Source organism: Mya arenaria, chromosome 11, assembly GCF_026914265.1.
Source record: "Mya arenaria isolate MELC-2E11 chromosome 11, ASM2691426v1".
Lineage (NCBI taxonomy): Eukaryota > Metazoa > Mollusca > Bivalvia > Myida > Myidae > Mya > Mya arenaria.
In genome coordinates, this window is record NC_069132.1 from 68,059,504 (window position 1) to 68,117,366 (window position 57,863).

General features: G+C 33.9%; 2 protein-coding genes and 1 long non-coding RNA gene across 3 annotated transcripts; 1 reads left to right on the forward strand and 2 right to left on the reverse strand.

Annotated features, from left to right (window-relative positions):
* Nucleotides 1-2,149: 2,149 nt before the first annotated feature.
* Nucleotides 2,150-33,195, reverse strand: LOC128209012 (uncharacterized). The gene is made up of 18 exons (XM_052912809.1): nucleotides 33,111-33,195; nucleotides 32,594-32,729; nucleotides 31,440-31,487; nucleotides 31,059-31,099; nucleotides 30,453-30,550; nucleotides 29,517-29,601; nucleotides 28,959-29,072; nucleotides 28,508-28,694; nucleotides 13,834-13,926; nucleotides 12,447-12,527; nucleotides 11,712-11,832; nucleotides 11,275-11,425; nucleotides 10,389-10,500; nucleotides 9,742-9,888; nucleotides 5,501-5,630; nucleotides 4,095-4,589; nucleotides 3,532-3,698; nucleotides 2,150-3,065 (listed from the first exon to the last, which is right to left on the reverse strand). The coding sequence occupies exons 2-18, from the start codon at nucleotides 32,627-32,629 to the stop codon at nucleotides 2,280-2,282; spliced, it is 2,892 nt and encodes a 963-aa protein (XP_052768769.1). The 5' UTR covers nucleotides 32,630-32,729; nucleotides 33,111-33,195; the 3' UTR covers nucleotides 2,150-2,279.
* Nucleotides 6,511-8,765, forward strand: LOC128209014 (uncharacterized). Its single transcript, XR_008256929.1, has 3 exons — nucleotides 6,511-6,583; nucleotides 7,076-7,154; nucleotides 7,593-8,765. It is a non-coding gene; the product is annotated as an uncharacterized LOC128209014 (long non-coding RNA).
* On the reverse strand, nucleotides 16,110-18,741 carry LOC128209013 (uncharacterized). The gene is made up of 2 exons (XM_052912810.1): nucleotides 18,562-18,741; nucleotides 16,110-17,103 (listed from the first exon to the last, which is right to left on the reverse strand). The coding sequence occupies exons 1-2, from the start codon at nucleotides 18,672-18,674 to the stop codon at nucleotides 16,515-16,517; spliced, it is 702 nt and encodes a 233-aa protein (XP_052768770.1). The 5' UTR covers nucleotides 18,675-18,741; the 3' UTR covers nucleotides 16,110-16,514.
* Nucleotides 33,196-57,863: the final 24,668 nt, after the last annotated feature.

A 57,863-nucleotide genomic window follows, 5' to 3' on the forward strand; every position in this document is an offset into this window, starting at 1 on the left:
GAGAGCCTTATCCCTGCTGGCCCTGTGCTGGGCTACAATCTGTCTGAAACTGAGGCTCTGTTCTGTAGTATCCACACTCGAAGAGGGGCCCTTCCCTGGCCTCACAGAATCATCATCTGTAACACATCCAGTAAATATGTTACAATGAAGATGAGCAATTATTAATTATACCTTATATATTAAAAACTATTAAGTATTTATATATTTAAGATGCTATTCATCAATTTCATTCAATAACATTTCGATATCATTCCATTGATGTCTCTAAAGCTACATGTACTACATAAAACATAAAGGTTATTTCTCTAAATGCTTTATTGTTATAAAACCTTAAACCACCACTGACACCAAAAAACACTAACCATACAAATAACCACCAAACAAACATATACCAACCAATGACCACTTCCTGATCGTCCGGGTCCATATCTTGCATCTGTCGAGCCAGTCGAGCGTCAGCCTCAATTGTGTGTCTCCAGCGTGCAATCTTCTCCAGTTCCCTCCGCTGTAACTCACGCACACCAACCTGTCCCAACCGTGATTCATTATCCAGGTGTTTCACACCCTCTACTACTTTTGTCTTATTTACAGTACCTAAAGTTACCTCTTTATGTACAACTGAATGATGTGTCAAGTTCATATTCAAGTCTAGTGTTTTCGCTGTTTGTATATTTGCTTGTAAAGCATTGTTCTTTTCAATGAATGGTGTATTCTCATTATCATTCTCATTTACTTTCTGATGTCCTTGTCCTGCAACTTCGTTGTCAAACATATCTTGCAACTCTCTTGCAATATATTCATCATCAACCTCAGTTATTTGTTTGTGTTTACTCTTGTATTCCCTGTCAAATTCCTGTTGCATCAGTCTTGCTAATTCAGCATCTCTCCTTGCTATCACATCACCAGTTTCCTTCTTTTGTTCAGCCGATGGTTTTTCTGACTCAGACGGATAACATTGCTGTTGCTTAAGCTCTCTATATCTAATACTTCTTGGTCTATTTACCACTGGTAGAGCAATATCCTGAGAATCACTGTTTAACCTGGCTTTCAGCTCCAAATCTTCAATTTCATCATCTTCATTACTTGCACCATTGTCACTCTCGATATCCTCCTTCAATTCTTGTGAAGTAGGTTGGTAGTCAATGTCATTGTCGTCATCATGGTCGAAGTAATCTCCCTCATCTAATTCGAGATCTATGTCTTTTTCTTGCTTTATTTGGACTAAACTAACACTTCCGCTATTTCTTTTGGATAACCTATCATTAGACTTACTTTGTTTATGAAGGTAATTGTTTTTATCTTCAAGTTCTTTATCAATGATTAGATTAACATCCATTTCAACATCATTACTTTTTTTATTACTAATGTCATTACTTTTATATTCATTTTTCTTCTCAGTTTCCTCACCTCCTTTTTCATTTTTTCTATTGTCCTGGTCAGAAAAACTATTTTCGGCTGCAAAAATATCTTCCTCACTTTCATAATCAGATTCCTTATCACTGTCAAAGAATAAACTCTTCTTCAAACTGAAATCTTCATCTGATGTTTTATTTAAACTATTGTCTTTGTTCACATGTGACCATCTGCTCTCATCCCAACCATTATGTTTTGTGGGTGAACCACTTTGTTCACTTTCTGTACTTAATTTCTTCCTCTCTGCTGTACTTTCTGGATGACTTTCGGCAGATGATCCAGCACTTCTTTGCATCATGCTTGTTCTACCACTAATATTGGACAATGATGAAAATGAAATAGGTTTTCTTTTGCCACTTTCAGGTGAAGGTGGAATGAATTCCTCATCAGCATCAAACATTTCATCAACATCAGTTAAAACTTCATCATAAGTACAGTTTTGATTCGTCTCCTGAGAAAGAATACATACGCCTTCATCGTTTTCGAGTATAACATCAGACTGACTGTATCCAAATTCCTGGCTTTGAGAATCTATCTGAATAACATGAATTGCGTCATCTTGCTTCTCTTTAACATTTCCTTTAAGTTCACACACAGTTTTCTTCTTTGGTGTACATTCCAAGATGCTCTTGTTAATAGCAAGTTTCACCATGTCTTCCTCACTTAAATGTATATCCTGTCCATCTATTTTCATCTTCTTCATAGGACTGTGCTCTATTCTACTTCTCTTGATTGCTTCATGCAATTGTTTGGCCTCACTTTCTTCTGAACCTAGGTTTTTATCACTGTCTGGTATCTTCTCAATAGTATGCACTCGTTTGCCAAGGTGGGTTTTATCTGCTTCATGTGTAATACCATCATATTTTCTACTGTTGTATATTGCAAGTTCGATCTGTTTTTTTAAAAATATCACGTTTTGCTCTATTCTTTTCATTTTGAACTTCACTGTCTTTTAAAGCAAATTCCAAGTCATGTTCGTCTTCAGGTTTATCAAAACTGTTTTTGTTGGTATCCTGTTTACTTAACTCCATTGCCAGCTTCATCTGCTCTTCTTCATCTTCTTCCACATGTATTTTGTTTAATTTATCATCTTTGTCATCAATTTCATCATTAGACCCAACTGGCCCTTTTCTGATACCTTTGTTCAAGCCAAATGCAAAATTTTGTTCTTTATCAAACACATCTCCATCAACTTCTCTAGAGAAGTCCCTTTCTGACAAGTCATGTCCTACAATAGTGTTACCATGACACTCAATTTTACTTTTTTCAATGGCTAACTGTAATTGTTCTTCTTCAGTGAGCTTGGTTAGTTTGCCTATAAAATCTTCACCCCTATCACCTGTGAAATTAAGATCATTCAATTCCTGCTTAGCTATTCTGGAGTTTTCAATGCCACAAGATTCTGTTGAGTTGTGCATACTTATTTTTGGTCTATCTGTAACAAAGTCTGTGCGCTCTTCACCACAAACACCTGAGGTCGTGCCAATATTCAAACCCGGACTAGCTAAGATGGGTCTGTGGACACCCAGTTGTTGCTTTGCAACTGTGGAATCCTTAAGTCCTGTATTTTGTCTGCTTATCTCCAGAGCAAGTTTCAACATCTCATCTTCTGTTGTCATGGGAAAATCTTCTTTTGCACTCTGGGCAATAACCTAGAAAGTGAAGATAAATCAAGCAATTAAGGAATCTTGACAAAGTAGTCTGCCTTTCGTGTTGTCTTGTCTTCATTGACCTTTTTGGTGAAAATTGAATAGCCAGGCTTCTTGTTTATACCTGGTGACTCCATTTCACTTTGGCATCATTTGAAACCATTTAATATAAAAAGGAAGAATTTGTAAAAGTATGATTTTTAAATGGTTATTCAACTTCCAATTTCAGTTGAAATGAAGTACAAAAATAATTTTATCGGGTATTTTTGATCAATCAAAGAACAAAGTAATGATGCATGAGGTCAACAGGCATCAAATTAACACATTTGCCAATGGCACCGGGAAATGACAAGCTTATTTGTACATTTAAGGGAAGATGATATATGATGTCAATAAAACATCGCCCTTCCTAATACATCAATTATGTACACTTTTCATAGACATATATAGAATATTGTTGTTTTTTTACCTGTGACATAATGAGATCTTCATTCTGTGAGTCAATGAAGTCTTTCTCCGAAAGCCCATTTCCCGGGCTTTGGACGTTTTCCTGATTGTCTACCATCATGTTTATTTCTGCTCCACATGTTCCTGCTTTACATGTATCATTTCTGGTCTGCCTTGTTGCCATCCCTCCTAAATATCCAATAATAAGTTGGTTAGAGCAACTTAAAATAGAGAATTGATATCAAAATAGAATTGCAATAACGGTAATAAACACTTAAAAAAGGATTGTAAATTACGATAAGAGACAATAAAAAAGAAATGTCAATTACGGAAATAGCCAATAAAAATAGATATGTTAATGACCATAGAAGAGGATTAAAGAAAATTGTAAATTGACTAATAGCCAATAAAAATAATTTGTAAATGACGTTAATAGAAACTAAAAGTAGAATTGTAAATTAATAAACTTACCTGATAATAAATTATTATTGATATTATGGCAAACATAAATAGATACTAATATAAATGAGTTAACAGTGCTAATATAATGGTGGTAAACATATTGACCATATTTCATTTTTTTACCTTTCCCAGTTTTAGGCGTAACACCAAGACCATTATTGACGAATCGAGCCTTTGACAATCCTGATCCTAGACAGTAGCCTTGCCCAGCAAACGGCTGTACGTCTAGTATCTGTACATCATCACTCTTTGTAACTCCGGAGCTTAAAGAACGTCTCTCCACTCCATAGTTTATCACACTATCTGCCTGTGGATCTGGTATACAAACTGGTTCAAAACAACTTGGGTACAAAGAATCATTTTTAATACTTGATGTCACAGGTTTTCTTCGTGTGCCATCGTCAACGTGTTTCGCCCCTCCTGGTGTTTGTCTGAAGTTTGTCCTGTCGTTACCATTACAAATATGGGTTGTTATTCTTGGTTGGTAAACATCAGGTTGGTCTGATGGCTGTTTCCTATTCATGATAATAGGTTCATCTGCAGTGTGGTACTGACCGACAGGAGCTTTTACTGTCACATGTGGAGTCATCTTTTGTCGTGGCTTTCCAATGTGATTAGCTTAAAGTAAAGTTATTCTATGAAACAAAGTAAGATTAGAAAGCTTATGGTTCAAATGGTGTAATTTAGGTATAGTCACATATCATTACTAAAGTTCCCTTTAAAGCTGCACTTTCACATATTGAACATTTTGACAATTTTTTTTTATTTTTTGTTTAGGAACGAGCCAGTTTATGCGAAAATACTTTTAAATCAGTCATATAAGACTGCTGACAAAAAATTAGATTGCAGACTTTTATATCTAAGTTCAAAAATTGATGTTTTATGCATTTTTCTTAAACCGTTAGTAACAGTTTTAGCCATTAAACATTAATTTTGAAACAGAAATATGAAAATCTGCGATCTGATCATTTGTCAGCAGACTTTTATCACTGGTTTGCAGATATTTACGAAAAAATTTGCTCATTCCAATCATTGATGATCAAAAAATAAAAAAAGTTGTCAAAACAGTAAATCTGTGAGAGTGCAGCTTTAATGCTTGTTTTACAAATTCAAAGGTTATTTATATCAAATAACGTCAACATTTTTGTAGTTTATTCCACATCAATTTATATGTTTCAGCACCTTGCCCGCAAAACAATTGAGTCAACGGTTAACAAAAGTACTATCTATCATTTTTGTAAAAAAAAGGAGAGAAAGAAGAAAAAACAATTCCCCTTTATATAACTAATATAGAAATGATAATCTTGCACAATTTTCCGTACAATTTTCCGGTCTAAGTGAAGTTAAAAGCAGAACCTCACAACATTTCGATGTTATACAACTGTTTCAGTTTGAAAATTGCCGACGAACGAAACATTATAACAATATACTAATTTCATGTAATTAAAAACATTGAAAAAATGTGAACTTGTAGATAAAATTACATAGTTTGCCCCATAGAATATGAAAACACCAAGAAGTATAGATACCCCTGAATTTCCCCAGCTCTGCTTGCTGCGCTAATGGCTGTACCATAGAGTAAATGTTCAGAAAAGCCTGCTGAATTCCTTCCGTGTCACCTGCATTCTCAGTCCTCACGATGAAAATGCCACAAGTGACCTGCAGATTATGAGATACACCATGAGTTTAAAGCATGCTCAAGAAAGCCTACTGAATCCCCTTCGTGTCACCTGCATTTTCATTCCTTACATTGTAAACCCCAGACATGACCTGTAAATGAATCATTAGTTTAAACCATGTTGAAGAAAGCCTTCTGAATTCTGTCCACATCACCTGCATTTTCATTCCTTACATTGTAAACTCCAGACATGATCTGCAGATACAGCATTAGGCTAAAATTTTAACTTATGGTAGCAATAACAACGTGACGTCGTATTTAACACTTCCCTATTCTGCACAATGCTAATACCACTCCTCACTCCAATGGATATTACTCCTGCAAACATTTATACTTACTGCCGAAAATGGTACCAAAATAATCAGGAATAAATTATCTATCAACTGTAGTACGAGCAAAAAGTTTCACAAGCATTTCAATATGTCGTTTTTCTGCCGGTCTTGGGACGTTTTGACCGACATTTTATACTTCCGATTTCGGATATTTGAAGAATTGTTTTGAGTGTCAATGACTTTACAAGGATACATTGACGTCTCCTGCATCGGTGAGTATAACTTTAATTATGAATATAATATGAATTATTATGTAGTTTTTCTCCTTTTATTTTGACAAAAACTAAAACAGGGGATAAAACATGCTGATTTACAGGTCCAAATCGGAAGCGAACAACAATGCATCATCGAATTGCTGAAAATTCATTCATTTATCTGAACAGTGATACTATCCATTTCATTCAGTAATCTGTCGCATTTTCCGCAAGGGCTATTTATAAACACATCGTTTCTGAGAGTGGCCATAAACAAGACCAATTTGATGACTCATAAGGCATGCAACCTTAAAAGCCGAGAGTATCCGAATTAACTAGGAAGTAATTTTTGTTTACTTTTAAATACCACCCTCTGTAAATAGTAATTTATTTTGAGTAAACATTGAGGTAGGTTTATGCATATCATTGTTTTATTATATTTAGAATGCTATTTATTAGGGGTTGCCAATTATTTTGCATGAAAATTGGTCAAATGTTTTATAATTTAAATAAATAAGACTTTTGCAATTGTTTTTATTTTGGATATTGTGATCGGTTTTAATGAAATCAACAGACGGGGTTCTTAAGGGATCTGGTCACTTTCAGTTTTAAAACAAGTAAATAAACTAATGGAGAATTGGCAGTTATTTTTTATTAAAGCCATTCTAAATTATTAATTAAAAATCTGTCAAGCTGAAGTTTGTTATTGTTTATGCGCATGTCTCTGCCAATGGCATTGCTCAACAAATTCATATTTAATAATTAATTTATTCTTACTTTTTGACTAAATATTGTGAGTATTTTTACACATTAGTAAGTCTGCCAATTCATGGATGGTCAGTTTTGTCATTTATTGGTCTTTTTTCCCTTTTTTTTTATTTAATCTTTTCTTCCTGTCAGTGAGATATAAAGCCATAGAATACATCCATGCCACTCATATTCAGCCACTCAGAATGATGGGAAGGATTGCAGAACTGAGGTAACTTAGAACTATGATGCATTTACCAGAGAATATCTTATGCACATGCCATTTGCTTAATTTTCTTTGGAATTATACTTTATTGTAAGTTATTGAGAACTCTTTATAAACTGTGACATTTTGTATGATGACACATTTTATTATTTGTAAAGTAAATGCTTTTGACATTTTTCTGAGCTGTGAACTTGAATTGATTTTTAAATTTATTCTGATAAATACCAAACTGTGTATAGACATCAAACCTCATTACATATATACATAGTTGTCCCTCTCTGAATAATACATAATTATCTTTAATATGATTCTTTTTACTTTCAGTTTCACTCTCACCTGACTGATGTAGATTCAGTAACCTAATTGTATGTACTTTTTTGTCAAATTGTATTCTTTTGTGTACATGTGTATTGAAATCAACACATTCCTTTGTTATATTTTCAGGCTCATGATGGTTTGAGAAAAAATCAGCTTGGTGTAATTTGACAGTATTTGACAGTGGTTCTATCATGCAACAGTCATACCATGAGGTGTCTCACAGATTCTCTCTCAATTCCTGCAATATCCAAGATTACAGTGTAGTGCAAAGAGGATTAATTTTCTTGCAATAAAAAGTATCTGCGCTTCCAAATACCCGGGTACAGCATGAACAGTTTCTTCGTTTTTTGAGTGATTATAGAGTGAAAATGTTTCCATATAAAATGTTGTCTTTTTATGTGTAAAACTTCACATGTTATGAATGGTTACAAATACATGTATGGACATTTTGATTCCAAATTTATGCACATTTTGATTCCAATAATTAACCACAAAAGTATTTTAAATTTGGTTTAAAATACAAATATTGTCCTTTTGTTTGTTTCTAAACAATTAGTGTTTATAGTTTTCATGTCAATTTAAAAAAAAAAGTCAGTTCTTTTAAAGGTGCAATCTAACTCCCACATAAGATCCACCACAATAAATACTATAGTTTTATTATTCCAAAAAGGATGAATAAATGTCGAAAACAATGGTTCTAATGAAGGATACCTATTTTAATTTGAAGGAAATGTGCATAAAACACAGTATTTCTACCATTTGAGATCATAGTAGCCCACAGTAAATCTTTTAGCATTCACCAATCATTTAATATTTTTGAGTTTTCAGCTATTAAATACACGGTTACAATCTTGTTATCAGTACTGAATATTTTCCATAAATGAATTATTAAGTAAGTAGTTAAAGGGTTAACAGTCAAAGTATATGTTTGTTATACATGTGTATGCATTGATATAGAATAAGTGTGTCATTTTAAACAGTTGCCATGGTAACTAGAGTCTAGTTTTCTAAGGAAACTGTAACTGTTGACTAAAAACCTTAGTATTTTCAATGTGATACATGTCCCCTTCGGTCAATGAAATATTTCTGTTATATTTTATTCATTTGTTCATACTTTGTATACAATTATATTTATGATTTAACCTTGAAAAATGCTGACAATCTCATACTTATATTAAAATATTCAGAACTGCTAGATGGTTTTAAGTTCACCTTTTTTACAATTGTCAGGCAAATCAATGCAAGATATACATAATTCTCCCTATTAACAAAAAGTAATGTTTCTTAGCATTTTTTGTATTTTTATTGAATGGTTACTATGGCAACTAATTTTTTGTTTGCCTTTAATCTTCCTATAAATTTATAGAAAATAAACAAAATGTGTTGTTTTACATTTTTTATTTCATTTAAATTCCGAAGTTTTGAATTTTATCTATTTTGGCAGAAAAATTGATAAAAATGCAAATTAAAAGGGCCATAATTCTGTCAAAAATTGATGGATTTTTAAAAATGTGCATATTTGAGTTTGTAATGACGTAACCTTTAAAATGATATATCACTTTACTATACCGCACGTTGTTAATGCTACTTGTGAAGTAAATGATAAGAAAATTGTTAAGAAAAGTAGATGTAACAAAATGTACAATGAAAATAAACAGGTAACATGTTAATATATGTGCCTCAATGGGCCAGCCTCACTCACTCATCTAGCAATCCAGAACTGCTGATGTAATGTCTTTTTTACTGTAATTTTTAATAGTAAGAATTTATTTCATATCTATCTTTCATGCTTGTATTTCAAAATACATCCGATCCATACAAGTGTGATCTTAAACATCAGGAATATACCTTTTTCCGTTTTGCCTGTGCCTTAAGGCGCTTTGTTTACATGTATATTTTGAAACCAGACGACAATGGCGAGGTTTGGGATCATTTCTGGAAATCAACCCATATTGAAAACAAAATTAAAGTAATTTTTATCGGTATAAAATGAATACTGTCTTCCCTGAGTACAACAGTGCATCTTGTCAACCCTCGGCACACATTGTGAACCTCGGCTAATGCCTAAAGTGACAGTGTTGCCTCGAATGACAAGATGAAGTGTTCCCCTCAAGGTAGACATGTTACGATGCTGCCAACTCAAAGCCTACGACAATCCACAAATTATTTTCTTCATTAAACAATTCAATTATGATGCTGTCAATGAATACATAAAACATAAATGAGTTACTTTCTCCATTGACACAAAATTTGCACAAAATCAAGAAACACAAACCTGCATATACAGCTGCCAGTATGACGTAACATCATAGTGGACCATGGTATGGATGGCATGCCCGACATTTTCAAGCACAATGTCGTCTGCCGAACCCGGATGCTCATTCACCGTCTCGCAGCACTTGTTGAGAGTGGACTGACGTCGCTTTAGTAAAGATGTTATATCATAACGAACCCGTTAATAAAAAAGCGATATCTTCACATTTAGTAGAGTGAAAATAAAGCAGTAAATATACGGCATGTCAATGAGTATTCCAACCTCGTTAAAATAGCGATATCTACAAATTTAGTAATGAGTGAAAATAAAGCAATAAATTATCAGGAATGTCAGCGAGTATCCCAACCTCTGGATAGATACTCAAACAGTATGGGTATTCTTCTTCATTTTTTTTTAGTTTAGTCTTCTGTTTATGTCATGCATACATTGCTTGCTAAAATTCTTTATCCCAGATCATTTACATGTACAGGAGCACCAGTATGCCGCTGCCTGGTGTGCATAACGTTTACTTGTGCCTAAAATTAACCTCACATGGCAATTAACAAAAAAAACTAATATATATATATTTAATAAGTTGAAATAACACTTTTTTACAAATAAATTTATTTATTTACTTTCTTAAATCAATACTTTATTTCCAGGCTTACCTTGTTGTATTGTTCGAGGCCCTGAATGACCAGCAGGTGAGTAAGGCCCCTTTTTTCCAGACCAAGATCAACCTGAAGGGCCTCCTTAAATGGCCGATCCTCCTGTCCATCCCTTTAGCATTAAGGAGTGGTTTTAGTAGTCTATGTACAGTTTAGCAGACACGTTCAGAATAATAATATTATTATAAGTACTTGTAATGTCACAGTTTATTTTGAATAGTAGTGAAACTTGTAGCTGTGAAAACTATTTATGCCTTAAAAAAGTATCGATTAAGTCTATTAAGCCACTTGATCAGCTTGTAACAGACCATGTACCGGCATCCCACCACTCATTCCGCAATCACAGTGCAATATGTTCTCAATCTTACACATTGACCTTCACAACGTCAACTGAAAGCTGTAGGTGCAACAAGCATGATTTTACATTTTCGACAATGTTGTTCAAAGGCAATTGAAATCCATTCCGAAAAATATTTTGTCTGACTTAGGTAAATTGATGAGGTTATAGATACAATTAGCTATTTTTATAGAACTAACTGAAAAACCTATCTGTACTAGGATATATGAGCATTTCTTTCATCTCGCAAGTTTCTTGCTAGTGTAATGTTGCTTTCAAATTCACATTAATGTTGCAATCTTATGAATGTATTTATAAAAGTGGTATTTTAATTGGCACTTTTTTTAACCGCGTAACAACATACTTCCCATATAGTAAACCCGGTGCATTAATTCTATTAACATGTCATGTCAAGAAGTAGATCATAACCTGGTCTCGATTTGCGGTACTTATGTCTGTAGGCCTGCTGCCAACAGCCTATAAATCAGTGTTCATACAGTTGCTAATAAGCTTTGCAATAACCTTTAAAATATCAGCAAAGACACCAACCTGATAATATTGTCTACAAAATTCTGAGCATGCCAGACATGGGCTTGTTTTGTGCTGTTTCTAAATGCTGTGTTTTCATTGGCTGCCTGACGGTTTCGGGCAACACGCGACGCATACTCCTTGTAAGATATGCATTGGTTCATGAACTCCCCTGAAATCCCAAGGTAAATCAGGAAATTGTCAATCCACATTGTATATGAATTTTAAAGTCAAGGTGGGTTACCAAAATCGATAAGCAGCTCTTTTGTCAAAATAAACATGAAAAAAAAATGAACATAATTCAAAACTAATATACTATATTTTACGTTTCTAATTGGCTCTGATGTTAAATTGTTTACACTAAAAGTATCCATCCCAAATATAAAATGCTGCGTATGTGTAAACAAGCCTCCAACTTGGTCCCCCATCCCACTTCCTACCAATAATTTGACCCGTACTTTGTGAGAAACTATCAGCAACAATCTTTGAGAACCACATAAGCCATTGCGCCGTCTTCATCCAGGATGAGGTGTAGTTTACATGGAACCCTTTCTCTACTGTTAACTGCTTCAGCAAACTCTGAAATGTCATACAAACATACACACTTATTATTATCATCAATGTCATCATGTGAGTATCATCAATCATTACTTTTAAAATTGTCAGCTCTGCTGTGACAGCTACAATGAGCACCACCACCATCATTACACCACCACCATCATCACCATTACCATCATCATCACACCACAATAACCACCTACATTATCACACCACAACCATCATCATATCACCACCATCATCACATCAGTGACCACCACCATCACCACCACAATCATCACCACCATTATAATCACACCACCATCATCATCACGCCACCACTTCCACTAGCATCACCAGCAGCATCCTGATAATCACACCACCACCATTATCTCCACCACCACCACCACCACCACCACCATCATCTTCATCATCATCATCATCATCATCATCATCATCATCATCATCATCATCATCATCAGTCTTCAGTACTAGGTTAAAATAAATGCACTAGTATGACTGCTATGTAGTATATTGGCTCTCTTCCAGGCTATGTATTTTTTATGACAAAAAAATGTTCCACATCTCTGTCCAATCAAGACTTCTTTCGGATATGTATAAAGTTGTCAAAATGTTCATTCTAAAGACTGACCTACCTTGAGCCTGCCCTGTTGGTTGCAGTTCCTCAGACTGGCGATACTTCCTTCCACCAGGTAGAAACACCTCAGTCCACTTCCCTGTAGGAAATACATGTTTAATACTCAAATAAATGTTTTGCCTTTGGATCATCTATGTATAAGGGAGTCATAATTATGTATAAGTAAAATCTAGTCACTGAGTTCCGTGAAGTAAGTTTTTGGGTCCATTAGATCTCAGAGATATTTCTCAAATCAATTGCTTGTCATTGTAATTTTGGCAACAATCAAATCTTAAACCTCTAAGCCAATTCATGTTACATAATGTAAAATCTAAATACAGTTGAACACCGCTTTTCCGAACACCGTTTATCCGAAATTATCGCTATTTCAAAATTATACTTCGGTCCCGATTTTACTCCTTTGTTTAACTAAATTTCTAATCTTTAATCCAAAATCGCTATTCTGAAATAATCGGTATTACAAAGTAAAAATTACGGTCCCGATTTGGTATTTTACACCTAATTATCAATTCTTATTTCGAACTCGATCATGTCATAGTTTTTCACACCATACTTCAAGTGCACTCGGGCATCGGCTTGAGATGACAATGGAGCACATTTATTAGCACTTGTTAAAGAATGACATTGAGCACGTGTATGTTACAAACATCGATGTTAGAAAATGAGCGATTCACTTGGGTGAATACAGATGTAGTGTGTATATAATTGCTGGATAACACAACCTTAATATCATTCGAAAATGTCTACAGATTCCGATTCGATTGCCGCATTGCTCACTCGACCCGCTACCAAACAATCCGTGCTGTGTTCCGAATGCATACATGTGCTTTCATGTTGTTTTAAATGTTTAATGTTGTTTTAATAAAGAAGTATAATAATGAAATATTTGTCATATATTAAACAATAAATCAACAAATATTTTTGTATACGAAAGATCTCTCAAACTGAATGTATCATGTTGGTAACGTGTAACGGACATTGCAATCTTCACGACATCTAAAGCCTTTTCTTATTTTTGGTTCAGACATCCATCCTTTTAATAAAATATAAAATTCAATGATATGTGTCAAAATTAAGATTTTTTAAAAATACCATTTGGCAGCTCGAACACCCCATTGTTTGCAGTCAAGTCGTCCCAACCTCCCACGGTCACCGATCCGCCTTTACATAACTTCCCCCGTCAGATTCGTGCACGTCCTGTCAACGGCTTAGTTTATGAATTTAGCCATATACTTCAGCCAAAGAATACATTACAAATGTCATTTTCTGAAAATTGTTAATCCGAAATATCGCTATTTCGAAATATTATTTTGGGTCCCTACGATTTCGGATTAACAGTGTTCAACTGTATCTTTAATCTGAAATTCAAATACGCTATAACCCACCAGCATACTGTTGACTTGGCGTTGGAACCTCGTGCTGTTGGCGCTGTTGTTGAGATCTTCCCAACTCTTTCGTTCAATGACAAATGGCAAGACCTGTAGTGGAATCACGTTAAGATTTTTTATTAATGTTCTCTTCTTTCTTAAGTTCTGCCAAGTATAACTACATTTATTACCATTTTTACATCGATCAACTGTTTCAATTACTAACCCCATACCAACACGATCTATTGAATTCATAAAATAATTGGAAGCTTAAAAAACTAAGCCTTGAACTGGTAACATTAGAAGTTTAAGAGGCAAACCAAATAAGAAAAACATTTGTTGAACCAAGATTGTAGGCTTTGTAAAACCAAAGTTTTAATGGCTAACTGGCATCATCTTGCTTATTTTTTTGAATAACTTTCAAACAATAGACATTCCAAGTTTAAGACTCATGGTTTAGAAATTAGTATAATTTACAATTGTTTGAAAGGATAAGAAAATCCTTGTGCGCTTCTTTGAAATAAAGCAACTACGGAAGACCTAAGTGAGCATCCAAATATCCACTTTATGTTATCAATGTTGGGTAATTTTACATGCATATTAAAAACAAACGCGTTTTCTTACCGTTTTATGTGTACTTTTTTATAAAACAATTGCCCAGACAATATCCGATGGTTTATATATGCATGTATGTGCAACCAGTCTTAAAAACAATCAATTAAATATTGAGTTTGAATGTACTTTCGTTAAGATGCACTTACTTTCGTTAAGATGAACTTACTTTCATTTTTTTTTTCAAACAGTAGGTGCTGAAAATGATGCCGAAGATATAAATTTGTGTTTAATATTGTCAGCGTCATGTGTTATAACACCTGTGTCGTTGAGCATGCTCTTCTTCTTAAACTGTCATTAATATCTCTACATGCTGTGTATTTTCTAAAAACATTGTCAAATTAAGTTCTTAATTGGTTTGGAATATATGATATTTTGAATTAAAGGCTAGAATTCTTGAAATCGGATTTGTCGCCTGTCAGTATGTAATTGTGTCTGCCATACATCGTAGGCACCCAAAAAAATCACCAAAAACACACCCATTTTACCCTGTTTTTAAAGATACCAAATTTACACAAATCAAAATAACCTTTACTTTTAAGATGCAATAAAAGTGTCAATGTAAAAAAGATTACATACTTTTACTTTCAACACAGTTTCACTTCCAGCTTGCATCACAGGTAAAACTAAAACTGTCAGATTAAACAGCACCTTTAACCAAAATTACCAGAATTATAATAAAAACCACCTGCTAAGGTCAATATTCCCCATTCAGATCAATTAATATTCAACAAATGAAATTTCTTTTACTGTGTGAACTGCTTGTGTATAGAAAATTCCACAATAAGATAACAGTGTACATACCATGTGATCATGAGGCCATTTGTTAACAACATTTCGATCAGTATTTGGACATTTTTCGGCCGGATGTCTCTTTTTTTACTTAAACACCAATTATCATTCTAGTAAAGATCACCATGACCATAGCCTTTTGACCCCAAAAAATCGATACGGTTATCTACTGACCATGACCAAAGAACATACCTAGTTTAAAGACTCGTTTGAAGATTCGCTCATAATTTATAAATCAGAAACGAAATCACCCGTGCTGTTTCTAGTGAAGGTAACCATAACCAATGTACATATTTCGATCAGAAAAGAAAGTGTGGCGCAGACAACACCGCCGCTAAAAGTAATCCAAAAAGGATTGACAAAGTGGGGCGATTATGGTCAAAGGGTATTAATTTCTAAATATTCACATACAAATAGAATGATGAAAAATAAACGTGCGCTTTCTTTCTGGCATTTAAATGTGGAAAATGTACTAGTTGCCAATGAAAATTAGGTAAACAGTTAAAACTGTTGTGATATTATTTCTCTTTCCATGTTGCATACACTGTGCTTAAATTGATGTCACCAAAATGACATATTTTCATTAAATTCCTTACATAATTTTCCTATAAACATCCATTCAATTGTCGTTTGTTTTTTAAAATTAAGCACAAACGAAACAGAAAATGTGTTGAATTTAAGAGTTAGATCAAAATTTATTGCATTCTGTTATTGTTCAGTGATATTAAATTTGACAAATACCCACTACGTTCTACTACGAGCATAAAACTCATTGGCTAATTGAAATTAATTATTAAAATCATTTGTATAACTATATCTTATCGTTATTCAAAATTATTGCTATCCTTTTAAATAATTAAATTCCATGATAAATATTAAAAACACACTGGTTGATAATTATTCAAATTTATTGATATTCTTTGTTTAACAATTTCTATGGAGAATAAAGTCACTGGATATTTTTTATTTAAACTTATTGATATCCTTTGTATAACAATTTCTATGGTAGATAAACAAGCATTTTCTTGATATTTTTTTGTTTTATAAACAATTCGTTAATTAGTGAATTTCAAACAATTGAAGTACATGTTGTCAAATACATGTATGCATTCAATAAGAGTACATGTATGACTGTGTTTAGACAGCATCAGGAATCAGTTAGTGTAAAAACTGAAGTAGTATTCTGGCAGCATTGTCCCGCCATAAATGTCCAATGATCTACTGTAGAACGTCCAAGCCAGGTTCAGCCGGAATAGCAGTGACCAAGCATGTTAAAGGCTGTGTCAATGTGGATATCAACTACTTAAAAACTGATTAAGTACTCTGGCTGCATGCCAGATGGAAACATTATCTCTGTCATAGATCTCCAATGATCTGCTGTAGCACATCCAAGCCAGGTCCAGTCTATTATGAAGTTCAAAGCAGTGGCCCAGCATATTGAAGGCTGTGTCGATGTGGCCTTGTTTTGTCCCCATTGTGTCCTCATGTAGGTTATGTAACGCTGTTTGTGCTCTCAGGTGCTGGTGTAGTTCCCTGTAGGTGAGGTGTTGTAGGTAGTACAGGAATGGGATACAATCAATGACTACATTGTTTTTCCACTTTTCATAATTTTGTCTGTGTACACCATTTACAGTTCTGAGCATTTCATATGCAAGATGGCGTGGAATGCAGTTTATTTCTTCTTTTGTGAAGGTTATACACATCATTGTGTATTTCTTTTGCACGTCTGTAATTGGGCAGATAAACATCTTGTTCCTAAACTCAGAGCTTGATATGAGACATTTCCTTCCACCGCTTCCATTATGTACACAACACTGCCACACTTCTGGTCCAAGCAGTCCTTCACAGTAAGTCAGTACTTCTGCAGCTTCATCAAACTGCCCTCTGCAATACAACATGGAGGTAAATTTTAACCTACTGGACATAAGGTCAGAGTCGAGAGAAAGCTGGTACCAGTTTAAGATACCCCATGTGATTGGTTGTCCAAAGTAGATGCATCTTGAAGCCAGGATAGAGGCAAGCATGCTGTACAGGAATGGGGTCAGCAAAGAAACTACTTCCTGTTCAAGGTCATTTTGGTAATCAGACATACTCTGTAGAATAAACAAGTGATTTACAATGTCATCAATTGATTTATGAGTTATAATGTAATTCAAATGATATATAAAACCATGAAGTTCTTCATATATTAAGAGCTGGAGAATATTTCCAGATGTTTGGGCGTGTGAACATATATGTTGACGCAGTATATAATCATGACCTGGGTATTGTAGCAGTCTCAAGTTAATATTGTCCATTCTAATATCAAACAAACACTTCATTTCACTGTCGATGAGACTTGAAATAATGCTGCATAACTTTGGAAGTTCCCAATTGTATAATTTTCCGACGAAAAGATTTACACCAGATATTGTAAAATGAGGACAGTATTTCTGCTTTGACCATCTTTGCAGTGTTGCCAGAAGTAGACTCACACATTGCACAATGTTGTCTTCCCTCCATATGTCAAGAGGATAGTTTTCTATTGTAAACATCATCGCTGTTTTGATATGGAAAGTGCTGAATCTATCTCCAAGATCAGGTTTAAAAAATGTTTTTCTCATTATTTTGGTAAGGGTATATACTTTCACTTGAACAGGGCTAAGATCAAACATTAGAAATCGTTCCATCAATGAAGTTGAAAACCTCCACTGCCATTTTGAATAAGGGTAACTAGGTAACTTTGATGGAACCATAAATGCTGTTGATCTGCATCCTGATTGTCTAGCTGGGCTCTCAGCGTAGCCCTGTGGTACTAGAAAGACTCCAGACTCCCTGGCTTTGACCAGTGTGTCATGTCTTGGCCAGTGTCCAGGGCGTGGTCTGTTGAACATGAACTTACATTCCTCTGGCAGCTGGTCACAGTGGTATGCCCGGACAGTGTCAATCATTTCATGATGTGACATTGAAGGTCCATGTCGAAATACTTCACCTGATTCACTCCTTTCTTTTAAATAGTCCTGTACTTCAACCCTTGTATTAGCCACTATTATTCTATCTTCTCCATCTTGCACATCATCCGGACCGTCTGATTGTACTACTGGTAGTGGGCAGTCACCTCTCAGTCTCTGTAAGTAGCAGTGTTGAGGAGGAGTGAGCTCATTCTTTAACACCAGAAGATTTGGCTTTCCATAATGCCACTCACTCCAGTCAAGAGCAACATGTTCATTGTTATCACAACACAAGTGGTCAGTATCAGATTCCATTCCAGGTGTTGTTGTGGCTTCACTCTGACTTCCAAAAATGTAACTGGTAAAATTCAGATCACTCAATAAGCAAAATACATTCCTCATAGTCTCCCACCTCAGGTATGATCTCCTCCTCCTGGCAATAATCCAGCTGTTGACCCCAATATCCCCCATCACCCGCGACAGTCGCAGGGAAAACAGTCTCTCACTCTCCCTGTCACTATTCATGGCTTGCTTTTTCGTAAATAATTGTCATTGAATACATGTTATAACATGTCTCAATTGCGTAGGGGTTTTTCGTGTAAAGTCTACTTTCGAAATCAGATTACTTTAGTTTAAATTAGGTTGTAGTTTAACTACCTGTACTCTCAAGCTGTATGCCTTGGTTTAAACAGTATTGACTTCAGATAATAATACATTAGCACTTAACTGATACATTATCTCTGTTTAACAGGTAATGTTAAATGATTAAATTCATTGTGCACTGAAGTTTATTCCCACATTTTACCGGATCATAATTTGAATAGTGGAAGGTCATTTGTCATTTTGACTAAACAAAATGATTCTGTAATCTACTGAAGATGGGCAATATTCTTCATTTAGAGAAATAAATATTCCTTTCAGATGACCATGTGAACTGTTTGTGCATAGATTTAAAATATCTTGTGCAAACCCTTTTGTACTTTGGTAAAAAGATTGCTAGCATTAATCCAGGCTTATTACCCAGATTTTTTAGATGCAGATGTGCATTGGTAAATATTTTTTTGGTTAAGGTATTGAAAGGAAAATCATCAAATAACATTTTGAAACAGTATGTTCAACAAGAGTTGTAGTAGGACAGCAAGCTCGACTACGCCACATTGTCTTAGAAATTAATACAATAATGATGTAATATGTGTCTGTCAAAAGCCATAAAAAAAGTCAAATTAAAAGCAACAATGTGACAAAACCTGGTTATCAATGATTGACAGAACTTCAGGCTTTGTTGTGAGATTCAGTTTCTACTGCTGTTTTCTATGTTGGGTAACAGTGACCTTGACCTTGACCCTAGGGGCCCCAAACACATTCACATCAAAGTCCTTCATAAACAATATCTACATATCAATTTTGCACACATTATGTCAACCCTAACTAAAGGTATATAAGTACCAAACTGTTATCTATATTAAATAATAGTGACCTTGACCCTAAGGGCCCCAAACGCAATCCCATGAAAGGTCTCCATAAACTCTTCCTATATACAAAGTTTGGTCACGAAGGTCAAACCTAAATAAGATTATTCGATACTATAGGTGAGTTTGATGCCTCCCTCCCATCAGCCTGCCAAAACAATGATGCAAGTCATTCTAATAACTAGTTTTCCCTTTGTGAAAACCTGGTTAAAAATATAAAAATATGCCAATCAAAAGAAATAAAAAGTCAATCAAGAGCCATAATTTGTATTTAGGGTTAAAATGGAGTTATGTAACCTAATTATAAGATGGTGGTCAAAAATTGGGCAAAGTATTAAGTCAATTGAATGATGGGTATAGAAGATTTAAAAAAAAATCACAACTTGCCCTAAAACTTTAACCTGCCCTAAAACTTAAACTTAAGTTCCTAATTCAATCAGGGAACATTATTTGTATTAAGTATAATATGGAGTCATGTAATTTCATTGCATGAATGTCCTGAACAACTGTTAAGTATTCTGACAGTGAATTAAATGAAGGGTATTGGAGTTGTTAGTGAAAATGTCAAGCTGCCCTATAACTTTAAACAGACGCCAAAGCTGGGGCGGGTAGTAAAGCCTCCTTATTCTTCGAATAGTCAAGCTAAAAACTAATTCAACATTCTTATTTTTAAACCAATTTTACTAAATTTATGGAAAAAATAGCAAAACATTACCTGTCCATCAAACTGTTTGGTACCGTTGAGTACAACGGATTAAATAAAAAGCTTTTCAGTAATTTATAGAAGACCGTTTCAAAGCATAATCTTACATTTCTTCTTAAAACTTAATGTCAATTCACAGATTTTATCATTAGAAGCTATAAAATTTGTCCCAACACAAATGGTTGGATAGTTACACATTTGTCATGCTCAATGAAAGAAGCAGACATGAGTGTTTTATGTTAATTTAATAACTTTGTTAAACCTTGCTAAAGTTGTTCAGGTAAGATGTTGATGATGTTCTACGATGCCCACAGATGACCTTTAAATTTTGTCCAAACAGTAACATTTATTGTTCCAACAGTAACCGTAACATTTATTGTCCCAACAGTAACCGTAACATTTATTGTCCCAACAGTAACCGTAACATTTATTGTTCCAACAGTAACCGTAACATTTATTGTCCCAACAGTAACCGTAACATTTATTGTCCCAACAGTAACCGTAACATTTATTGTCCCAACAGTAACCGTAACATTTATTGTTCCAACAGTAACCGTAACATTTATTGTTCCAACAGTAACCGTAACATTTATTGTTCCAACAGTAACCGTAACATTTATTGTTCCAACAGTAACCATAACATTTATTGTTCCAACAGTAACCGTAACATTTATTGTTCCAACAGTAACCGTAACATTTATTGTTCCAACAGTAACCGTAACATTTATTGTCCAAACAGTAACCGTAACATTTATTGTTCCAACAGTAACCGTAACATTTATTGTTCCAACAGTAACCGTAACATTTATTGTTCCAACAGTAACCGTAACATTTATTGTTCCAACAGTAACCGTAACATTTATTGTTCCAACAGTAACCGTTACATTTATTGTTCCAACAGTAACCGTAACATTTATTGTCCCAACAGTAACATTTATTGTCCCAACAGTAACCGTAACATTTATTGTTCCAACAGTAACCGTTACATTTATTGTCCCAACAGTAACCGTAACATTTATTGTCCCAACAGTAACCGTTACATTTATTGTTCCAACAGTAACCGTAACATTTATTGTCCCAACAGTAACCGTTACATTTATTGTTCCAACAGTAACCGTAACATTTATTGTCCCAACAGTAACCGTAACATTTATTGTTCCAACAGTAACCGTAACATTTATTGTTCCAACAGTAACCGTAACATTTATTGTTCCAACAGTAACCGTAACATTTATTGTCCAAACAGTAACATTTATTGTCCCAACAGTAACCGTAACATTTATTGTTCCAACAGTAACCGTAACATTTATTGTCCCAACAGTAACCGTTACATTTATTGTTCCAACAGTAACCGTAACATTTATTGTCCCAACAGTAACCGTAACATTTATTGTTCCAACAGTAACCGTAACATTTATTGTTCCAACAGTAACCGTAACATTTATTGTTCCAACAGTAACGGTAACATTTATTGTCCAAACAGTAACCGTAACATTTATTGTCCCAACAGTAACCGTAACATTTATTGTCCCAACAGTAACCATAACATTTATTGTCCCAACAGTAACCATAACATTTATTGTTCCAACAGTAACCGTAACATTTATTGTTCCAACAGTAACCGTAACATTTATTGTCCCAACAGTAACCGTAACATTTATTGTCCAAACAGTAACATTTATTGTCCCAACAGTAACCGTAACATTTATTGTTCCAACAGTAACCGTAACATTTATTGTTCCAACAGTAACCGTAACATTTATTGTTCCAACAGTAACCGTAACATTTATTGTCCCAACAGTAACCATAACATTTATTGTCCAAACAGTAACATTTATTGTCCCAACAGTAACCGTAACATTTATTGTTCCAACAGTAACCGTAACATTTATTGTTCCAACAGTAACCGTAACATTTATTGTCCCAACAGTAACCATAACATTTATTGTTCCAACAGTAACCGTAACATTTATTGTTCCAACAGTAACCGTAACATTTATTGTTCCAACAGTAACCATAACATTTATTGTTCCAACAGTAACCATAACATTTATTGTTCCAACAGTAACCGTAACATTTATTGTTCCAACAGTAACCGTAACATTTATTGTTCCAACAGTAACCGTAACATTTATTGTTCCAACAGTAACCGTAACATTTATTGTCCCAACAGTAACCGTAACATTTATTGTTCCAACAGTAACCGTAACATTTATTGTTCCAACAGTAACCGTAACATTTATTGTCCCAACAGTAACCGTAACATTTATTGTCCCAACAGTAACCGTAACATTTATTGTTCCAACAGTAACCGTAACATTTATTGTCCCAACAGTAACCATAACATTTATTGTCCCAACAGTAACCGTAACATTTATTGTTCCAACAGTAACCGTAACATTTATTGTTCCAACAGTAACCATAACATTTATTGTCCCAACAGTAACCGTAACATTTATTGTTCCAACAGTAACCATAACATTTATTGTTCCAACAGTAACCATAACATTTATTGTCCCAACAGTAACCGTAACATTTATTGTCCCAACAGTAACCATAACATTTATTGTCCCAACAGTAACCGTAACATTTATTGTCCAAACAGTAACCGTAACATTTATTGTCCAAACAGTAACCGTAACATTTATTGTCCCAACAGTAACCGTAACATTTATTGTTCCAACAGTAACCGTAACATTTATTGTTCCAACAGTAACCGTAACATTTATTGTCCCAACAGTAACCGTAACATTTATTGTCCCAACAGTAACCGTAACATTTATTGTTCCAACAGTAACCATAACATTTATTGTTCCAACAGTAACCATAACATTTATTGTTCCAACAGTAACCATAACATTTATTGTCCCAACAGTAACCGTAACATTTATTGTCCCAACAGTAACCATAACATTTATTGTTCCAACAGTAACCGTAACATTTATTGTCCAAACAGTAACCGTAACATTTATTGTCCAAACAGTAACCGTAACATTTATTGTCCAAACAGTAACCGTAACATTTATTGTCCCAACAGTAACCGTAACATTTATTGTTCCAACAGTAACCGTAACATTTATTGTTCCAACAGTAACCGTAACATTTATTGTTCCAACAGTAACCGTAACATTTATTGTCCCAACAGTAACCGTAACATTTATTGTTCCAACAGTAACCGTAACATTTATTGTTCCAACAGTAACCGTAACATTTATTGTCCCAACAGTAACCGTAACATTTATTGTTCCAACAGTAACCATAACATTTATTGTTCCAACAGTAACCATAACATTTATTGTCCCAACAGTAACCGTAACATTTATTGTCCCAACAGTAACCATAACATTTATTGTTCCAACAGTAACCGTAACATTTATTGTCCAAACAGTAACATTTATTGTTCCAACAGTAACCGTAACATTTATTGTCCCAACAGTAACCATAACATTTATTGTCCCAACAGTAACCGTAACATTTATTGTTCCAACAGTAACCGTAACATTTATTGTTCCAACAGTAACCGTAACATTTATTGTTCCAACAGTAACCGTAACATTTATTGTTCCAACAGTAACCGTAACATTTATTGTCCCAACAGTAACCGTAACATTTATTGTCCCAACAGTAACCGTAACATTTATTGTCCCAACAGTAACCGTAACATTTATTGTTCCAACAGTAACCGTAACATTTATTGTCCCAACAGTAACCATAACATTTATTGTCCCAACAGTAACTGTAACATTTATTGTCCAAACAGTAACATTTATTGTCCCAACAGTAACCATAACATTTATTGTCCCAACAGTAACATTTATTGTTCCAACAGTAACCATAACATTTATTGTTCCAACAGTAACCGTAACATTTATTGTCCCAACAGTAACCGTAACATTTATTGTCCCAACAGTAACATTTATTGTTCCAACAGTAACCATAACATTTATTGTCCCAACAGTAACCGTAACATTTATTGTTCCAACAGTAACCATAACATTTATTGTCCCAACAGTAACCGTAACATTTATTGTCCCAACAGTAACCGTAACATTTATTGTCCCAACAGTAACCGTAACATTTATTGTCCCAACAGTAACCGTAACATTTATTGTTCCAACAGTAACCGTAACATTTATTGTCCCAACAGTAACCGTAACATTTATTGTTCCAACAGTAACCGTAACATTTATTGTTCCAACAGTAACCGTAACATTTATTGTTCCAACAGTAACCGTAACATTTATTGTTCCAACAGTAACCGTAACATTTATTGTTCCAACAGTAACCGTAACATTTATTGTTCCAACAGTAACCGTAACATTTATTGTCCCAACAGTAACCGTAACATTTATTGTCCCAACAGTAACCGTAACATTTATTGTCCCAACAGTAACCGTAACATTTATTGTTCCAACAGTAACCGTAACATTTATTGTTCCAACAGTAACCGTAACATTTATTGTTCCAACAGTAACCGTAACATTTATTGTTCCAACAGTAACCGTAACATTTATTGTTCCAACAGTAACCGAAACATTTATTGTTCCAACAGTAACCGTAACATTTATTGTTCCAACAGTAACCGTAACATTTATTGTTCCAACAGTAACCGTAACATTTATTGTTCCAACAGTAACCGTAACATTTATTGTTCCAACAGTAACCGTAACATTTATTGTCCCAACAGTAACCGTAACATTTATTGTCCCAACAGTAACCGTAACATTTATTGTCCCAACAGTAACCGTAACATTTATTGTTCCAACAGTAACCGTAACATTTATTGTTCCAACAGTAACCGTAACATTTATTGTTCCAACAGTAACCGTAACATTTATTGTCCCAACAGTAACCATAACATTAATTGTTCCAACAGTAACCGTAACATTTATTGTTCCAACAGTAACCGTAACATTTATTGTTCCAACAGTAACCGTAACATTTATTGTTCCAACAGTAACCGTAACATTTATTGTTCCAACAGTAACCGTAACATTTATTGTTCCAACAGTAACCGTAACATTTATTGTTCCAACAGTAACCGTAACATTTATTGTCCCAACAGTAACCGTAACATTTATTGTTCCAACAGTAACCGTAACATTTATTGTTCCAACAGTAACCGTAACATTTATTGTCCCAACAGTAACCGTAACATTTATTGTTCCAACAGTAACCGTAACATTTATTGTTCCAACAGTAACCGTAACATTTATTGTTCCAACAGTAACCATAACATTTATTGTTCCAACAGTAACCATAACATTTATTGTTCCAACAGTAACCGTAACATTTATTGTTCCAACAGTAACCGTAACATTTATTGTCCCAACAGTAGTATTTATTGTCTCAATATTAACATGTATTGTCCCGACTGTAAAAGACATGTTTTTTGTCTCAACAGAAAAGTTTATTGTCTAAAATGTAACCCTTATTGTCCCAACAGTTACATTTATTGTCCCAACAGAAATGTTGACTATACCAACAGTTATGTTAATTGTCCTCCCAACAGTAACACAAATGTCGTATTGTCCAAACAGTAATGTTTATCGACCAAACAGTAACCATCACATAAATTGTCCCAACAGTAATGTATATTGTTCGAACAGTGACATTTATTGTCCCAAAAGAAACGTTGATTATCCCAACAGTTATGCTTATAGTCTCAACAATAAAACCTATTTTCCAATGTTTATTGTCCCAACCATAACGTGTATTGTCCCAGCCATAACGTGTATTGTCCCAACCATAACGTGTATTGTCCCAGCCATAACGTGTATTGTCGCAACCATAACGTGTATTGTCCCAGCCATAACGTGTATTGTCCCAACCATAACGTGTATTGTCCCAACCGAAATGTGTATTGTCCCAACCGTAATGTGTATTGTCCCAGCCATAACGTGTATTGTCGCAACCATAACGTGTATTGTCCCAGCCATAACGTGTATTGTCCCAGCCATAACGTGTATTGTCCCAGCCATAACGTGTATTGTCCCAACAGTAACGTGTATTGTCCCAACAGTAATGTGTATTGTCCCAACCGTAATGTGTATTGTCCCAGCCATAACGTGTATCGTCCCAACCATAACGTGTTTTGTCCCAGCCATAACGTGTATTGTCCCAACCATAACGTGTATTGTCCCAGCCATAACGTGTATTGTCCCAGCCATAACGTGTATTGTCCCAACCATAACGTGTATTGTCCCAGCCATAACGTGTATTGTCCCAGCCATAACGTGTATTGTCCCAGCCATAACGTGTATTGTCCCAACCATAACGTGTATTGTCCCAACCATAACGTGTATTGTCCCAACCGTAATGTGTATTGTCCCAACTGTAATGTGTATTGTCCAAACGGTAATGTGTATTGTCCCAACCGTAACGGGTATTGTCCTTAGAGTAATGTGTATTGTCCCAACCGTAATGTGTATTGTCCCAACTGTAATGTGTCTTGTCCAAACCCTAATGTTTATCGTCCCAACCGTAACGGGTATTGTCCTTAGAGTAATGTGTATTGTCCCAACCGTAACATGTATTGTCCTTAGTGTAATGTGTATTTTTCCCAACCGTAATGTGTATTGTCCTTGAGGTAATGTGTATTGTCCCAAGAGTGACGTTTATTGTCCTGATATAATTTTGATAAAACTACATGTACATGGACTTAAATTTGTAAGGTTTTTTGTTTACAATACTTAAATAAATCATTTAAGAGTCATTTTTATTTCAATGGTCTAACAAAGTTATAGTTTATGCAATTGCAGTATTTTTAAACTTTTTATGCATTTTCTCTTACATTTATTTTTTAAATAACACAAAGAGCATTTTCACTATATATATCTTCCATGATTTTTGTGTTCCTATAAGGAACGCCTTATGTTATTTATGTACATTACTTGACATATATATGTAGTAGTATTTCCAATTTGATGTATTTTTCATCTTTTTTTTACCATTTACCATCACATTTATTGAAAACAATATAAAAAAATTAGCATTTTTCACTATAGTTTCAAGGTTTTCAGTATATTTCCGAAAAGAAATGACTAATGTAGAATATACTACAGCTATGACATAAATGATTACTACCCCAGCACATTGCCTTGACACATGTATGATATTAATTTTTGTTTCAGGCCGATAGTAACAGGTAAATCTAAATTGACAGTTTAAGTCAGTATTTCAAGTCATTGTCAACAAAAAGTCCAATTTGAAAAAAAAATTACTAGACTGGTTAGGCGCAAAACAATGTCAGACACAAGTACACTCTTCAATCCTAAAGCTATACAGGTAAACTCAAGAGCATGAACTGTTAGAAAAATATATAGTGAATGGATTATGCATTAGACTTCCGGTGTTCATTGTTCTGAATAATACTGCTTAAATTGTAAAAGTAGTTCACCCAAACAAATAGGTATTTCACTGAAACAAACTCAATACATATCTATAGTAAAGAAAATAGCGCACATAACTCTTTAACAATTTGGCCTCAAATAAGGGAAAATATGTTGGGGACTTGAAAATTTGGGTATTTTGTGTAAAACAATCAGAATAATTCATCTTAAACTTGTTAAAGATAGTGGTACAAAAAATTCCCATATAGCCATAAGCATAAAATATAAATTCAAGGGTACTTTACTCAAATCATTTTGCCGCAATGAAAAAATATGTTACGCACAAGTAAATTTTTGGTTATCAAGTTTTTTCAGACCAATTCCTCCTAAACTGTCGTAAATGTTTGCTCCTACCCCCCCCCCCCCCCCCCCCCCAATAGCTATCAAGTGAAATTAAGTGTTTAAGTTCAGTTAAAAGGCCATGGCTCTTGGACCAATTTGGCCACAACTAATGCATATTGCAAATCCTGGAGAAAGTTGCTCTACAAACTCTTATACACATTTATGCCATATAACTCATTTTGACGAAAGTGGCAAAAAATATGGACAAGCACATTTATTGGTCACTGTCTGTAAGTATCAAGTCCTTAGCTGCTGAAGTAGTTCATTCAATAAACACACATAATTTATAAAGTGAAAATGAAGTATTTAAATTCCGTTAAAGGACCTCGTAAACAAAATGGTCACAACTAATGAAAATTGAGTACATACAGATACTATAGACACTTTTGCAGTTAGGTGTTAATTTTGATTTTCCTTAACAATATTAACACGTATGAATAGCCAAAACCATACCAGTTCATTTGATGTATCTGCCTCGGATCCCTGCGAAGATGTGAGTATCCACACATAGTCGCCGGCGGGTAATAGTCGAGACTGTACAGGCAGGTTTTTACCGGCTGCAAACTGGGTCAGGCGGGCCCTATCTCTCTCATTGTCATCAACAATCAGGACAAGTCGTCTACCGGGCAATGGGCACTGCCTGACAAAACAACAATTATGTGCTGCATAAATATGTCTGTTTGAAAATTTCTGATTGTGAAAATACTGAAGACAAAACAATGGCCATCCATGATTACAATATCAAAGCATGATTAAGCGTACTTTCTCAAAATAGCTTTCAGTTAATTTTTAAGATCATTCTGTCTCACTGAAAAGCCGTCCGCTCCTCTTTCCTATTCATCTCCCCCATTCCTCTAAACACCTTAAACAGCTATGCTTCTCCATACCATACTTGATCACCTACCTGACCATGCTTGAGACTTTCGGCATCCGGCATATGTCCATATATTGGTGGAATGCACCCGAGAACACTTCTAACCTCTCTCCCAGTCGCTGGCCCGATGATGACAGCGCAAACCTAATAAAGACAATGTTCTAGAGAGCTATGGTAATGCATTATCAGAAAATATGTTTCAATTCCAGGTAATAAGGTCATTGTCAGTAAAAATATATAGGTCATTGAGTGGAATCTGATCCTAGATTCACAGTTTGCAAACTAGAACATGTTTCATAGCGAACTGTCACTCCTCAAGAATGGCTTTTTAAGATGTATTTATCATTTGTCCTGATTCTTTTCTCTAGATTGTACATGTGTTTCTATTTGTCTTAATATTATGTTAGTATTTGCTGATATATGTTTAAATTTAAATTAATCCTGGAGAACGAATGATTGATATACACAAAGCCATTTCCCAAATTAATGTTTCAAGACTCCTTTCAAATGAGCTAATTCTTTATAAAATCAACTAATTAAGATATCAGCTCTTACAATAAATCACTTTCCAGGTAAAGTGTGACTTACGTGGGTTCTCTGGCTGCCTCCTTTTTCACGATGCCTTTTGCCATAAGCGTGTTTTCCATACAGTCAAACCCACCGACATACTTGCCTGGAATTGACACATATAGTTGATTATTATATATAACATGTGCATATCTTAGGTCATCCTCAGCACCCCAGCGTATCATAACCTATATATCATATAGGTTATGATACGCTGGGGCGCCGAGGATGTTCTTAGGTTAACAAATTACAGAACTTGACTGTACATGATATGCTAATGTACCAGTACACAGTTTAAATTGTCAGCTTAAAAATTTCTTTATTCGAAGCACTCTATGCAGGTAACTGATCATGATGCAAAGATTTTGGAAAAATTATCTCTTGTACATCAAACTTAAAGATGCACTCTTACTCCCAAATAAGATTAACCACAATTAATACAATTGTTTTGATATACCAAAAAGATTTAAATTTATGTCGAAAACAATGGTTCTTATGAAGGATACCGAGTTTAATTCGAAAGAAAGGTGCAGAAAACACGGTATTTCTACCTTATGAGACTATAGTAGACCACAGTAAATCTTTTAGCATTCACCAATCATTTAATATTTTTGCGTTTTCAGCTACTAAATACACGGTTACAATCTTGTTATCAGTAATCAATATTTTCCATAAATGCATTATTTAGTAAGTAGTTATAGGTTTATCACTCAAAATGTTTGTTTGCTATACAGATGTATGTATTGATTTTGAATAAGAGTGTCACTTTAAAACAAAATGTAAAGCTATTAATGTAATTTTACTCTAGATATGAGTACAATGTACATTGTTGGTAAATGTAAATAACAACAAAATGGAAGTTACTTAAAAAAATGTGGTATCAAAAAGTGATAACTTCAGGGAACTTTAAGGAACTCACAAATCTTGAGAGATACTGCAAAGTGTGGATGCACTTACCTGGTTGTTTATCATATAGGTCTGTATCAGTGAAAGGTTGAGCCCGGGACTTGATCTCTGCTTCAGTCAGACTTAGACGTCCATCATTCCGCATTGCTCTGTGACAAAATAACAAAAACATAATTAGCGTATTGCTTTGCTAGGCAACCTAAACACATTCCTTATTAGTTTATACTATTTTAGCTTTTACTACTATTTGCAAACAAACGTTTTAAGGTTTTGAAGCACTGAATTATGTGACCGCCCAATATAATATAAGTGATATTTAAACCAACAGCAAAAATAACCTGTTGATTGACTTCGCACATTAAAATCGACTGCCGCTATCAGCAATTTGGAATGTACTTTTACATATTATGTGGTACGCTGTGACAAACAAAACTATTTAAAGAGTTAAAACTGACTGTTCAAAGTCGCTGTTGAGGCAGTACAAAATCAGTGTCTCTTCGGTACAAAATGGCATATTGCCCATGCTTGTTTGACTGATAGTTGAGCATGTCTCACTAAGCTTAAATGCAAACAGTACTTAAATTGTAAATGCTAAATCATGAAGCCCTAAGTTAAACTAAATTAAGTATTAAGAAGAAACAAGAGGTATGAAGTCACCTGTACATGGCCAGAATGATAGAAAATGGAGCCAGAAACGCCTGAAAACAAAGAGGACATTTTTGTTCTGTTTGCATATAGTATACATCTTTTAAACTTGTCAGTTTGTCTGGGACAAGTTTACTAACTTACATCCATTTGGCCAAATTATTCCTACAAGACGGTTTCAATATACATTTTACATATAAAATATTAACCTTATACTGCTGCAAAAAAAAAATATACCATTTTAGAAGTAAATGGTATTTTCTAACACAATTTTTTAAGGTAAAAGGCACTTTGCATACATGGCAAGTTCTACTATTAATATTAGTATATGAAATAGTCCTATAGTGAAAATGTCAAGAACGATATATCATGAATGCAGGAAGAGTTACCTACCCTGGGAACATAGGGTTTACCCCCCAACTGTCGGTGCCTGGTCCACTCCTGTTAAAATATTGATTCCTTCAATACAAGGCCTATTTGTAATTCTGAAGAGCTTTTGTAGAAAAATTATGATTGGTCTCACAAAGAAGTAAAAATTGCAGAAGAATCAATGTATGTATGTGAATAATATGTTGTATAGAGTGTTAAGAATCAGTCATTGCTTGCAACCAACAACAGAGTATTTAAAGCTGCACTTTCACAGATTGAACATTTTCACAACTTTTTATATTTTGTCTTGGAACGAGCCAATTTTTGTGAAAATGCATGGAAACCAGTTATATAAGACTGCTGACAAAAAATTAGATCACAGATTCAATATTTAAGTTCAAAAATTGATGTTTTATGTATTTTTTCTTAAATCGTAACTAACAGTTAAAGGGACTGTACATCAGATTAGCACCAAAAAAGGTTTTTCTGTAACAAATTTCAGGACAATAATTTAATAAAATGTTAACTCTTTGATATCATAATTGTAAAAAAAATTACCAAAATGTCAACAAAAAAATTGATTCGGAGACCGGGTTCTAACCGTGTCGCCAAAATTGCAGGCCAGTGTTGTATCCACTGTGCTACGAAGGCTTACCCTAAATGAGCGGAATATTTAAGCTATATACCTAATTTGGTAATATCATGTGATAACATCGATTAGCCAATCACGCATAAGGATTGAATTCTACTAGGTAGACATACCTAGTAATCTTTTTTAATGGAAAAATACGAAATAACTGCTAAAAATAAATTAATTGTAAACTATGTGGTACTTCAGTTAGTAAGTTTCAATGCATTGTACACATCGATACCAAGTTTATGTCAGTTTTCGTTAATTTTCTCTTTTTTTCGCTATTTCATCATACGGAGTACAGTCCCTTTAAAGCCATAAAACATTAATTTTCGAACAGAAATATAAGAATTTGTGATCTGATCTTTTGTCAGCTATCTTTGATCATTGGTTTGCAGATATTTACGCAAAATTTGCACTTTCCAAGACAAAAAATAAAAAAGTTGTAAAAACGTTCAATCTGTGAGAGTGCAGCTTTAAAATCTCTGCAATCAAACAGAACATAGTCATTGCATGCAGTATATACTTTATAACAAGTCTGTTTCACCCCGTAGCTGATGTCTCCTGCGTGAAGCCCCAGCATGCAGTAAAGCAGAGCAGCCACTACATAAAGCCAGGCCTCCCTGACATTCCGGGCAGTAGATGTCCGCGGCAGCCTGTTCACAGTCTTCACACATACGTCCCTGTCAAAGATTACACAGACATAGTCTGAGTCATAATATTTACAGCAGTGAAATAAACCCATTACAGGTCAATCCTTAGATGTCCTTATAAAAGCGTCTAGTCATTGTTTTGATGTCTGTACAGTATGTATGAAGCAAAAATAACTACTAGTAACTAGTAAAATAAGTATTCAACTTTGCATTGGATGAAATGAAATAGTTTGACAGTGTGATACAAGTATTGGTATCCTTGTTCATGCAAGCCACATATTCTGAAAATATTAAATGATTATTTTTTTTAAATGAATTTTCTTCAAAATTCATACAAAACAGGTCAACGTGTTCCATCTCTATGTTTCTATGAAATGTATGGCAACATGCCACTATAATGAACCATCTTGCCTGTTTTCTTTTGCCTGTAGACCTAGTTATGTTTGGGACTGGATTCACTTCACCAAAACCCTGATGCTTATTCACTGGAGCTGGCGGAACAACCCGCATTGCTTCTGAAATACACATAAGCAATTTTAGAAGAAAAGCTAGAAATAACTTGTAATGATAACAAAAACATAGGTAGAGGTTTAGCTAAAGAGTCATGGAAGGGTGCTGCACCCTGTCCTTTTTTGGTAGCACCCCTCTGACCTCATTGAGACCAGCATGTGCACCCTTTTGCCTTCATGGAATTGAATGCTAAAGACTGTCAAATACATCTTTTGTTTTGATTAAAACTTGTAATAAGTTTATAAATTCATACAAACATTTCAAATTTGGCATTTAAATCCTAATAATATTTTAATTAAACACAATTCCAAACATTTTCTGTCAAATTCATAATGTTCTTATTCTTAAAGGTAAAAGTTCGATACAATGGGCCCTTTTTACCCTTAGCAACCTGTCCCTTTCCTGAAGCACCCTGTCCCTTTCCTGAAGCACCCTGTCCCTTTCCTGAAGCACCCTGTCCCTTTCCTGAAGCACCCTGTTCTTTATAAAACCTGACTAATTCCCAACTACGGTTTTAGCTAGAGGGTTATGGGAGACCAGCATTTCATTTGTTTTGACTTGAAATGCAGTTATGAATTCAAAGAAACTTTACATATTTAGTCATTGAAACCTAATATTACATCAAAACAGCACGATTTCTAACACTTTCTATGAAATTCATAATGCTATAATAATTCACTGCCTGATACAATGTGCCCTTTTGTCTCTCTGAAGTATTCTGTCCATGTTCTGCAAGCAACCTGTCCTTTTTAAAACCTGGCTTAAACCCTACAGGTCTTCATATTCACATGAAGCTCAAATATTCCTTCTTTCTGTGGTAATCAATTGCAATAAAAACAAATGAATTACATTGTTAGGATACTGAAGATACTTTTTCACAAGTGTAGGACATGCAAACATTGATTCACATTAGTACCTAATTCAGCTGGGAGTGCATAACCCAATCTGATAGCGTGGTGGTCAATAAAGGCCGCAAGTGGGTCTTCATAGTGACGCAGGAAGTCCTGTCGAAACTGTACCTCGAGGGCTCGCATGTCTCGCTGCGTGTACTGAGGATGCATTGTCGCCCCTTTCTTGTTCAGTTGCTCAAGGAATGGGAGAAAATCATCAAGGGTAGGAAAATGAGGAGGCTGTTTTTCAAACTCACTGCAAACCAGAATACAAATAAAGTAAGAAAAATAGGGATGTAAAGGAATATTGGATTAAATGTTTGTTATTTGAATGTCAAAATTGTTATTTGATTATTCGATGTGTTGTTGTTTTTTTTGGTGAATTAATAAAAAGTAAACCTTGTGCCTGCAGCTGTGTTGTTGTGTATTAAGTTCTTTTGTCTTGTTTTTACAACAATTGGCACCTAATGCTACAGGCATGAACATGATGACAATACACTGCACGTGCGTCAAATGTCAGTAAGGGAACAATAGTCGGGTACTATAAACAGCCCCGTTGGTTATTGTATGAAAACTGGCTATTAGACAAGTGAGATCACAACCTATAAACTGTTTTTTTTATAGGTCCCTAGTGACATCAAACAAGTTTAAATGATTTCGATCCATTTAAATTACAATGCCTATTTTTGCGATTCATTTGCATTGACAAGAAAAGGTATTTAAACTGGATGAATGTGACAATTAAGTTTGCATTGACATTTTAAATACGTGTAAAAAGTATCTATTTTAGCAATCCCAACAAAGATGGATTTATTGCTGTGTCTGTTGAATTTACATGACAGAGATTTCATTAACTAGAACTATCATTGAATGTGATTATTACTCAAAACACTGCCTTTATAGGAAATGGCATTAACAAATTTAGAAATCCCATCTAAAAATAATGCAGTCGATAGAGTTATGGCTCTTACACCCTGCACTTCCTCTCATTGTGCTTTACCAATATTGAAATTTAAATAAATTTCATCCAGTAGTTTTCAAATTATGCCCAGGACAAGAATAAAATAACTAAGGGCAATAACTCTGCAACTGGCTAAAATAGAGTGATAGTTCTTGTTCACTGCCCTTTTTCTCATTGTGCTTTACCCTTGTATGAAGTTTTGTTAAATTCCATCCAGTAGTTTACAAGTTATGCTCCGGACAAGAAAAAGTAGCAGGGGCAACAACTCTGTATTTTGCTGAAATATAGTTATTGTTCTTGTACACTACATTTCCTCTTATATTGCTTTACCATTGTATGAAGTTTTATTAATTTCCATAAAGTTAGTTTCAAATTATGATTCGGCCAAGAAAAACTAACAAAGGCCAATAACTCTGCAGTTAGCTCAAGTAGAGGTAAAGTTCCAGTACACTGCTCTTTATAATGATATTCTACCTTGAATATTTCAACTTATACTCCAGACAAGGAAAATTGCAGAGGACCAACTGACCAACTGACTACAGGGTGACTCCACTATACCCCCTTCAAACTTTGTTTGTCGTGGGAATCATATCACTACAATGATATGATTTTCACAATGTTAAATAGAAATAATTTGGGACATTCATAGATTTCATGATAGCCACAATTTTTTATAAAGGTTGTCAGATTAAGCTAGTTTGTTTATTTCAATGAACAAAACAGTTACTGACAGATACTTAGATAACTGAAGAAAAAAATTATCCCAGAAAAATGAAGTATAGTTTGTCGTATTTTCAGATATCTTAGATTTTAACTTTGATTTGAACTTTAAGAGTTGTTTTTTATCATTACAAGTAGTTTGTCCACATTTCAAATGAAAAAAAAAGAAAAAAGAAAATTAATAATGTGTGAGAATTCCTTTGAAATAAATAATCGTTATGCGACTCCAAGTTGTCAATGAAGATAATCCCAACTTAAAGACATAAAAACATTACTTCTTGGAGTTCAGTAGAATGCCAATCAGAGTGTATTTCTTTGGGAGTGACTGGTTGGTCCAGCGCTGTATGTCCTCATTGTCCGGATTGCCCTCCATCGTTTGTTTAATCTCTGCAGCCTTGATGTAGAGACATGCCACCCAGAGTGGGTTGGATGTTGTCTCAAGAACACTCCCATCTTGCAGATTGTAATGTGCTATTGATCTGTGGGAAGATGTATTAAATCTTTTAAAAACAAAAGAAATATTAAGCCATTCACATATTTATATTTCTGTTATATAAGTTAAAGAAATAATAATATTATAATAATATATAATGATTTCCTTCTGTGGTTATAGCATCACAGACCTACACATGCATATGTTTTATTTATACATGTCCATCCGTGATAGTATCTATCTTGTATTATATGTTCTGAGTCGACGTGTATTAATGATTTAATGAAACGCTAATTTCAAATTTAACAGGAGATGTTTGTCAAACATTATGGCCCTCCTGAGCGCCATTTTGTCAGGAATATTTGAACAATTGAATGAAGTATGCATGGATCGAAATGATAGCTGATTTTTCATTGACATTGGATGCCTTTGAGGCAGTTTTAAGATTATGACTATTCAAAATGTGAGGATAGTAGGTATAGTTTTCAATCATGTTCGGATGATGACTGATATTTGCAGATAAACATGTATCCTCTTAGCGGCAGGGAATAAGTAAATATGATGTAAATTTTAATGACATATATGAGTTGTGACCTTGACCTTTGACTCTATGACCTCAAAAATGCATATGAGTCATCTACTGGTCACCCCCAACCTAAATGTCAAGTTTGAGGGCCATGGGCGCAGGCATTGTCGAGTTATCACACAGACAAGCTTTTTGCTTTCAATGTCACTGTGACCTTGACCTTTGATGTGATGACTCCTAAAATCAATGGGGGTCATCTACTGGTCAGGCCAACCTCCAAGTCAAGTTTGAGGGCCATAGGTGCAAGCATTGACCAGTTATCACTAGGACAACCTTTTCCCATTCAAGGTCACTGTGACCTTGACCTTTGGCCTGATGACCCCTAAAATCAATTGGGGTCATCTACTGGTCAGGCCCAACCTTCATGTAAAGCTTGATGACCATAGGTCTAGGAATTGTCAAGTTTGCATTCAAGGTCGGTGTGATCTTGACCTTTGATCGGATGACCCCTTACATCAATACGGGTCATCTACTGGTCAGGGGTTGTATTCAATCAGCATCTCAGTAACAATTTTAAACTTAGTGAAAAATTGCCTTTTTCTAATTTGAATTATAAGAAAAATAACAATCTTTGTACATCAAAAATATGAAAATAAGCAAAAAAATGGTCTAAACAATATATGCATATGAATAGATCTGAGGAAAGTAGTTTTTTTAAATATTAAATTGTTGTCAAAAATTACGAAAATCTCACTAAGTTGAAAATATTCACTAAGATGCTTATTGAATACGGCCCCAGGCCCAACCTCCAAGTCAGGCCATGGGTGCAGGCATTGTAGAGTTATCACTCGGACAACCTTTTAGCATTCAAGGTCACTGTGACCTTGACCTTTGACCGGATTACCACTAAAATCAATAGGGGTCATCTAGTGGTCAGGACAAGCCTCAATGTCAAGTTTGATAACCATAAGTCCAAGCATTGTTGAGTTATCACTCCGACAAGCTTTTCCCGTTAAAGGTCACTGTGACCTTGACCTCTGACCCGATGACCCCTAAAAACAATAGGGGTCATCTACTGGTCATGCCCAACCTTCATGTCAAGTTTGATGACCAAAGGTCCAGGTATTATTGAGTTATCACTAGGACAAGCTTTGGTCTACTGACGGAATGATGGACCGACCAACCTACCGATCGACAGACTGACATGTGCAAAGCAATATACGCCCTCTTCTTCAAAGGGGGGCATAAAAATACAATTTAGCTATTTAATTTTCATATTTTATATATTTTTGACACTGCAATCCATGCTAGTAAAATAGAACCTGTCATCAGCAAGTGGAGTGTTGTGAAGGAAAAGCTCATCAATCTTCAAAGTATTGCGGCATTGTCTTCTCACATTCTGAAGGCAGAAACGTGTCTCTCTAATAAATTGTTATGCCTGTGCAAAAGAACCAGCTGCCAAGTAAACTCATTTGGTAAGAGTGTCATTCTCAGGGATGATAACCGAGCCAAGTTGATTCTAGTGGTAAGGCAGCCATGCATTCGAGCAAAAAATCTTGGAGCGCTTGAATAACGGTGTCAGAAGCATAGGGCAAAAGTGCCTGGATTGGCCTTAAATGTTAATGGGGGAGGAGTGTTGTGAATGTGGGTAAGCCACCTAATTAGCTCAGCTGGTTAGAGTGTTGTGCTAGTGTTCTGACGGTCATGGGTCGTGCATTCGAACCACACACTTTTCCTCCAAGGATTACTTTATCTAATTTATAAGAACAGAAAATATTTTGAGAACAAAATATTAATATGTTCACATCAATTTAACATCATGGTTCGTTATCGTTATCAACATCGTTAGTCAATATGGTACGACATTTATGGGTACGAACGCAAATGTAAACAAGGCAATATTAAACCTCTTTTATGTCTCCAATCGTTGTTCCTGCAAAATCATTTACATCAACGTGCAGAAAATTGTGCTCTTTAGTCTCTAGGTTATATCTGTTTTTATTTCTTACGTAAACAGAAATACTACGATTAAAATTCATTTTTGGAAAATCCGCTCATTCTTTATCAAGTAAGTACGATAGTTTCAGTCGCGTTAAATTTGCAAACGGGTTAAAGTGTAGGAAACTATCAGATGCGGGTATATTTAAATACTTAATGTCCATACTATGCGATACGCATATCAAATTAACTTTGTTACAAAACGATGTAAATAATCAGAAAATGGTGTGGGGTTTTTTTCATAAGATTTTTTTTTTGGGGGGGGGGGGGCAGCCAGCGATCGCTCCTAAAAAAAAATCAAAATTAAGTGAACTTTTCATATCAATACGGTAGCGAAAATATTAAATTACACCTGCATGTACCATTTAAGACTACAATTAGCAAATACTTTCATTGGGAAACGCCCAAATCCCCAATTTGTAACCGAACTTTAACTGTTTCCTTGTCGACCCTATAAATAATGTACCTTTGTATCAAGCAGTTTGTTCATATTTCACACAGTATTGAAATTTACATGGTCTGACAATATCTACAAAAAATAATATGTGGGAGCCCCATTCAAATGCTCAAGTTAAATATAGTTCTGCAACTCCGAGGTAAACATAATGTTACATCAAACTCTGAATAAGAACTGCAATCATGTGATCTGTCTAACGAAAACAATAATTAAAGGAACTTGTACACACTAAATGGTCCAATGATCGGCAAATACAGCAGTGCGTTCAGTAAGGCGAGCGTTTACAAAACGCTCGCAAACGTTTTGTTTTGTATCCCTGTTGCAACGCTACGCATACACGTTAAGCGGGAAACCAAACAGCGAACGTTCGCCGCAAACATCTTTACTGAACGCACTGCAGTATTTCCTCAAACCAACTCTAGAATTGGCCATTGCGAGCTAGAAGGAGGCCGACAATACATCAGTTTACATGCTTAACATGATAAACGCAACAACCATGTTCTCATGTCTCTCCCCTTTAGAATAGCACATAATGGTTTCCCAGTTTAAATCATATATGTTTATGAGTACAGATAAATATACAGACGTTATTTTTAATCTTACTCGGATTTACGTGGTAGGCAACCCCAGTATATTTCAAAGTGGAAAAAGGCGCAAAAACTGCAAAAGATTCATGTGCTGTAAGCAATGTGATACACCAGTAAGTAAGATTCAATGCGTTGTACACAACAATGTCAATTTTATGTCATTTTTTGACAATTTTCTTTTTTTCTTGCAAATGTATCATCTGTCTAGTCTTTTTAAGGCGATGCTATCAAAGCGAAAAGGATCTTTTCGGAGCTATAAAATAAATAAAGAAAAAAACGAACCAATTTTTGTTCCAATTTAGTACATTTTAGCGTTGCTATAAAGGCTAATTATAATGGGAAACATGGGTGACCATGTTCAAACTTAAAAGGGTAAGTTAAATCTTACAACAATATTTTAATAAAAATAACCAATGTAAAGTGTAGACTTTAATTAGTATTATGTAGTGAAAAAAACAACGATATATTATACCGTTAAAGAGACATCAAAGAGTTTTTATCACTCTAAGGTTAATGTAAATTCTGTAGCGATTAGCCGCTTATCGATAAAGACGATAGTTGGACTTGCTTGGAGTTTAGACGAATGGCAATCGGAGTATATTTCTTATAGAATGACCGTATGGTTGATCCTGTGTTGTAGAAAAAGTTTTATATTTTCAGTAACAGCGACCCTACTGATCGTAAATCAAGGTACGATTTCACATAAACATCGTGTACAACAAGTTTCGCCAACGTAAGTTATTCCTTTCTTAGGTAATTCAGCGGAAATCGAAGATACTTACCCACCACATGCAAAGTTGCACCACTATACTTAACTATAAAAACGCTAAAACCGTGTTTCTATTTTAGAACAGTTCTCTTGCACCCACAAACACCAAAAACAACGAAAGGTGTACGTCTCCAATTTATCTGCTACGTGCCAATATAAGCACGCAACTACGAAAACGTTTACTATTTTTAGTAATATCTGTGCCAAGATTGACCTTGACTATAAATTCCTTAAATGCAATCTCGAGGTACGTTTCCAAGAAACCGTTCAGCATGTGTTATGTCACTTCTAACTAAAGTCATAGAGCGGAATTCGGTTTTTCACATTTTTAGTAACGGTCACCTTGACCTCAACCCCCACATATGTCAAATGCAATTGAATGGTACGTCACGTTGAGACCTTCCTATGTATCAAGTTTTGTCATAAAATGTCAATCCTTACTAAATTTATTGAGCGGCAACAATACTTTTAATGCAAGGTCGCCCGCCAAGACACCCACCTTCCTCATGCTATAACCCGTGTTTTGTTAAAAATTGGTTACATATAGTTTCGCTAGAAGTGTTTCGCTAGAAGTGATGGTAATAAAACGCCGATCTTACGTATACTGTCTACATCAATTGTTTAGTACTTGAATTTCGACTCGCCATTCTTTTCAAGATATATGTGTAGAACTTGTTCCACTAACCATACGCGGCGCTCTGCGTGTCATCCATCTTAAGCTGGCATTGATAAAATCTACACGAATATGGTCACATGAAGAAAAAACAACTCAATTTTCAACAGAGGGGGTTTCAAACTTTGGTTTTATGGTCATACAAAGGACTTCGTGGAAGACAAGTATTTTTATCGACACTATTGTACATCTGGAAAGACTTGTCATCGGCAAAGGAAGTCGATTTTTAACATTCTTATTTAAAACTATTTAAACGCATGCCGGTCAAATTTTGACTGTTTTATTGACAAGAACTTTGATCTTGTCCTGCATATTGATCATAGTCAGAAAGACAAATTCTGTTTTGCCACAATAAAGTGTACCTGTCGTCGTCGACGAGTATTCCTTTTAAGTACTAAATTTGATTTGCGATCGACTTATATTGATGACTTGTAGATGGATCTGATTGCAGTGAAAATATATTGTACGACCATTGGTATAAATGTACTTATTATACTCTTATGTAGTGTTTTTTTTTATTCTTCACTTGTTGTACAATGTGTAGAATGCATGCTACATTTAAATGTATACTTATGTTTGGATAAAATAAGGCTTGTCCGAATGATGAGAGCGTAAGCTTGTTTGGATAAAACAATCAGTTCAAGGTGCATTTTTAAATGTGAAATATTTAAAAAAAAAAAAAAAAAAAAAAAAAAAAGGGGGTTAAACAAAAATATTTAATAGTTCACACCAAAATTCTCGGGAACCTGTTTCATTTGCACTGCTTGATTTGCTTTTATGAGTGTGCTTAATGACAATATTGAACGGTTTTTGAAAAATTCATTTTTTTTTCTTTCAATTTCTATCAAGTTCATTTTCAAAAGAAACAGTTATAATTAAAAAAAACTTTCTTCACATCGAATGAGAAGACAGGTTAAAACATATTCATTGTAGAATGTTCATATTGTTTTCGTCTGGGCAAAGCTGAAATCAAATGGAATAAAAAAGTACAGAGAGGGAAAAGGGTTCATATTCCGTGCAAAGGTTGATTTACTAAGTGATTAACCACAGTAAATCTAGGCTGTATTCGGTACGGGAATGTACGGATATTAGCGTTTAAGAATCAAGCGTTCATGAGAAAAGACCAAGCGTCTCGAAAGTTTAATGGAGTGCGAAATTTAAAGTAAGTTTGCATTGATTATGGAAAGAAATACGTCAAACAAAAACAACTCGAAGAAAGACCTGTTTATTTCGGAGGCAGTATTAGAGGTATAAATGTTGCCAAAAAATAACTGTGTTTTGATTTCTATCCATTTTACTTGAACTGTATAATTTTAGAAACGACTTTGTAGGCGTGGCATAAGAAAAAAACAAGACACCAGACTTAACATAAATGTCTTATTATAAATACAATATTAAATAATAAGAAAGATATTTTTTAAATTATTACTATATGACTGTACTGTTTAGGCATCTCTTAAAACAGTGAGTTTTCCCAAAAACCAATGCCAGTAAAAGCAAGAAAATATATTAGAAAACAGTCGCCTTAGCCACTAGGCCTCCAAATGTGATGGATAGTTTTACCTTTTAACGATATATTGATAACAGCACATGATTATGTCAATCACACAACAATGAATCACTTATAGTCATTATTAAAACTAATGAAAATTATGATCTTCAAAAACAATATTTGAGCAAATATCAGTATTTGCTGAAGGGTTCCAGCTTTTAGTATCTTAGTTTTAACACCACACTTTATTTTGTCTGCAAAAAAGAGTGCATTTTACAAAACATGAGCAAGTCCCTTTAAGCCTTTTTCACACATACAGGTGTACTTATTCACCAATCCTGTAAAACACTTGTTTAGCAATTTCATTGTGATTGTTTTATGAACAAATGATATTTTTTGTTCAACTAAAGTTAAAAAATCTCTGGCAGTGATTATCGATTTCAATGCACCAGTCAATTGTAACCACGGCCCCCCGGGTCCGGGGAATAGCGGGGACTTTGACTTTCGGTCCAGCCAACCCTGGCTAAAATCCCCGCCCTGCGGGGATGAACAGTTGGTAAAATCCCCGACAAATGCCCCCGCACCCAAGGGACCCTAGGTAAGGCCCATTCCCCGCAATGTTTAAAGCTAAGACAAAACCACCGCATTCACCCGGCACTGCGGGGCCACCTGAAAGGTGAAAACACGGCCCATTTCCCCGGCTATCCCCGGTATACCCCCGGACCGGGGGGGGGGGGCGTGGTTATAATTGACTGGTGCATAATGACTCAACAAAATGGAAAACATTCCACCATTAACAGTGTAACTTGTTCAATTTAATAGAAAAATTTTTGTTGTCATGATCAATTAAAAACATTTTTTTAGTTTTTCTGAAGAGGTCATATTATTGGTACTGTACACTCATTATAAATATCATACTTTTTTTTAGACCAGTAAAATTTCTATTTATTTATTTTTATGTTTTGTGACCTCGAGGATGTCTTTCATTAGCTATTCAGTATTACTTGAATTATTCGAGAAAAACATCGATTTCCTCGTAGAGATTCCCCCAACCAGTATTCTATTTGTTACCAAAATGATCAGTTTTAAGTAAAAAATTGACATAATTTTTTCCAGATTTTGGAGCTGATTTTGAGATCAAGCCCCAGTGAGGAAACCAGTCTAGGAATTAGCATTAAAGCAACCAAGTCTCTTTATGGTAAACAGAACAAAGTCTGGTTCTATGTTAAAGGTGAGTCAATAATCTTTGAAGGTGTGAACCAAATTTATGACGGCATATCCTTTTTGAGCGATTTATTTAAAAATAAAAATAAACTATATTATACCAACAAAGTTCAATAACATTTTAAAAAATAATAAACTTATCAACACTGTCAGTTAACGTGACACTCATATTCAAAATAAATACATAAACATCTTACATGTATAACAAACATACATTTTGAGTGATACACCTTTAACTACTTACTAAATAATGCATTTATGGAATATATTATTTACTGATAACAAGATAGTAACCGTGTATTTGATTGCTGAAAAAGCACAAATACTAAATGATTGGTGAATGCTAATAGATTTACTGTGATCTACTATAGTCTCATATGGTAGAAATACGCTAGTACTGTGTTTTCTGCACCTTTCTTACAAATTAGACTCGATATCTTTCAAAAGAACCATTGTTTTTGACATTTATTCATCCTGTTTGGTATTCTGAAACAGTTGTATTAATTTAGATCTTACTTGGGAGTAAGAGTGCATCTTTAAACTATACTCTTTTGTTTTCAGTTTTCTCAAGTGTCATTGTTACAAAAGGATGTTTGGATGGTAATTTCTTTGAATACACTTTACCTACAAAGATATTTTATTTGTAATTCAATGAGCCAGTCAAAAGCAGCTTTGGGTAGATTAGAACCAAATAACATTAAAAGATTGATTTGCATTTTTCGTGCTTGCTTGTAGTATGAACACATTGGGTGCAATTTTGCAATTCCATCCTTAAAAAGTTACGAAATAGTGCATGTGACACTGTAAAAGAATTGATGTACATGGAATAACGCTGAGTGGCTCATGCAAAATGAATGACATTTAATTTCTATAGAACAGAGTACTGCTATGTTAATATTCAGATTGGAACAATCTTTGTGAAAGGTCATGAAACATACATATATGCTCTAGCACTTGCGCTATAAATAAAACTTTCCATGATACATTTGCCTCAAATTGCTTACAGGTTTCCCTAAAGACAGCAAGCTGATCGCTTTGCTGGAAGCTTTTGGCGGTGTTCAAAAAGAGAGCCACCTGTGTCTCCAACATACAGCACAGCAACAGCCTGGTACTCAGCTGTGTAATGGTCAAAGTCAGTATGGCTCCAGCCCCTTTGAGCAACAACTCACACAAACCTTGTCGGTAGAGGATAGTCAAACTGGGGGAACGGGGAATGTTGGAACACTGCAACAGAATCTTGTACTCGATCATGGTGGAGGACTGGTGGTACAGACAGAAACTTTTAAGTCCAAGTCTATGAATGGGACTGTGATATATCTCAGGGTAAGACAGTATAATTATTCACCTTTGTTTATATTTATCAGGATATTTGAAAGGGAAATGGTTTCACCCTTTTTGATATCAGGGTAAGACAGTATGATTGTATCGCCCTTGTTTATATTTATTAGAATATAACAGTGTTTTTGTTTCGCCCTTGTTAATACCTATCAGGATTATGACAGTGTAGGCGATTTCACGTTGTAAATACTATCAGCTCATAAGGTAGAAATATCTTTTCTGCACCTTAATGTGTTGCCTGAAAAGGCGACATATAGGGGTTACTTTTGTCGGCGGCGGTGGTGGCGGTCGCATCCCATTTTCACTTGTCGGGGGCATATCTCGTAAACTATTAGTGGTATCAACTTGAAATTTCATATGTAGATGGATCTCATTGAGGGCAAATGCAGAGCACAAGAACTGTTACTCTTGCTTCAATATTTTCTGAGTATTTGCCCTTTGTTAATTTTTATGCTTAAAGTTTTGTCCAGGACTTTTCTTAAAGAACATAAGAGGTATCAACTTGAATCTTCATAGCTAAATAGATCTCTTTGAAGGCACGTGCAGTGCACAAGAACCGTCACTCTTGCTTCCGTATTTTTAGAGTTATTGCCCTTTGTTGGCGTCTGCATCCCGATTTCACTTATCCGGGGGCATATTTCGTAAACTATTAATGGTATCAACTTGAATATTTATATGTACATTGTAGATTGATCTCATTGAGGGCAAGTGCAGTGCACAAGAACCCTAACTCTTGCTTCCGTATTTTTAGAGTTATAGCTCTTTGTTAATTTTCATTGTTAATCTTTGTCTGACTTAGCATTTTTACCTTCAGTTCAAATGCCACTTACATTTGAAATTTAAACAGCAACATCATTGTCTATAAATAAATAAAATGCCAATCCAACAGCTATAATGTTGACAGTAAATAATTCGTCAGGTGACACATCTGACTCGCGGAGTTCTAGTTTTCATATTAAGCTCTGTATCCTTCATAAGAACCATTGATTCAATATTTAGTAATCCTTTTCAGTAAAATAAAACAATTGTATTAATTGGGGTACATCTTATTTTGGAGTAAGATTGCATTTTTAAGCATATGCCACATATATGCCTATTAACTTTAGGTCTTAGTTTAAGTTAGAATTGTTTTTGGCAGAATTTATATTACATGTTCAGATACAGACGGACACTATGCAAATGTTCGAGGAAGGCAAAAAGATTCACAACTTCCTGTCACTTGTCCGTATCTTCAGACCTCAGGTAACAAAAGCAAAATGTTCAGGACTGAACACTATTTAATGCAACTGGATGAAGTCTGTCGATGATTTTTACATCACTGAATTTACCATAGGACATTTCAAACAAGGCAGTAAAGCAAAACCCCCTTGAATGGCGCACAATATACGGTGATTCTAACATATATATTTTTTTAATTTCAATGCATTATTATGTTAATCTGATTTCACTTTAATGATCAACATATGTACAAAATCATTTATTAACACTAATTTTTTCATCAAGACACAAATCATGTTGTTGTTTTCATCAAGACACAAATCATGTTGTTGTTTTCATCAAGACACAAATCATGTTGTTGTTTTCATCAAGACACAAATCATGTTGTTGTTTTTTCTCATAAAATTCAAAGGAGTTAAACATGATAATGCATTAAAATAAAAAAAGTAAAACAATTGCATCAACCTTAATTGTGCCCATTTGATCCTGGGTTTGAAAAATTTCGAGAATAAGACTGCATAAAAGACTTAATTGAATTGATATCAGTACTAAATAATGCAGGTTGATGCATTTTTTTTATTATTTCTTTATTTTAATGCATTATTATGTTTAACTTAATATAGCTTTTGTGAGTTTTCAGTTGAAAAAAAAAATGAAATTCAGTACTTTGAGAATTTGTTTACATAAACTATTTAGAGCTAAGCTGAACTAATAATTCTCTTGATTTTTTGTGTTACAGTAGTATAGTTTCAAAAGTTGAGAAAGAAAGATCAATGTCTATATAAGCTTTTACTAATTATAATTGATTTATTTCAAAATTATATTGAAACAAGTTATACAACATTATTTAAATCACTCTCATTGGCACCTTTTTCATGACAGTTTCGTCTTGTTTTTCGGAGGGAAACTAGAGTACGTAAAACCCACTTGTCCAGCTTGATGACCACAAATCAAAATCACTTATGTCCAGTCCAAGAATCAAACCTTTGATGCATTGGTGGAAAGGGATTGTGCTTTGCTGGACAACCTGCTAATCTGCATTTAATTGTCACATGATCTTTTACATTGCAGTTTGATCTGTCCTTCTACATGCGGGCTGGTGATGCAGTGTCAAAAACATCGTTTGAGTAAATAAGTAACATACTTTTTAAGTTGTTTTCTATTAAATTAGATTATAAAAAAAAGGTAATGCAAACAATGTTTGCAAGACATCAGGTATCTTTTCATGATCATTAATTTTGAAAGTAAGGGCTATTTATTCCAATCACATTTGTTTATTTAAAACAATTTCAGCCTTCACATCTTACTTGTACTTATTAAAGTGACACTATTATTAAAAATCAATACCTACACATTTATAACAAATATATATTTTGAGTGATAAACTTTTAATTACTTACTAAATATTGCATTTATGGAAAATAGTTTATGATAACAAGACTGTAACCGTGTATTTAATAGCTGAAAACGCGAAAAATATCAAATGATTGGTGCACATGCGTGCTTTAAGATTTACTCTGATATACTATCCTCGCATAAGGTAGAAAACCCCTGTTTTCTGCGCCTTTCTTTCAAATTCCACTCGGTTTCCTTCATAAGAACAATTTTTTTCGACATTTATTCATCCTTTTTGGTATTTAAAACAATTGTATTAATTGTGGTAAATCCAATTGCGTCTTTAAATGTTACTGTTTCATAATAAGCAAAAGGGCAAAATGTGATTTTCCCCATTGACCTAATTTTCGTAGACAACATCACTTAAATAATGATTATACAAACAGCTCCCAGCTGTTAAAACCTCAGTGTTATACAACCATTAAAGGAAATTGATTTATAAAAAAATGGTAATCTACCATATATAGAAACTGTTTAAACATTGTGACATACCGTATATGAACGATATATTCATTTATGCATACATTATTATACAGTAGAATAGAAATACTGCAAACCAAAATATGTTAAGCAAAGTTTGTTTTAGGAAACAAATACAGAGTCAAACTAATGACATGAAGTCTTATTTTGTAGCCATTGCAACTGGGAGATCACACAGCCCAGTGGCTTATCAGTTGTGGCAGATCCAAAATACTTTTTACAGTAAGTGAGTGATATTGAAGTTCTTTCCTACCTTGCTTACATAAATATTTACACCTCAACTACCATTCCTTAAATGAACTGCCTACTCGGCATTTGCGTTTATCAATCAATGAACGCAACATCTTCTGATATGTTCGGATCGAAATTCATCGCATAACAATATACATGAAAACTATTGATCTTGTTATTGTTTGTATTGTGCCAACAGGTCCCATAAAATATAAATCATCATTTAAGAAAGTGTTAATTTATTATATTTTAAATGTATTATTGCCATTAGTGCTTCATTTTTACATTTAAAAGTGATTTCAAGTGGTCGATCTTTTCCCGCGTTATTGTGACGTCATTTGAAAAAATGTTTCCGGTTACAGTCGGGTCGTTCTATTTACAGAATGGGTAAGACAGGATTAGTGAAAGGTTTTCTTAAATGAAATGAAGTGTTTTATTTTTTTAACAATTCTTGAATGAAATAATGAACTATTGGTGTAAATATAAGGAATGAATTGCGGGGTTGATGTCATTATCGGGGATATGTAAATGCAATTGGACTGGTCAAAGTACGCATAGAAACCTTAAAGGACTCCACACACTTTGACCAGCCCAATTGCGTTCATACCCCGATAATGACATCAACCTCGCAATTAATTCCTTAAATGTCTCTTTGTCTTTTTAAAGCTGCATTCTCACAGATTGGCCATTTTGACAACTTTTTTATTTTTTGTCTTAGAATCTATTTTTGAGTTAATTTCTGGGAAGCAGTGATATAAGACTGCTGACAAAAGATCAGATCGCAGGTTTCCATATTTACTGTTTTTAGCCAAAATAACGCTAAGTAACGCTTTTAGCCTTAAAACATTTTTGAACGTAAATATAAGAACTGCTATCTGATCTTTTGTCTGCAGTCCTATATAAATGGTTAACAGAGATTTACGCCAAAATTGGCTCAAGAAAAAATATTTAACAGCTTCCGACACAGTCTATATGTGAGACTGCAGCTTTATAAAAATATAACAAACGTTTGCTGATAAAACTGGAACTGCTATGGAGACTATAAATTAATTGCTAGATTTTCTAACCCTCATGCCCCCTCTTTTTTCTGCTGCCCCTTAAATTTTATTGACTCATAAAAATGCTGAACTTGGATCTGTTACATTTGTGTATCAGTCTGGTAATGTCCAGGAACAGCGTTGATTCACACTAGCCGGTATCGATGTAAACATTCACATGTAAAAAAAAAAGAGAGAATTGTTACGATGGTATTCGTGGTTTGTCTAGAAACACATGTATATGGTCCCTGATGCAATAAGAAAGAGCATGAACATATATTCAATTGTGAAACAGTCATCTATTAAAGAAAAAAAAATGTTACCCCCTGCCCCCATATCAAAAAAGTGAATGAGGGAAAACGTCCTCATGCATGAGACAGTATAACCTCTTAAAACTATTAACAATGATTATATTATTCGCTTGTCTGTTTTTTGAAGAAAATAATTTGAGGTCTTGTCCAAGCACTGCACAGTCTGGAATGTGTAGAATGATTCTTTCCAGTTATTTGTCACCATGTAGAAAAATTTGTAGATGCTATTTATCCATGAAATAAGGGATAAGGTGTTGAAGAAAGGCAAGCAAGGTCGCCACGAAATATCGGTAATCTTATGTCAAGGGGCCATTTCTATTCACAGACAGTCAGGACTTGAGACTCTCGAAACAAACCATGATCCAGTCACCTCTGACCCTTGTTTGCTAGATTTGAGTGGTGTTACTCCTGGGTACAACCAGCTGCCATCTCTTGAGGTCCGGCTGATGAGTGTGGCTCAGTATTTTCCACTGCAGACTCAAAAAAAGAGCTGCAAGGTCACTGTATCCTTGGCTTATGATGTGATGAAATATATCTAGTCTTAGATCTTGAGTTGAGGAAATTGTTGAAATGTATCGTCTCACAAAGGTAAACTAAAAGGTAGAATGGTTCAAAGTGATTCGTAAAAGGGACTAGACACAAGATGGTCACCAAATCATGAAATACATCATTTCCTTGAACAATTACAAATTATTAATACGAGCTAGTATGATGCCAATAATACATAATTTTACATTATTAAAATAATAGTTTGTCGCTGTTCTAGCTGAGTTCACCTGTTTAAAAATAATGTATAATGGTTTCCTTGCTTATACTGCATATATTTAGCATTTGAAAGTCACATGATTAGTACAGATCAATCATCATATACAGTATTTCTTCGAAATATTACAAATTATTAATACGAGCTAGTATGATGCCAATAATACATCCTTTTACATGATTAAAATAATAGTTTGTCGCTGTCTAAGCTGCGTTCATCCGTATAAAAATAATGTTAATATACTAAAGCTATAATATTCATTTACTTGGATTTACATTTTAGACAGACCACGTAAATTTTGAAAAATGTAAATTCGCAAAATCTGTAAGATGCAGTGTGTTTTAAGTGATGTGTTACATCAGTAAGTAAGATGCAGTGTGTTTTAAGTGATGTGTTACATCAGTAAGTAAGATGCAGTGTGTTGTAAGTGATGTGTTACATCAGTAAGTAAGATGCAGTGTGTTGTAAGTGATGTGTTACATCAGTAAGTAAGATGCAGTGTGTTGTAAGTGATGTGTTACATCAGTAAGTAAGATGCAGTGTGTTGTAAGTGATGTGTTACATCAGTAAGTAAGATGCAGTGTGTTGTAAGTGATGTGTTACATCAGTAAGTAAGATGCAGTGTGTTGTAAGTGATGTGTTACATCAGTAAGTAAGATGCATGTGTTGTAAGTGATGTGTTACATCAGTAAGTAAGATGCAGTGTGTTGTAAGTGATGTGTTACATCAGTAAGTAAGATGCATGTGTTGTAAGTGATGTGTTACATCAGTAAGTAAGATGCAGTGTGTTGTAAGTGATGTGTTACATCAGTAAGTAAGATGCAGTGTGTTGTAAGTGATGTGTTACATCAGTAAGTAAGATGCAGTGTGTTGTAAGTGATGTGTTACATCAGTAAGTAAGATGCAGTGTGTTGTAAGTGATGTGTTACATCAGTAAGTAAGATGCAGTGTGTTGTAAGTGATGTGTTACATCAGTAAGTAAGATGCAGTGTGTTGTAAGTGATGTGTTACATCAGTAAGTAAGATGCAGTGTGTTGTAAGTGATGTGTTACATCAGTAAGTAAGATGCAGTGTGTTGTAAGTGATGTGTTACATCAGTAAGTAAGATGCAGTGTGTTGTAAGTGATGTGTTACATCAGTAAGTAAGATGCAGTGTGTTGTAAGTGATGTGTTACATCAGTAAGTAAGATGCAGTGTGTTGTAAGTGATGTGTTACATCAGTAAGTAAGATGCATGTGTTGTAAGTGATGTGTTACATCAGTAAGTAAGATGCAGTGTGTTGTAAGTGATGTGTTACATCAGTAAGTAAGATGCATGTGTTGTAAGTGATGTGTTACATCAGTAAGTAAGATGCATGTGTTGTAAGTGATGTGTTACATCAGTAAGTACAAAAAGATATCAAATTTATGTAAGTTTTTTATACGCCTGAAAGGTCGTATTATGTTATGGCCTCCATCGTCTGTCCGTCTGTCTGTCTGTCCGTCCGTTAGCAATTCCGTGTCCGGGCCATAACTTGGTAACTAATAAAGCGATTTTCAAATAACTTTATACAAATCATCACTACATTAAAAGGATGTGTCGCGCGCAATTTCCAGGTCCATACCTCAAAGACTAGAATCACCATGGGGGTGCGTTAGCAAATCCGTGTCCGGGCCACAACTTGGTCACTAATAAAGTCATTTTCAAATAACTTTATACAAAGCATCATTACATTAAAAAGATGTGTCGTGCGCAATTTCCAGGTCCATACCTCAAACACTAGAATCACCATGGGGGGGGGACGTTAGCAATTCCATGTCCAGGCCATAACTGGGTTACTACTAAAGCAATTTTCAAATAACTTTAGACAAATCATCTCTACATTAAAAGGATTTTCAAGCATGCTTTCCAGGTCCATACCTCAAAGGCTAATTTCACTGGGGGGCGTTAGCAATTCCGTGTCCAGGCCACAACTTTGTGTTACTACTAATAAAGGAATTTTTATAAAACATGTCCTAGCCACAACTTTGTAACCAATAAAGCAATTTTAAGATAACTTTATACAAATTATTGCTACATTAAAAGGATGTGTTGTGAGCACTTTCCAAGTCCTGCTACTTTTAAACTTCATAACTTGTTTAAGCCTTTGTTGTAAACACTTCACACCTAGTAAGCAGTATACTAGCATAACCTAAATGTTTATTAAAGACCTCAAGCTGAATCTTCTTTGGGCGTATAATGCTCCGTTTCGCGGTGCTCTTGTTACTTTTCGTTTTTTCTTGCAATGGTATCATCTGGTGTCTAATCCCTTTAATATAATTTGTTCTTAGCCCTTTCCTTTGGATTTAAGTTATGAATAACTTAAAGTTTGTTACCTGTACTCAAGATTGAAGACAAAGCTTTGATAACTGTTAACTGTTACAATACCTTTCCTTAAAGTTTAGTTAACAGTTTTCGGACCCAACCTGTTGCCAGTTGACAAACACAGCACATCAAGTATTCAAGTTCTAGAACAGGTGAACTGGTCAAAATATGGACTGAAGCTGACCAGAAAAGATGATAAGCGTTTTCAAGGTAAATTCATACAGAACCATAGCTGTACAAGATAAACGTTAAACACTACAGTCGAATCCCGTTGGCTCAAACTCACTTGGCTCGATTTCCTTGTTGGCTCAAACTGGATGTAAAGGACCTTTTCTTAATATTGAAGGTTAGCATCCCGCTTGGCTCGAATTCACCGAGGCTCGAGGTATTTTCGCCGGTTCCTGCTTCTTCAAGCCAACGAGGTTCGACTGTATTCTTATACATTGGACTGTTACAATATTTACCTACATCTTTAGATGAACTCAGTGCATAACCCAAGCAGTGCCAAACTTCAAACAATAAATAGTTTGAAGTCTTTCAACTGCAATTGAAGTTAATTTATATGAACTGATTGATTTTGTTAAGATCTTCTCACTTTTTTTACGCATTTTTTAGTTAATAACCATTTATTTTTCCTATAATTCAACTTCCAAAATTTATTCTGAGGTGTTTCATGGATACCTGCCCAATACAATTTAATCTTGACCAAACACTGCAGGGTTGTTGTCCCACCACAGTGGCGTACAGCTAGAAGGGGTCAGGACCCATCCACAGGCCTTCCTACTGCCCATCTGTCTTGTACTACAGACCACCACTGGAAGCACACATGGTAAAACATTGCTAAAACTCGGAATAACTAATTCCTTGACTTTACTTCATAGTTAATATGTATGTTATAGTGACAATTCAATTGCATTACTTCATAGTTAATATGTATGTTATAGAAACAATTCAATTCCATTACTTTATAGTTAATATGTATGTTATAGAAACAATTCAATTCCATTACTTCATAGTTAATATGTATGTTATAGAAACAATTCAATTCCATTACTTCATAGTTAATATGTATATTATAGAAACAATTCAATTCCATCAATTCCATTACTTTATAGTTAATATGTATGTTATAGTGACAATTCAATTTCATTACTTCATAGTTAATATGTATGTTATAGAAACAATTCAATTCCATTACTTCATAGTTAATATGTATGTTATAGAAACAATTCAATTCCATTACTTCATAGTTAATATGTATGTTATAGTGACAATTCAATTCCATTACTTTATAGTTAATATGTATGTTATAGTGACAATTCAATTTCATTACTTCATAGTTAATATGTATGTTATAGAAACAATTCAATTCCATTACTTCATAGTTAATATGTATGTTATAGAAACAATTCAATTCCATTACTTCATAGTTAATATGTATGTTATAGAAACAATTCAATTCCATTACTTTATAGTTAATATGTATGTTATAGAGACAATTCAATTCCATTACTTCATAGTTAATATGTATGTTATAGAGACAATTCAATTCCATTACTTGATAGTTAATATGTATGTTATAGAGACAATTCAATTCCATTACTTCATAGTTTATATGTATGTTATAGAGACAATTCAATTCATTACTTCATAGTTAATACGTATGTTATAGAGACAATTCAATTCCATTACTTCATAGTTAATATGTATGTCAATTCCATTACTTTATAGTTAATATGTATGTTATAGAGACAATTCAATTCCATTACTTCATAGTTAATATGTATATTATAGAAACAATTCAATTCCATTACTTTATAGTTAATGTATGTTATAGAGACAATTCAATTCCATTACTTTATAGTTAATGTATGTTATAGAGACAATTCAATTCCATTACTTTATAGTTAATATGTTTGTTATAGAGACAATTCAATTCCATTACTTTATAGTTAATATGTATGTTATAGAGACAATTCAATTCCATTACTTTATAGTTAATATGTATGTTATAGAGACAATTCAATTCCATTACTTTATAGTTAATATGTATGTTATAGAGACAATTCAATTCCATTACTTTATAGTTAATATGTATGTTATAGAGACAATTCAATTCCATTACTTTATAGTTAATATGTATGTTATAGAGACAATTCAATTCCATTACTTCATAGTTAATATGTATGTTATAGAGACAATTCAATTTCATTACTTCATAGTTAATATGTATGTTATAGAGACAATTCAATTTCATTACTTCATAGTTTATATGTATGTTATAGAGACAATTCAATTTCATTACTTCATAGTTTATATGTATGTTATAGAGACAATTCAATTTCATTACTTTATAGTTAATATGTATGTTATAGAGACAATTCAATTTCATTACTTCATAGTTTATATGTATGTTATAGAGACAATTCAATTTCATTACTTTATAGTTAATATGTATGTTATAAAGACAATTCAATTCCTTTACTTCATAGTTAATATGTATGTTATAGAGACAATTCAATTCCATTACTTCATAGTTAATATGTATGTTATAGAGACAATTCAATTCCATTACTTCATAGTTAATATGTTTGTTATAGAGACAATTCAATTCCATTACTTCATAGTTAATATGTTTGTTATAGAGACAATTCAATTCCATTACTTTATAGTTAATATGTATGTTATAGAGACAATTCAATTCCATTACTTCATAGTTAATATGTATATTATAGAGACAATTCAATTCCATTACTTTATAGTTAATGTATGTTATAGAGACAATTCAATTCCATTACTTTGTAGTTAATATGTTTGTTATAGAGACAATTCAATTCCATTACTTTATAGTTAATATGTATGTTATAGAGACAATTCAATTCCATTACTTTATAGTTAATATGTATGTTATAGAGACAATTCAATTCCATTACTTCATAGTTAATATGTATGTTATAGAGACAATTCAATTCCATTACTTCATAGTTAATATGTATGTTATAGAGACAATTCAATTTCATTACTTTATAGTTAATATGTTTGTTATAGAGACAATTCAATTTCATTACTTCATAGTTAATATGTTTGTTATAGAGACAATTCAATTTCATTACTTCATAGTTAATATGTTTGTTATAGAGACGATTCAATTCCATTACTTCATAGTTAATATGTATGTTATAGAGACGATTCAATTTCATTACTTCATAGTTAATATGTATGTTATAGAGACGATTCAATTTCATTACTTCATAGTTAATATGTTTGTTATAGAGACGATTCAATTCCATTACTTCATAGTTAATATGTATGTTATAGAGACGATTCAATTCCATTACTTCATAGTTAATATGTATGTTATAGAGACAATTCAATTCCATTACTTCATAGTTAATATGTTTGTTATAGTGACAATTCAATTTCATTACTTTATAGTTAATATGTATGTTTTAGTGACAATTCAATTTCATTACTTTATAGTTAATATGTATGTTTTAGTGACAATTCAATTTCGTTACTTTATAGTTAATATGTATGTTATAGAGACAATTCAATTCCATTACTTCATAGTTAATATGTATGTTATAGAGACAATTCAATTCCATTACTTCATAGTTAATATGTATGTTATAGAGACAATTCAATTCCATTACTTCATAGTTAATATGTATGTTATAGAGACAATTCAATTCCATTACTTTATAGTTAATATGTATGTTATAGAGACAATTCAATTCCATTACTTTATAGTTAATATGTACGTTATAGAGACAATTCAATTTCATTACTTCATAGTTAATATGTTTGTTATAGAGACAATTCAATTTCATTACTTCATAGTTAATATGTTTGTTATAGAGACAATTCAATTCCATTACTTTATAGTTAATATGTATGTTATAGAGACAATTCAATTCCATTACTTTATAGTTAATATGTATGTTATAGAGACAATTCAATTCCATTACTTCATAGTTAATAAGTATGTTATAGAGACAATTCAATTCCATTACTTCATAGTTAATATGTTTGTTATAGAGACAATTCAATTCCATTACTTCATAGTTAATATGTATGTTATAGAAACAATTCAATTCCATTACTTTATAGTTAATATGTATGTTATAGAAACAATTCAATTCCATTACTTTATAGTTAATATGTATGTTATAGAGACAATTCAATTTCATTACTTTATAGTTAATATGTATGTTATAGAGACAATTCAATTTCATTACTTTATAGTTAATATGTATGTTATAGAGACAATTCAATTCCATTACTTCATAGTTAATAAGTATGTTATAGAGACAATTCAATTCCATTACTTCATAGTTAATATGTTTGTTATAGAGACAATTCAATTCCATTACTTCATAGTTAATATGTATGTTATAGAAACAATTCAATTCCATTACTTCATAGTTAATATGTATGTTATAGAAACAATTCAATTTCATTACTTTATAGTTAATATGTATGTTATAGAGACAATTCAATTCCATTACTTTATAGTTAATATGTATGTTATAGAGACAATTCAATTCCATTACTTCATAGTTAATATGTATGTTATAGAGACAATTCAATTCCATTACTTCATAGTTAATATGTATGTTATAGAAACAATTCAATTCCATTACTTTATAGTTAATATGTATGTTATAGAGACAATTCAATTCCATTACTTCATAGTTAATATGTATGTTATAGAGACAATTCAATTCCATTACTTCATAGTTAATATGTTTGTTATAGAGACAATTCAATTCCATTACTTCATAGTTAATATGTTTGTTATAGAGACA

Bases quoted from the DNA above. Each gene is read 5' to 3' on its own strand.
- LOC128209013 (XM_052912810.1), bottom strand. From the start codon at position 18,674: ATGAATAGTGACAGGGAGAGTGAGAGACTGTTTTCCCTGCGACTGTCG. The intron at 17,104-18,561 runs GTGGGAGACTAT...GTTGTATTGCAG, and splicing joins AGGAGGAGATCATACCTGAG to AGGGCAGTTTGATGAAGCTG.
- LOC128209012 (XM_052912809.1), bottom strand. From the start codon at position 32,629: ATGCTGGGGCTTCACGCAGGAGACATCAGCTACGGG. The intron at 13,927-28,507 runs GTATGGTTTTGG...ATTCCACTACAG, and splicing joins CAGATACATCAAATGAACTG to GTCTTGCCATTTGTCATTGA. The intron at 11,426-11,711 runs GTACGGGTCAAA...TTGGGATTTCAG, and splicing joins TGCTGATAGTTTCTCACAAA to GGGAGTTCATGAACCAATGC.